General features: G+C 39.1%; 2 protein-coding genes across 2 annotated transcripts; one reads left to right on the forward strand and one right to left on the reverse strand.

Moving 5' to 3' along the window:
* Window positions 1-219: 219 nt before the first annotated feature.
* Window positions 220-1640, reverse strand: LOC106931334 (nuclear factor 7, brain-like). The gene has a single exon (XM_015009395.2). It carries the CDS (start codon window positions 1638-1640, stop codon window positions 300-302), a length of 1341 nt encoding a protein of 446 aa, XP_014864881.2. The 3' UTR covers window positions 220-299.
* Window positions 1641-9108: 7468 nt separating this feature from the next.
* On the forward strand, window positions 9109-42714 carry LOC148157237 (uncharacterized). Its single transcript, XM_088009207.1, has 4 exons — window positions 9109-9362; window positions 38193-38254; window positions 38547-38665; window positions 41497-42714. The coding sequence occupies exons 1-4, from the start codon at window positions 9109-9111 to the stop codon at window positions 41794-41796; spliced, it is 735 nt and encodes a 244-aa protein (XP_087865333.1). The 3' UTR covers window positions 41797-42714.
* Window positions 42715-72089: the final 29375 nt, after the last annotated feature.

Genomic DNA, 72089 nt, shown 5'->3' on the forward strand with positions numbered 1-72089 from the left:
AATAAATGGATGAAAAATCTGTAATTCTTCAGGAAAGTATGGAAGTATTGTGCAAAAAAAAATGTTTTGTGTGCATAACTTCCACACAATAGTTTTTTTTCCAGCATCCCAACAGATCAGTTTGTGAAGCAAAAATTAACCTCCGGTGGGCCAAGAAGACCTTCTGTGTTGTACATATGTTTTTTTTCTTATCATTATTAGATGTCACTATGCTTCACATTCATGGCCATACCAGAAACATTGAATAATAAAGTGTGAAGTGAACTTTGTGTTCTTCATGCTGAGAACCTTCAGACCTGCTATTTGATCACTGAGATCTTCATTGGTAGGATTTTTACTTTATCCACCGTGTTGATGTATGGAAACATTTTGTCCGTGAAGGTGTGTATGAAGGTGTGTATGTGTGTGTTAGTATCCAGATCAGAGAACGTCAGTTTTCCTCTGTCCCAGTCCAGATTCACTCTGATCCTCTGGAACATCTTCTGAATGTAGAGTTCTCTAGGAGGAGCTGTCGCAGACTCCGCTGAATAATGTCTTTCATAGAAGCATAGAACCAGAAATCCAGACTCCATGTTTCCCTTCCTCTGGGCAGACTCTGCTAACACCCCAAGCTCCCAGAATTCACTGCCGCTAACATCAACATCCCAGCTGTGCTTTCCCGAGTTAAAGCCCTCAGAACTCAGGACAGCGCACAAGGTGTCGAACCTCTCTGGATTATCAGGAAACTGTTGATTCTCTCCAAAAGTTGCACTGGTCAGATCTTCAGACAGGATCAGTCGAGAATCAGCCGTGTTTGGGTCCAGGATGAGAGGCATGTAGGACACTGTGTCCTTCATGTTGCTCCAGATGTTGAAGGCCAGGTTGCCCAGATGTTTGGCCTGGTCTATAAGAAATCCTGAGGGCAGCTGTGGATCCTCCAGCAGGGGGCAGCGCTGGACTCTTTCCACTGCAGCTTTGTAGTTGGTCAGGAAGGAGACGTCTTCAGCTCTCAGCGCCTCCTCCACGGCTCTGACTGTGTCTGACAGAGTTGCCGTCTCTCTGCTCAGAGCCTCCATCTTCTCCTTCATCACTCCCCACTTCTGCTCCTCTTCCTCCCTCAGTGCAGCCAGCCTGGCCTCCTCTTCCTCTGCTAGAAACTGATGAAGCTTCCTGAACTGCTCCTGAATCTGCCTCTCTGTGTTTTGGCTCTGGACCTTCAGATGCTCTGCGGTCCGATCAAACTCCTCTTGAACTTTCTTCCTGACAGTCAGGTTCTCCTTCAAAGGCTGCAGAGCTTGTTCAAGGACCTTCTTGTGTTGCTGAGCAGCTTCATCGATGGATATGAATCTGTGCTTGGTGTGTTTTTCTGAATCTTTGCAGACGACACACACTGGCTTCTGATGGTCCAGACAGAAGAGTTTGAGTTTCTCAGAGTGCAGACTGCAGAGAACCTCTGAAGCTCTCTGAGCCGATTCTAAAAACGGTGGATCATCCATTGAAGATCTCCTCTTACAAACTGGACATTCTCTTGCTGGTTTTTCTCTCCACCAGGTCACCAGACACTCCTTACAGAAGCTGTGGCTACATGACAGAACAACCGGAACCTTAAAGACATCGCGACAGACCGGGCAGCAGAGATCCTTCTCTGATCTGGAAGCCATTTAGTCTCTGAATGAAGCTGAAAACACAGAAGCTCCAGTCAGTCATTGGCTCCACTTCACTCAAAATGATTTTGAGTGGCGTTCTAGGTCCAACTCACCTTCAGTGTGAGGAGTGTGAGCAGCTTGAAACAGCAGTGTTGGAGTATTCCCCTTTTCTCTCCTTCAGATGGACTCAGTCAGAGAGAAGCTGTTAGTTTGTTCTGAAGAGAATTCTCTCTGCAGGGAGCAACAATCACAAATTGTTTCCTGCTATAGTTCAGCTCCAACTGAGGTGTGTTTCATTCCAAAGTCCAGAATTCAACATTACAGCTGCTGTAAAAGTCACCGATTAACAGGTTTAATTTTGTCTATGTAGATCAGAACAGGACCAGTGGAATAACCTGGAGCCATTCTGGTGATCCAGAGAAATGGTAACCATCCCATATTGGACAGAGGAACTCTTCAGGAAGCAGAATCAGCCACCCATAACACCGCTGAGACAGCGTCTTACCCACGGTCAAATCTAATGGTCTAAATGAAAAGACATCAGACGTATATAGCACTTTTCAACCATCAAAGGTTTCTAAAAGATGCTTTACAAAGACATACACTGATGATGGTAAACTACTGGATTGTAGCCACAGCTGCTCTGGGGCAGTCTGATAGAAGTCAGCCTGCCATTTCCTGCCTTCGGGTCGTATGTCCGACAGAAATGACGATTCCTGATAAAGACAAACCTAAAAAGAGAAAATCATGAAAATATCATACATATAGAAATGATTCCATGAAAGCCGAAAGATGTGGTTCATTGAACATAAAAACATTATTTATTAAACACAAGGAGTAATATTTATTCTTCTTTATAGGCAGGATTGATCTGAACAGTGTGCCGAATTTCAAGACATCCTGCCAAAGTTGGAGCTTCTACTGCTAGCACTAGCTAGAAACTTCATAAACGGCATTGCCAAACTTTTACATGGTCCTACGAACCTGGGTCAAACATTTTCAGCTTAATGAAAAGAACATATCAAAATGTCTTAACCCTCTAAATGTAATGAATCACTTTTTATATTTTTTTCCTCAAGGGTTAAAAGTTAGATCTACATTTTTGTGCATAAGCCACGCCCACACAATCATTGCCAAACTGATAACATAGTCTCATGGTTGTACCCTAAAGATACCCACCAAGTTTCAATAAAACCCATTCTACCATTTTGGCAGTATAAATCTTACCTACTTGTAACGCCCCCTAGTGTTCAATCATGCTGAACATGATGTGAGAGAATGGACATCAGAAGTAATCACACCCCCCACCCCCTTTCTGTTTGTTTATTTGCTTCCATGTTTCTTATCTTGGCTGTGCTCTTCAGCTGCACTTATCTTCCTGAGATGCACTGGACTGCAGTGACAACACTTCGCCACCAGTGGGCACATAGAGCACGGTGAGCAGCACTCCTGACGCAGCCAGCCAAGCGCAGCAACGGCTGGTCAGCGAAGGCGCTCACTGTCGCTCTCATGTTTCCACAGGTAAATGTCAATTAGCGCTGCTGTTTGTGTCTCTTGTGGGGAAGGTGGGCTAGGGCGGAGTGGCGAGGTATATGTGTGGAAGTGTTTTGTTAATTATTTGACTTGTATTGTAAATATTTGTTCTTTGACTCGTGGTAAATATTTGTTTGTGAGCGAGCCAACGGCAATTAAGCGCAGCAACGGCTGGTCAGCGAAGGCGCTCACTGTCGCTCTCATGTTTCCACAGCATTTGTTAAAATAAAAGAACCTGCGCAACACCACACTGATTAATTTTCAAGTGTGCAACAAAAATTGGTGGCCCGTACGGGGATCAGCAGTGTTTCTGGGAAGAGAGAGGAGATTGTGGCACACCAGCGATGGAGTTGGAGCAACTGCAAGACCAGTTGAGTGAGGCCCTGGTGCGGTTGAAAGTGGACCAGCTACAAGAGGTGTGTTCATATGGAAAAGTCTCAACAGAAAATCAGACCAGAAAGCACAAGCTGATCAGACTAATAGATTCAGCTGTAGATACAGCTATGGAGAGTGAAGAAGAGGATGTAGCTCGTGAATTCCTCAGCAGATTAATATCAAAAGCTAAAGAAGTGAGCGAATATGAGATGTCTCAGATGGTTGATGATACTGTGAATCAGGATAATACTGCTCTTATAGGTTTGCGAGAACAGTATGCAGAATTACAGCTAAGTTTCCAGGCTGCAACAAAGAAATTAGAGGGAGAAATGGCAAAATTGGAAAACAAAGTGAAAAAACAGGAAACATCACCACTTCCAACACCACCTGCCAACCCCTTTGCAACACGTCCACCAGAAGTTACAATAAGAAGAGAGTTTAAAATTAATGGCCAAATTGGAGAAAGAGGTCAGAGAGACAAACTGTCCTATTCAAACCTGATCCATCAGATTGAAATGGGCCTAAAAAGAAATTACAGTGAAGCGGAGATCATAGAGGCTGTGGTCAGAGCTATTAGCCCAGGTTTACCCCTCCGTGATATGCTAGAGATCAAAACAGACCTTACTATTGCACAGCTGCGTACAATATTGAAGGGACATTACAAGGAAGACAGCTCCACTGACCTGTACCATCGTCTAATTAACATTACGCAGGATAGTAATGAGTCTCCACAAAATTTCTTGTTTAGAGCAATAGAGTTAAAAGAAAGATTGCTCGCTGCATCTAGAGAACCTGGTTCAGAAGGGGATTATGGCCCAGAACTGATTCAAAAGAAGTTTCTGAGAGCAGTAGGAACAGGACTTATTAATGATAATGTTAAACACCAGCTCAAGAACTTCCTGGATGATCTGACAGTTACAGATGATGTACTGATAGCAAAGACTAATGAAGCAGCCAGCATTGAATGGGAAAGGCAACAGAAGTTCAGGAGGAACAATAAAGATCTGAAAGTGAGGGAGGTTAGAGCAGAAGCACAGTCAGCTCCCAGAACAACAATTGGAGCAATTTGGGAGCAAGAACAGCCATCTTCCACCGGGATAAAGAATAAAACTGGAAAAGTGCAATCATCTGCCTCTCACACAGAAACTGAGCTCTTAGACGCCATCAGACAACTTAAAAGTGAGATGCAAGACATCAGGAGACTGGTTAATGACTCTCATTTACCTTTGTCCAAGTCAAGACCAAGTCGGAGACGTGGCTGTAAACACTGTCAGGACAACAATAGAGGAGAGTTTTGTGACCATTGTTTCAAATGTGGACAAAGTGGGCATCTATCACGTGGGTGTAGGTTTGTTAAAAACACATCAGATAGGCCCGGAGAAGCAGATATGTCTGTGAGCAGTGTGACATCTGTACCAGCAACAGGAGATGACAAAAAGGAAAGTGACCAAACAGAAAGTGGACACAAGCTTACCACTGACATCACACACCATTCAGAACCTAAGTGTATGGAAGCAGTGAGACACGCATCATCTGAGTGGAATGAGAGTGTTAGTGTCAACCTCCTCTCTCCTTCACAAAGAGACAAACTGCTCAACTTGATTGGAAAGAAGTGTACCATTAGCTGCCTGTTGGATGGAGTGGAAACCAGAGCTCTGTGGGATACTGGATCACAGGTCTGCCTCATTAGTGAAAAATGGAGAAAGCAGAATCTCCCCGATGTTACTATCAGAAGCCTCACTGAAATTATTGGACCTGGAATATTAGATGGAAGAGCAGTGAATAAGACACCAATCCCTTTTATTGGCTGGGTTGAGGTAAAATTTAAATTACCATCAGTGAGTCAAACACAGCTAGAGCTCTGGGTGCCAGTTCTAGTTGCTGAAGAGGATGCGGTGGGAGAAGAACCAATCATTGGTTACAATGTGATTGAATATCTATTAAAAATGGATGTAGATCCTCCCACCATCATTACAGAAGCTGTCAGTACAGCATTTTCTATTGAAAGTAAGAAGGCAGAGGTATTTCTAAAAGTCATGAGAAATATGAATGGGGAACAGGGCATTAGTACTGTTAAAGCATCAGGAGAAAACCTCATCATCCCAGCTGGCCAGATGAAGATGGTGAAGTGCAGTACACGAGCTGGTCCGCTCGCAGGTCAGCAAGGAGTCCTGTTTGAACCTCTGTCCCAGTCACAGCTACCAGAAGGACTAAGGGTTAAAGAAGGAATAGTGTGCTTACAACAGAGTTCCTGGTCCTGCTTCAGAATCCCAGTGAACAATGATACTGCTCATGACATTGTTTTACCCTCCAAAAGTAAAGTAGGTCAAATCCAAGCAGTAAAAGCAATGTATGTGGCACCAACAGAAGTAAATGAAATGGAGACACCAAATTTCATTTGTGGAAAGGGAACTTCAAGGGGATCAGAGAGCAAAGGGGAAGAAAAGGAGAACCAAAGCAGGGCTGAAAGTGAAGATCATTGGGATCCACCAGTTCCCATCAGCCACCTTTCCCCAGCACAACAGCAGTTGGTGAAACAACTACTTCGAGAGGAGTGTGCAGCCTTCTCTCGTGATGATTATGATGTTGGAACCATCCCCTCACTGCAGCTCAAAATCCGGTTACAAGATCCCACACCAGTGACCAGAACATATATATCTGTTCCAAAACCACTGCACAACGAGGTGAAAGAATATCTTGAAGATTTGTTAAATAGGGGCTGGATAACAAAGTCTAAGTCAAACTACTCTAGCCCGATAGTCTGTGTGCGTAAAAGGGATGGTAGTCTCAGACTGTGCTGTGACTACAGAGAGTTGAATAAGAAGTCTCTACCAGACCGTCATCCCATTCCCCGCATACAGGACATGCTAAACAGCCTGATTGGAAGTTCTTGGTTTTCTGTCCTTGACCAGGGAAAAGCTTATCATCAGGGCTTCCTGGAAGAACCAAGTCGGCCGCTCACTGCATTTATCACGCCATGGGGTCTGTATGAATGGGTGAGAATACCATTTGGATTATCATCAGCACCAGCAGAGTTTCAGAGGTCCATGGAAGAGTGCCTGGCTGGTCTACGTGATGAGGTGTGTTTGCCTTACCTGGATGATAATTTGGTGCACTCTAAAACATTTGAAGACCACTTGAATCATCTTAGAAGTGTATTGCAGCGTTATCAGGAAACAGGAGTCAAGCTGACACCGAGGAAATGTGACATCTTTAAGAACCAAGTGAGATTTCTTGGAAAACTGGTCACAAAAGATGGATACACAATGGACCCTGCAGATATTGCTCCTGTACAGGCTTTGAGAGAAAAAAAACCCTCAACAGTGGGAGAACTGAGAAAATTATTGGGATTTGTCTCCTACTATCGCAATTACATCCCAAACTTTTCCTGCATAGCTAAGCCTCTTTATGATCTTCTCTCCTCGAGCCCAGAGAAAAAGGGAAAAGGAAAACATAAAAAGCGAGGTGTAGGGAAACAAAATCAGAACAGTGGACAGTTGCCATCATCACAGCCAATTATATGGTCAACAAAACATCAAGAGGTGCTTTGCCAGTTATTAGATTTTCTAGTGAAACCACCAGTATTGGGTTATCCAGACTTTGAACAGCCGTTCATTCTACATTGTGATGCTTCACAAGAAGGGCTTGGTGCTGTACTTTACCAGAGACAGCAGGGAACTCTAGCAGTCATAGCATATGGATCCAGAACTCTAACATCCCCAGAAAAAAACTATCACCTTCATTCAGGGAAGCTGGAGTTCCTGGCTCTGAAGTGGGCCATATGTGAGAGGTTTAGAGACTATCTCTATTATGCACCACCATTTACAGTTTACACTGACAATAACCCTCTAACATATGTGCTTTCCACAGCTAAATTGAATGCAACCACTCATCGATGGGTTGCTGAACTGGCTGATTTCCAGTTTTCAATAAAGTATCGCCCAGGCAAAGTAAATGGAGATGCAGATGGCCTCTCCCGAATGTCACTCAGTATGGAGGAGTACATGCAAACTGCACGCAGATAGTACACCCAGAGGTGATGAACAGTGTTATTCAAGCAGTCGATGTTCAGTTTCAGGAGTCTGAGCCATGGCTATGCCCAGCAACCATCAACAGTCTGGTCACAGAAGAATGTGATGCAGCTAACACATCAGTAAAGGACATCAGCAGAGCAGCTCTTAGACAAGCTCAACAAGATGATCCAGTGATTAGCGAAGTATTGAGATGTGTTAGTGCACAGGAAAAGCCAAAACGTGGCTGGTACAAGGGCAACAGGAGGGTTGCTGCTCTAATGAGACAAAAACACAGATTATACATGGATGAAGATGGATTAGTCTACCGCAAAACAGCGAGTCGCTCACAAATCCTTCTACCACAGAAATATCATACACTTGTTTTTAAGGAGCTTCATGAGGAGATGGGTCATCTTGGAGTGGAGAGGGTGTTGCATCTCATCAGAGATCGCTTCTACTGGCCTAACATGCAAGGTGATGTCGAACACTATGTCACTCGCGTATGCAGTTGTTTGAAACGAAAGCGGCCAAATAAATCAGCTCGAGCCCCTCTTACCAATATCATCACTACATACCCATTTGAGTTAGTCTCCATTGATTTCTTACATCTGGAGAAATGCAGTGGTGGGTACGAGTATATCCTTGTAGTGATGGACCATTTCACACGGTTTGCCCAGGCTTATCCCTGCAAAAACAAAGCAGCCAAAACAGCTGCAGAGAGAATATTTGGGGATTTTGTTTTGAAGTTTGGTTTTCCCACAAAGCTGCATCATGACCAGGGAAAGGAGTTTGAAAACAAATTATTTGCATCACTAGAGAAGTATAGTGGGGTCAAGGGGTCAAGAACAACACCATACCATCCACAGGGTAACGGTCAGGTTGAAAGGTTCAACAGGACACTGCTTGCTATGCTGAGGAGTCTGCCAGAAATTGAAAAAAAAGATTGGAAATCTTCTTTATCAAAAGTGGTCCATGCATACAATTGCACACGCAGTGAAGCTACTGGCTATGCTCCCTACTTCCTCTTATTTGGTCGTCAGCCCCGGCTCCCCATCGATCTCATGTTTGGTCTCAGCGAAAAGAACCAAAGCTCTTCTCACCAGGACTATGTAGAAAAATGGAGGACAAGGATGAGTGAACCCTATCAGTTGGCATCCAGAACAGCCAGTAAGCAGGCGATGAGAGGGAAGGCTCACTATGATAAGAAACTGCATGGAGGGGAGTTGTATCCAGGTTGCCGAGTGCTTGTTAGGAATCTGAATGAGAAGGGAGGACCAGGAAAATTAAGAGCATTCTGGGAAGATAAAGTGTACATTGTTAAAGAAAGAAAATATCAGGACAGCCCTGTGTATGAAATTCACCCAGAAAGTGGAAAAGGGCGAATCAGGACCATCCACAGGAATCTGCTGCTTCCATGTGATTTCCTTTCAACAACAGAACCAAAAGTAACCACTCAACCTAAAAGACCCCAAAAAGAAAAAGAGAAGCAGAGACATGCAGATAGCTCAGATGATGAAGAAGATTGGGAAGCCATCATTCATGCACCTCTACAGCATCACAACATGGAGTTAGATCATCTCATCGAGAGTCAGCTGAGAGCGGAGGCACCAGAATTCCACCCACACAACGAGGACATGCAAAGGGACTGCATAGCTGATGGTGGTGGACCAGTGCAGCAACCAACTCTTGGTGAGGACATGGATGAAACTCTAGAAGAAGACTTTCATCCAGAGAACATGCACAGTGGAGATGAGTCTCACCAGTCAGCGGCCAGTGACAAAGAAGAGACTGACACATCACCCCGCAGGGTGAGAAGGTATCCTTTTCGAACAAGAAAACCTATGTTAAGATTTAATTACCATAATCTGGGACAGCCTTTTATGTGATGTGAATAAGTTACAATGATTTGCATGATTAACTACTTTTGATGTATTTTAGTTAGAATGATATGAGTACCCAGGGTATCTGTTTTAGCATGTTTTTGAAGGTAGAGTTTACTTGTAAGTTAAAGTACCTTACTCTCAGAAGAGATTGCAGATATTTACGCTACTGGCGGATCAAGTGGTGGATTGTCATCGTGCACAATGACGTCGACTGCAACAATGTGACATTAATAGGAGATACATGTCATACTTTCGGACTGAACACAGCATAGCATCTCTTTGAACATTCATTCTGACTCCTTCTTAGAAGAACTCTACATGATTGTAAAGCATCAAAACAACATGTTTACTGATTTATTTGCTAGGGTACCCGAATGTCGGAACGACATTCATTTTTGAGGGGAGAGTGTGAGAGAATGGACATCAGAAGTAATCACACCCCCCACCCCCTTTCTGTTTGTTTATTTGCTTCCATGTTTCTTATCTTGGCTGTGCTCTTCAGCTGCACTTATCTTCCTGAGATGCACTGGACTGCAGTGACAACACTTCGCCACCAGTGGGCACATAGAGCACGGTGAGCAGCACTCCTGACGCAGCCAGCCAACGGCAATTAAGCGCAGCAACGGCTGGTCAGCGAAGGCGCTCACTGTCGCTCTCATGTTTCCACAGGTAAATGTCAATTAACGCTGCTGTTTGTGTCTCTTGTGGGGAAGGTGGGCTAGGGCGGAGTGGCGAGGTATATGTGTGGAAGTGTTTTGTTAATTATTTGACTTGTATTGTAAATATTTGTTCTTTGACTCGTGGTAAATATTTGTTTGTGAGCGAGCCAACGGCAATTAAGCGCAGCAACGGCTGGTCAGCGAAGGCGCTCACTGTCGCCCTCATGTTTCCACAGCATTTGTTAAAATAAAAGAACCTGCGCAACACCACACTGATTAATTTTCAAGTGTGCAACAATGACCATAAACATTATTTCACCTTTGGCACCATTGTTCTGAAAGCTATTTAGAAATCTTAAATCATTTTGAAGTTCCACTCAATAAACCTTTCTGATGCAAATATCTAAAATTTTAGAAAATCTGTTCACATCATTTGGTTAGCCAATCGTTCAGAAAAACACAAGTGAGGAGAACTTTTCAGCATCTGTTTGATCATTTTGTTGACATGCTGAACAGGTTAATGTTTTGGTTCTGAGTAAAGCCTCATTTGCAACATGTCAACCACACATTTTGCTAATCAAGAAGGCTGCGTTGCCATAGCAGATGGCTGGATGTGTTGGGTATACACTGCATTTAGGAGCAACGAGCACTCTCCTTCTCACATTCTTCACACTTATAAAATATTTCTTACCACACCTACAGTTAAGGATGCGTTTCTTCAACTGTGCCAATCTTTTTCCACACCTTTACTTCACAGTTTTTTTTTACCCAACATCCTGTGTTTAGAAACACGTGAATGAAGTTGTGGGAAAAGCGATAAAGCCGGTCTACCAGCTTGATTGGCAATAAGAAAAATAATAAATCTCCAAGTATCTTGTTATGACTGTCTGATGAGTTTCTCATTTGTATGATCTGTGGAGCACACAGTCTAATCATCTTCAGGTTTTCCCAAATGCTATTTAGTAATTTCCCAATATTTCTTTTCTTATGTCATTATTTTTATCAGCTTTGGGATGCTCGGAGGAAGTTCATTCTGACCCCTGTTGTTACTTCATCTTCATTTTTTGATATGATATTGCTCTCATTAATTCCCCAATTGGCAATATCTCACACAATATGGATTATGAACATGTTTCAATCAACTGAATATGCTGGTGGTATGTTTCTAATGTCATTTGTGCTTTGCTTCAACCAGCTGCAAAGGCACTAAAGGCCTGGGATTAAGCGCATATTTTCTCAAAGATTGTAAGTACTTAAATCATAACTAGGCTGTAAGTAGAAACTCAACTTGCAAAAAGAAAAAGAGTAAGAAAATGTAAAAGGACTCAAACAGGGTGCTTGTCACCTAGTCCTAGTCAAACAACACATAGGAACCTCTTGATGCCAAAGGCAAAAGGCGATCTGCCATGAACATGGCAGGATTGTCAGGATGTACAGTACAATTAAAGTCATGTCAGAGCTCTGAACAAACTGTTGTGTGATTGCTCAGAAGTTTGTTACCATGTTTCATGCAGAAATGCACCTGAATGGCAATGTTGATATTTGCTTTAACTAGTCCACTTCTACTGTCTTTTTTTATCTGCAGGAGACATGACTACATCTATCTGACACAGTGAGTAATAATGTGCATTTTTACTTTTCTTCACTAAATAGCTGTTATAATAATCAGACTGTCAACCTGGACATTAAAGGAGTAACGTCTACTTAAGCAGAGGGGTGTCCCTCAGGTGGTCTGCTTCTGAATGAAATTCATGTGTGAACACGAATGTCCCAAAACCACATGACCTAGCAATGACTGTTTGGCTTTGAAAAAAACTAGTGGGAACCTTTAGGGTCGTTGCCCTGATAGAAGGCTAACATTAATCAGGTCTTTACCCTCTTTTCTTCCAGTTTTGTCTTACTTTTCATCACTAACATCTAAATGTTTGATCTATCTAGAGATGCTGCGTTCAGATTGAACATAATTTGAGCGTCTTGGGCACATCAAGAAGTCTCACATTTAAAACATTTTGAGCATTCTATGGTCATCAAGTTTATCCAACACTGGAGTTGGAAAATCTGAACTTTTTCTGCTCGATGTAGAGCGTCTCTGAGTTATCTGGTGAATTCAAACATGGTGCAGAGGCGTCCAACGACAACATTCTCCTGCTTTTAGTAGATAAAGCCAAGAGACTCTCTCAATATTTCACCTGCCATTGTGCAAAGAGACTGGGAGAAACAAAAAGTCTAGATGCTCCTCCCGACATGTGTCATGTAGGGCTGAAACGATTCCTCGAATGATTCGAGTACCTCGATTACTAAAATTCCTCGAGGAAAATTTACCTGCCTCGAAGCTTCGTTAATTTATGTTTTATTAGTTAGCGCACCGTGTTCCGGCCGGGACTTCATTTGCGTTGCGCGGAGCTCTCACTTCCGCCTCTGAGTTGTTGACAAAAGCTAAGTCTCAGCGGCATAAAGTCCAATCTTCAAGATTGGCCCGTGGGGATTTTATTGATTGATGATAATGCCCGACTTTTTATCGTTTTTGGGGAACCAATAAGCATCCTTAAAATGACTGGGGGAATGCCTGGAGTACGGCAGCATTTCTCCTCCGGGGCTGCTGGTTGAAAGCGAACGGCGGGAAGAGCGCTGAGGTGAGCGGATAGCCTGAACAGGGCGGGCGGCTGAGTAGCTGATGCTTACCGTGTAAATGTAGCTTTACCGACGAACCGCACAATAAATTTCATATCCCGGTCTGAAGAAACGGGTGGCGGAGCGCATCGTACATGGCTGGTAGATGAGTTTCTGAGTGTGACCAGTGAAGGTGTCGTAAATATCCCGTATTGCTTCCCCCCGTGTTCGTCCCCCGGTCTAACGGTTCGTCAGTCCGCTGGTCTATTTCCTCCCTTCCACCCCATCTTACGTTCGTTTATTCGCCCTCTCCTCCCACTCCAGGCGGCATTTCCCGTATTTTCAAACCCAAAGCGTGACAGGTTAGGTGGCAAGGTGAGTTTAATTAATCTATTAAACTCACTGAAGATGAATACATAAACTAAAAGCTGGATTGTAGACATTTTTTATAAGCATATTTGTGAGCCTGCCTCTTTGTTATTAAATTCAATATAATTTCAGATTTTTCTATAACTTTTCTTCTGGTTAACTTAGAAAGTGAGCTATTATTGTTACAGGTTAGTTTTCTAAACTACAAAAAAGCAACTGTTAGGGATGCTCAAATATGAACAATTGGACTGATATTGATATCTGATAGTAACACCGGTATTATGCCAGATTTACCAATATTTCATTTTATAATTTTTTTTATCCGATTACTCGATTAATCGTAAGAATAATCGATAGATTACTCGATTACTAAAATATTCGTTTACAACAGCCCTAGTGTCATGACATTTATTATTAAGGATCTGACTCCAGAGTGCATAAGCTTGAAGAGTAGGGTGCACTTTTGACGTGCGAAGCAGTCTGATCGCAACTTTAATGTTATTGTGCAGTTTTGCTTTACCAAGTTACCTTGGTAATGCAAGGTAGTGTTCAAGGACTTAAAGGTGAACTGATAGGTCCACCATAGAGATATCCAACTGTCAGTTTCACTCTTAAAAGATAAAATGTGTATGTTTGGATTGTGAAAATTTGTCTAATAGAACAACACAGAATGTCTAGCCATAACTCACAAACTCCAAGAGGCTTTTCGAAGGCGTTCTGTTGTAACTATAGAACTGATTTCCTCATAGCTTTGGTTCCCACTTCATTCTCCAGCATTTTCTCTGAAAGCTTTGTGCCAGTTCCTTCCATGGGTTGGTGTTGGTCTGAGTGAGAGCCTTCCTATCACCACTTCTACAATAGCAGCAAACACCATATGAGCAGAGGTGATTACAGTAGTATGCCCTTGGTGATAGCTGAATCAAAAGCTTCCCAGTCAGTAGCCAGAAGCCAAGTACTCATCTGTCTCTCTTGATTGCTACAGGCAAGTGGAAAACCTTAACTTATGCTAAACAAGAGGTTCCCAAACTGTGGGGCTCCGTGTCATTGCAGGGGGGGCGCGGGAAGCCGTCTGGATGAAAAAAAAAAAAAAACATGAACACTGTTTCATGTTTTTTTGAACCATTGGCCAACTGGTTCTAAGGTAAAAACCTTAGAACCAGTTGGCCATTCTAAGGTTTTTACCTTAGAATGGCCAACTCTCTGTTATTCCTATGTCAGTTTGATACAGTAGAGGCTTCCACACTTCCCATATCTGTGTCCTCTGTCACTTTTATCAGCAGTTAAAACTGTTTAATTCGTTGTTAACATGTTGTAACCTGTTTTTCTGAGCCGCCTTTAAACGCAACATGAGCGCTACGACGCTCGCGCTGGGTTTACACCTGTGAAGGAGACCTGCTGCTGCTGGGCGGAGCTACGTAGGTTTGTGTTAGAATCACGGCAGCAAACCAGCAAAATGCAAAGAACTTTTCACAGTTTTTCCCTCCAAACTAACCAACTGAGTTGAGTAAAGCTGTTGGATGCAGGTAATGTTAGCTAAAAGATGACTAGCTAATATCAATACAGAATCTTAAGCTTAACAAGTACCTTGTACGCTACCGATGTTGGTGTCTATTTTCAGCATTCATTTTGCCCCCCAAAAAGTCGATGCCCCCTGTCAACCAGACAGCCATTTGTAATCCATGGGGGCGGGGGCGCAGAAAATGTTTGGAAACCACTGGGGGGGCGCAGAAGAAAAAGTTTGGGAACCACTGTGCTAAACAATGATGAGTTGTATAAAAAAAAAATTAAAATCTGCTAAGTTGAGCTGCAGCTGGTTCTCAAAAGAATTATAACACAGACATTCATTTCTATTCTCCTCCTCAAACAATGAACAAACATAATTTAAATAACTGTTACCATAGCAAATTGATACCCTTTTATTGGTAGCTGTTAGATTAAAATTATATAGCAGAGATTCTGTTCTTTTGCTTTCGAATGGCTCTTTGTTTTCCCTGTCAGCAGAGGGCACAGAGCAGCTGTCTGTGGACAAATGCAGAAATCCGTATAAATTTCACTCAAGGTTCCTTGGAGCTCATTTAACAAAACAGCTCTGTTCAGATGACATTTTAGAGGAAACTAATGCACAACAATGGTGCAAAATTTATCAAGTAAGAGAGAAAATTGTTTGGTGCTCAATCTAATATCACTCTGTCGGCATTGCAAGTTTCTTGCGATGTTAAATTTGAGACTGTGGTCTTAAAAGTTTAGGAACTCCTGCATTGGAATATCTGTGGGATGAGCTTTGTGCAAAGATAAGTGGTCAAAAAACCCTTTCTCTGTATGCTCCACCATGGCAAATGTTACAGAGTAAGTTCCATCCATCCATCTGTATACCCTTGTCCCTTAGTGGGGTCGGGAGGGTTGCTGGTGCCTATCTCCAGCTAACGTTCTGGGCGAGAGGCGGGGTCACCCTGGACAGGTGAATTAATAGCTTTTGGGAATGGCCCCCAGCACTCCCTCTGGTGGTTGTTTTGTGACAAGAAAACAGAAAGCAGAAAAATCCAAAATGGCCGAACACCATGCCAAAGTGTTCATAAGCTAACCTATTAGCCTTAAGGCTCTGCTGATTTGGACGAGATTTGTCCGTAAGTATGGATTATGACAAATATAATTATCTCTTTGTTTTTATGATAATTTGTACATTCAAGTTAGTTAAGTAAATGTTTTTAGTTTAGCTTGCAGTAAGCATGTAACAGGCTAGCTTGCAATGCTAGCTAGCTAATGCAATGCTTTCAGTTTTAGAGAACGGAAGTGTCAGATGCCAGTCTTCAAAAAAACAAAATCAGTAAAAAAGAAAAAGAAGTCTGTTTACTGAAGTGTTATCTCGCTGTCTAGAAGGTGAGAACTAGAAAATTCAGGTCAAAGACATCAGATTAAAAATGAAGGGATCATACCAAGCATAAAATGAATAAATGTTGAATCTTTTACTTATATTTTCCAGTGTGAGATTTTGCTACTGCCATAGAATGGAATAGATTACCATTTCCAATAAAAAATGAACTTGTTTCAAGGCTTTTTAAACCTTGAAACAGGAGGTGAGGAAGTGTCTTTCCACCAGCCATCAGCCTGTAATATTTAATGTGTGGCAGTCTTAAAACACGGCCAGAATTAAATCTGATTTGCACTAAGTCAGAAATTTTAATGATGTGCTGGATATCATACCACACGGGAGAAAATCATAGTTTTTTTGTCCTTTGCTTGGTGAGTTGATGCACAAGCCAATATTTTTCGTTTTTCAGCTCTCCTCTGTAGTCTGACAAACCGCAGAAATGCTCCGCAACAAACAGGCAGAAATAAAAGTAAAAATTGGCCATTACTTTGGCTTGAATACAGACAACATGGACACATATATTTGGGAGGAATAGGAAGTTGGCATCAGATTTGATTTCCTGCATTACACTGGCTTTCAGTTCAACAGAAAAACAATTTGGTGAATTGAAATGACACGGTTTGTGCAGAGTGGTGTAACATGCAGCCAGGCCTTGGCCTGTTTGATTCTCAGCCATTATTTAGATGTTATTAGACTTACTCGTGATTAGTAGTGTGGCGCTTCCACTCATTTTCAGACTGTAGTTTCTGTCACTGCTGTTAGTGGCTGGCACTGAAGCAAGAGAGGCCTTTATGCAGTAAATCATCCCAGCGTGGCTGTTGTACAACGCAGAGCCAACAGTACATCCTTCATCTGAGACTAAAACCTCAATATGGAGGTCCAGAGCCAATCAGAGGGCTAACACCCTCCACCATCAATTAAATAAAGTCATTTTATTTGCAGCCTAATAGCTCCAAAACCACAGCATGACGTTTCTATTAACCACAGCTTGCCAATCAGCAGGTTGTTGGAATAGTGGCATGGCAAGATAAAAGTACTATGAAAAAGTGTTTGATCTAGAAAATGAAAACAAAAGATAAGTGAGCAGACAAACAAATTTATTGTTAGACAAAGTGAACCTACATAAATATAAAGTACAGCGTTTTTACAGGATGATTTTATGTATTCAGGAAAGAAAAAGATATCTAAGACAGAACTGTTATACATCAAAGTAGAAACGATATGAAGTGACTGTTCAATGAACTTTGGTGGCTTCAGAAGTGAATTGGTGTGCTTGTATTTTTTTTTACTAAACAACTGGCTTATGATCAACACGCCAAGGCTCAGTTATCCTGTTAGGTGTGAGATAAAAAGATTTTAGGTCTTTAACCTTGGATACGTTCAGTAGAAATGTTGATATTACTGATGGATCAGATTCTGAGAGGCCTAATGTTTGTTAAGGGTTCCAACTGATGCAGGTCTATTGATTTAACGCACTTCAGAGATCCAAATGTATGACGGCCTTTTGCCAGCAATGCAGCTTGAGATTTTCATATTGCATTGAGAATGACAGTCAATGAGACTCACCGGCCACCAGATTTAAGTGAAAAGCTCAGAGAATTTCTGGGGCGAGACATAAGATGTTCTGTCCTTCCGTTTAGGGTGCGTTCACATCATCCCCGTTTGTCCGCTTTAACTGAACGCAAGTTAGTTTGTCTCAAAAGTCCAGTTTGTTTGGGGAGGTGCGAATGTGTCAAACTCTGACTACGCACAGTGACCAAAAAAGTGAACTCTGGCCTGCCTACAAACCTAGGTCTCGGTTTGTTTTAAGTGAACCCTGGAGCGTTCAAATGCATATGTGAACGCCAACAAGACCGGAGACTGCTTCAAAAGCAGGAAGTGGACTACAGTACAGTGCATTCTGGGAAAATACAACTAAAACAGACACGCAAGTCTAGCCCTTGTGAGACAGATGGGTCGTAGTCCTTTGCTAAAGACAAAAAGGAAGTCACACAACCGCTAAAATCTAATGTCACTCTATTTTTGTTAACATTTGGTGAAGAAGGAAGTTGCTCTCTGTCTTCTTCGGTTATTTGTTGTATTGTTTCCTTCAGTGGTTCTTCATACAGCGCCACCACAGGTCAGGAGGGGAACAGGTTTTTGGATCTTTTGACACAATGTAGTGTGAAAGCAAACTCTGGTTCCAATTGAACCAAATCTACTGGACTATCAGATGTGAAAACAGCCTTATTTAAGGAAATAATTATTCCTTACGAGGTTTATAAACAGGCACAAAGACTCATTGAAAGAGGTTCAAAGCTCGTCTCCACAGTAACCCAATGAAATATATCAGTGAAAGATCCAACAAGTAGGTGCGCAAACCCAGACACATTTTGTACCATGTGAAGGTGATTCCTTTCTATTGAAGGTGCTGCGGTACCATTGCTAGCTAGAACAGTTATTTGTCATGCAGCTTTGAGTGCAGCTCAACACAAACAAGAGTAGGTCAGCTTTTAGGAGGAAACCTTTCTGAAGACAGCTGCTCCTTCAACAACCATCTCTCTGATAATATGTCGTTGTGATGGAGGGGCACTTCACATTCAGCTGAACCGAGCTGACAAAGATGTGTGTCACGAACACTATCCGGACAATAGCCGTATTCCTTTCATCTTCCTCTTTAAGCGAGAGTTGTACATCTGAATTGCTGACATGACATCACAGCTATTCATTTTAATTCATTCACTCACTTTCCTTTTACCAGCTAAATACGTCCAGAATCGAGGCTGGCTTTTGCATGGGTGGTAATTTTCTCAAACACGGAGCAACAATAAAATCAGAAGTGAAACACATTACTTTGAATTTGCCTGCACTTCCTCTAAACTCTAGAAGTAATTGGCTGAGTTCCATCTGTTAACATCAGAGTTGCTCAATGCCTCCTGAAAAAACTGGTCCAAAAAAACACTGCACCCCCAAATAAACTGGAATCTTGTGGGGTTTTGTTTTTGTTTGTTCTTTTTGCGTGTAACTGAAACCTAAAAACAGGTTATATAATTTAACAGTCTTATTTTTTCCAACCAACCGGCAAGCATAAATAATGCAAACAGATAGTGAACACAGGAGAGAGCCATTCAGTGCATTCACACAGTTTTCCAAAAGAGCAGTTGACTTTTCTATCAATATCCATTTAGCACATGCTAAGATTTTTTTCTTTTTTTTGTCTTTGCTGCCAGGCTCCAAGTTCCTGACTGACCATCGCTTTACAGAGGAAGGTCAAACTCCAGCACCCAGCCTTCTCCAAATAATCAAGTTTTCTGTTTATAGTCCTGGCGGACTGATCTATCCAAAGAGCCATGGCATGGAAAGAGCTTCCCCCGAGAACTTACTCAGTCGGGGTGTTACAGCAGTCCACCACTGTGGTTTAGTGTTTAAATATGTTAAAAGTTAATTGAAAATATGACTAGTTAATGAGGTGTTACTGGAAGACATTATAGACAACACTTAAACACCAACTACAGAGTCTCTTCAGAAGGCTAACAAAAAAGTAAACAAATAAATGTCCTTTTTTTTTTTTTTTTTTTTTTTTTTGCTCTTTCGTTAAGTTCTAATGAAGCAATCAGCCAGTGGAACTTAAAACAGGCTTTGTAATGTTGGTCACAATTGAAAGTAAAAAGTAAAATTAAAATAAATGTTACCTAAAATTGATAATAAAGAGTAGGTATGGATGTATGTATGTTTTTTGGGAACAAAATTCAAGTATTTATTTTATTAATTTTTCATGTGTTTTCCTAAATACAAAGATTTGGTTGTAATTCATTCTTGTGAAAGTTGCACTTGACTGAGAACTCATAGTCTCCCTGTTCTGAGAGCAACTGGATTGCAGCATTACAGACCAGCTTCAACAAACACATTCTGAAAGAAACGGCTCAGAGGCAGTGTAATGCATTTTCCAACCACATAATAATTTTATAGCACAATCAAGTAAATATTTTAACTTCAGTTGTTATAAGTATGATGTCAAACAGGACTTAATAGAATTTTGAGTTTGTAACTTGGTGCCTTAAAAACTCCTGCTCTTTTTGAAACTCCGCCTTCAGAAAGTCATCACAACAAGGCTCCTCTATTAACCCTTCAACAATGTTTTTACCAACTTTGCACTGAGAAGTAGCTCCTATAATAAGTTCCACCAGGTGTTTGATAATTGCTGCTGGAGAGGCGGAGAGGGTTGCTCTGTGAGGCAGAAGCTTGAGAACTGCATCTCTGAGGAGAAGCTTCGTCTTCAAAGGTGGAGCTAGGTCCACCCAGGTGTTTTGCAAAGTTGAATGGTTGCCATGGAGATTAAAGGATTTTTTTCAATCATGCATGAAAGTATCAAAGCAACGCTGTAGGTATGTTTTTGATGAAGGAATAACATCATAAGACGTAAAGCTCAAAACAGATGATTTCACATAACACTTTAAATCTTTATATAAGTTCCTCTGTTTAATCGAAATGACATTACATTACATTATTACAAAAACAAACATGTCCTTCAATGGAATATATAAATAATCCCTTTTCACCCTCCGTGGGTGGTCTCTCTTTCATCCTCTGAGCTCGGGTCCTCTACCAGAGGACTGGGAGCTTGAGGGTTCTGCGCAGTATCTTGGCTGTGCCTAGAACTGCACATTTCTGGACTGAGATGTCTGATGTTGTTCCTGGGATCTGTTTTAGCCACTGCTCCAGTTTGGGGGTGACTGCCCCGAGGGCCCCGATGACCACAGGCACCACTGTGATCTTCGCCTTCCAGGCCTTCTCCAGTTCCTCTCTGAGGCCCTGGTATTTCTCCAGTTTCTCGTGCTCCTTTTTCCTGATGTTGTGGTCACTTGGTATTGCTACATCCACCACAACGGCTTTCCTCTGTTCTTTATCCACCACCACAATGTCCGGTTGGTTCGCCATTACCATCTTGTCTGTCTGAATCTGGAAGTCCCACAGGATATTGGCTCGGTCATTCTCTACCACCTTTGGGGGTGTTCCCCACTTTGATCTTGGGGCTTCCAGTCCATATTCGGCACAGATGTTTCTGTACACTATGCCCGCCACTTGGTTATGTCGTTCCATGTACGCTTTCCCTGCCAGCATCTTGCACCCTGCTGTTATGTGCTGGACTGTCTCAGGGTCCTCCTTGCACAACCTACACCTTGGGTCTTGTCTGGTGTGGTAGATCTGAGCCTCTATTGCTCTGGTTTTTTGGGCCTGTTCCTGTGGAGCCAGGATGAGGGCCTCTGTGCTGTCCTTGAGTCCAGCTTTTTCCAGCCATTGGTAGGATTTCCTGATATCAGCCACTTCAGTTATTTGTCGGTTGTACATCCCATGTAGGGGCTTGTCCTCCCATGATGGTTCCTCCAGCACCTCATCCTCTGTTCCCCATTGTCTGAGACATTCGCTGAGCACATCGTCTGTTGAGGCTTTGTCCTTGATGTATTTATGGATCTTGGATGTTTCATCCTGGACAGTGGCTCTCACACTCTCTAGTCCTCTGTGCCTCCTTCCTTACGGCTCGTGTACAGTCTCAAGGTGCTGGATATATGTATATATATATATATATATATATATATATATATATATATATATATATATATATATATATATATATATATATATATATATATTTTTTTTTTTTTTTTTTTTTTTTTTTTTTTTTTTACATTTTTAAGAAAAAGCTGAAGTGTGTGGAAAGACATGATCTCAACCAGCAAAGGAAAAAAAAACAAAGTCCACAAAAACATCTCAAAGACGTTTTTATTTGCTCGAAAAGCTTAATTCTGCTTCACATTTAACCCACAGAGTCGCCGCCATGGTAACTTATTCAGAAAAAGAAAAGCCAGCTTCCACCTTCTCCGGTTTAATCTGAGCACAGCAGCTCTAATTCCCACCCTGTGGCTCAGCTCTCCACCGTTATGGTATCACCAGGCCACATCTCTGCGGACCTCTCTCCAGGGTACAGACAATGTTTACCCAACATTTCTGGGCGCTCCGCTGTTAGCCCCGAAACAATCAGCTCTCCCCAGCACCAAGCGTCCAGCTGTGCACAATTACTACTCAACTGGTGTCTGGCTGCTGTTCCGCCGGACACTAGCTGCTTCTGCCCACTTTTGTCTTCCTCAGCCAAACCTTTGACGCTGTCGTATAAAAACGAGCCGATTGGGAGACTAAAGAGACAATTCTGTGTCAGCTATGCTCCAGCGCAGGGCTTTGCGTAGCATTTAACCTTCAGATTAATTTTTTAAAAATTGCATGGAAAGCAATGATTAACTTGCTCAGTGGAAGACGGAAGGCAATATTTGCGAACAGCAGGGGCAACCAGCAGAGAAGCTTCTCTCCTGCAAGCTACAGGTATGCCATGACAACAAATATTCAATAAAAAAAAAAAGTCATCCTTGAAGATATTTAGTCTTCCCAGTGCTATAATTGCTCACGTCTTCTTCAGGAGAGGAGTGCTTCAATAACCTACTTCATCTGAACCCACTCGCTAAAAGGTCTTTGAAATGTATATTTATACCCACATGAAATGTAATTGCCTTCTCTGTGCCAGAGAGCTGGAACAGCAATGGAAAAAGATAATGATAAACTGAAATAAAGATGACTGTAGAGACATTAATGTAACCGAGCGGGGAATTAAATTAATTTCCATGCTTTCCGTTTCCGTTCTCTCGACCTTCAGCCCCTTCCTGTTCCTTGTCCTGAGTGTTTCTGCGGTTGATTCACAAGGAGGAGTTTAGATTCCTAGTTGTTTTGAAGGAAAATAAGTTTGTAACTTTAATTTGTACATTTTCTTGAGTAAGTATGTTCAGGTTTGGACCTGAGGATACTGTTTTTTGCCCCTTTTCCTTGAAGTGTTACTTAACTTGGCTCAACTCCTCACAGATTGGGTGCTTTTCCATTACCATTGAGTAACCAGACTAGTGGGCAGCACCAGAGTGAAAAGTACTGTAACAGGATTTGTACATGACACCAACACAACAATTGAAACCTGAAAGCCTCGACAAGGTTGAAGGCAGTAGGGTAGAGGAGGGTGTGAGGGTTACTCTTGAGAACCAAATAGTAACTCCCCTCTAGCCAATCAGTGACCGACAGTCTTCTGACGTTGCGTTTTCAGCCCAGTTGGAACCCCAGAGAAGTAGGTTCTAAAAAAGTGTACCACTGGTACCACTTAATCCAGTGGTCTCTAACTGCAGTCCTCAAGAACTGGTATCCTGCAACTTTTTGACGTGTCCCTTGTTCTACACACTGGAATTAAATGTCTAAACTGCCTCGTTAGCAGGTGGTTAAACTCTACAGAGCTCTGCCAGTGAGCTAATATTGGAGCCAGGTGTGCTGAAGCAGAGAGATGTCTAAAAGCTGCAGGCGACCGGACATTGAGGACTGAAGTTTGAGACCACTGACATAACCATTTCTAGTGGAAAACCTTTAATAAGCAAGCCATGGTGCTTATTAAAGCAAGTAGAAAAGGGCCATTATTCATTTCCATGTCCAAGCCTGAAAAATATTAAAAGTAAAAAATATCAAAAAAGTTTGAAAGAGAAAAATTAGCAGAAATTAAAGTATCTAAAAGATGCCAGGAAATGGATGATGTTCAGAATAATTCAGTCATTTACCACCAAAGACGAAATCAATGATCACAAAAGCCAGGTTTTCATCAACCATTAAAAAAATGCACAAACTGAAATATTCATTTGCTTAAAGGAAAAAAACACATATTTCGATAAAAAAAATTGTATTAGGATGAGGTCGTTTTCAGCTGTATCTAAATAGATATATTTTGCCAAACTGCAATGGAAATCCGTTTTTCATATCACACGAGTCATGTGATCAGCAACCGGATATTACTACTGGCACAAATGACAAAACAGTCGACAGGAAGTGGTAGGACAATGATGGTTTGTTTTTGGTTGTTTTGGACAACATACAGGTGACTCTACCAAAGCCCTCACAGCATCACACAGTTCAGAAAAATGTTCCAATGTGTTGAATCCACAACTCTTCTGTAAAATTGCAGATTTCATTTTTTTTCAAAATGCCGCATACGTAGCTGCTCCCAAGTAGGCGGGGCCTGTCGCTCCAGTGCCTGAATAAGACACCAACGTCTCCTCTGATTGGCTGATAGATGATCAGCGCTACACCAATGCCTGAATTACAGATCTGTCTCATGTAATTTCATTATAATTTCATTATATTAACCAATTTTGTTATAATCCATGTAACTTTATTAAATGGTTTAATAATGACAAAGATTATTATTACTATTATTATGGATATTAACTGTTTACATACCTTGCTATGAATTTTTATGTCTTATCGCGTGAACTAGCCTATTCACGTGAGATTTTATTTCTTATTTAATACAAATGATGTCTTATTTAATAGAAACACCGCAATTGAACTTGTGTTTTGACAACAAAGATTTGTGCACGTCTGATGGAAACACAGCTACCATCTTCGTCTTCACAATGACCTTTTAACTCAGTCTGTAGCTCTGTTTACCTTTTGGAACATGACCGAAAAGCAAAGAGGGAATAAAAAGTCCATAGGGTCAATTTAGAGGGAGGGAGGTTGTAAGTGGATAACTTTTTTTCTTCCCCAACATGCCTCCCTCACCTCCACCTCTACAGTTCCAAGCTATGAGTAATCCTTTCTTCCCTGCTCTTTGTCACTAGCATACACTGGTAACTACCTCCCTACACACACTCACACACACACACACACACACACACACACGCACACACGCGCACACACACAGACAGGGCACACAATGCAACACACACCTGTGCAAAGAGATCCACAAAGGCTATTAGGGCCTCCCTACCTGCTCCCAACTTCAGGGATGATTGATTGAGCCTTCACCGCTACACACAGGCTGTTTAGTCATACTGATTGCACCGCAAGTGTGTGTGTCTGGGCACGCATACGTAGCTGCGCGTGTGTGTGAGCTCATTCCATGTGGGTTTTTCTAATGTCCGCTGCAGGAAGGGGAGTTGTGCATTTCATTAATATGGTTGTACACGATTATGCAAGTGTTTATGTGTGAGAGAGAGAGAGAAAGAGAGAGAGAGCAGAGGGCAGAGAAAAAACACATTTGTGTTTCTGTTGAATTCAGAGCAGTTTGAGGTTAAAAGTTTCAGTGTCAGGTTGAATGATGGCTTTTGTCACTGAGTGCAGATGGGTTTGAAGTGAGAGTGGACAAGAAAAGGTAAAAAAAAAACTTGGAAAGTGTTTGCTGGTTTGTTTACAGTTATCCTCATTGAAACCCTTACATGTCCAAAAGCCCAAAAGTAAATAGATACTGGTAGCATTATTTTATGCTGGAAATTTTATCAAGTACCTGATCTGACTACAATAAGGCTGTGTTCACACTGCAGCCTGAATTGACCCAATTCCGATTTTTTTGTCAAATCGGATTTTTTTTTTTTGCCGTGGCCGTTCACACTTCCAAATATATGCGACCTGTATGTGTTCTGCAGTGTGAATGGACAAAAGTTCTGAAAGTGTCCCGCATGCGCAGTAAAGGGCGCAATAACCTCAGCGTACTCAGTGTTCTGCCAACTGCCATAAAGAAGAAGTGGTGCTCAGTGTATGCAGAAGTAAACATAGATGCTAACAGTGGAGCATAGCTTACACATTTGAAGTTGTTGTCTGACCGGAGCAGACAATAATCCTCATTATATTCTCCATGGTTGTTGTTTTTCTTCCTGTTTGCGAGTATCAGGACATAGAATAGTGACCTTTGTCGAGTATCAATGACGTTCAGGTCAGATCAATGCGACCTGGACATTAGGTTACATTTGAATCCAAGTGGCCTGGGTCGCATTCGAAAAAAATTCAACCTGTGTTGTTCAGACTGCCATGAAAAGATCGGATACAAGCCGCATTACGTCAAAAAAAATCAGAATTGGGTCACTTCAGGCTGCAGTGTGAACGCAGACTAAGAGTGTATTTATGGGGGAATTTTTCTGCCATAATTCAGGAGCAAAACATTTACAGTCTGAAAGCAGGACTTCATGTCTTTTGTTTCTGGTGTCTTTCAGACCAGCCCTGTTTAGTCAAGTTTATTTGTATGGCAGATTTGAGCAACAAAGCAACATGACAGTAACCAATTATTATGAAAGTTATCAATCAAATGCACATCAAATATGTTGATATGTTCCAGTTACTAACAATCAAAAGCAGATTTAAACAGGTGGGGTTTTTAGCCTTTATTTAAAGTAATTCAGTGTTTCATCAGTTTTCTGGAGAGTTTGTTCCAGATTTGTGGTGCATAAAAGCTGAATGCTGCTTCTCCATGTTTGGTGTAATCTGGTTTAATTGAATTAAAGGAGCTCTGATTCATTTGGGAGAGGTGTGAATGCACAATCAAAGAATGCTTCAAAAGCAGAAAGTGCTTTTCTGCGCAAGGCATTCGGGGTAAATTCAACCAAATCAAAAGGACAGAACAAATGGCTTGGGATCTTTGCCAAAGACTAAAGAGAAATCCTACAATCTCTAAAATCTGACACCACTCCACTTTTTAAACCCAATGAATAAGGAAGTTAGGTTCAGTGTCTTCTTCAGGGGTTTTTGTGTTGTTTCATAATTCAGTGGATCTTGGTACACCGCCACCACAGGCGAGGAGGGGGAACAGGTTTTTGAGAGGGTTTGGTTTGTGCAGTGTGAACGTGAACTACAGCAGCTGAAAATGTAACAACTATGGTCCCCAGTGGAACCAAGTCAACCAGACTATCAGGTGGGAAAACAAGCAAAGGTCCTGGGTGGTCTCTCATGCACTGCTATCTTCAGCTCACCCTTCAGGTTTTCTATTAGGTTTAAGCATAGATATTGAGATGTCTATGGAAGAAAATTCATGTTGTCTGGTGAACATTTCTTTGTTGAAAATTTTCCATCATTGGATTATTCCTCTTCTTAAACTACATTCAGTGTCATATAAATTTGGTCACAAGGGAGTCAACCCACCACTATGTTTCTGATTCTGTTTCAACACATTAGCTGACAAAATCTTCAGTCATGTCAGTTTAACACATCTGTGTTGTTCTTTCAGTTACTGACCTGTGGGACAAATGCAGAGAGGAGTTCAGAGCGGCGGCCTCTCTGTTGTCTTTCCTCCGTCTCCCGTTTGTTCACCAAACAAGTAAAGCCCTCAGTGTGATGGTTTGAAGTATTGCAGTGTGGACCTTCAGCCAACATCCTTAAATATAAAGCAAAGTCAAAGCATGAAGTTTAAAGTGAGGGGAGACGTGTAGCCCTAAATGGGTCTTCACCAGGCTCTGCTTATAATATACACGCTTTCCAAAAAGCAGTGTTAAATGTTCTCTCCATGTTTGTCATCTTGATGGTGATTGCAATAGTAAAGTTGCCTGGGAACCTTTACAGTATTTTATTCAAATTGGATGATTTCTTCTGATTATAATGTGTGCATGGCAAGGCTTGGTACTTTCGGCCCAAAACAAAGTGTAAGAGCCAGAATCATCTCGTTTTAAACCAGTTTTACCAAACAGTTCACTTTTATATGCTTGTTTAAAGCTCCAGTATTTAACTTTTTTTGAAACCATAGACTTAACCTGACAATATGAACATTTGAACAGGAACAAGCTACGCATACAGCGTACAGTTGGGAACTCTGACATGTTAATTACTCGCTGCCGTCCTCCATCTTTGCATGCCTCTCTTCTGCCTCTCTTCTCTTCCACAGCCGTCTTTCTCCGGTGGCGTCTGCAGGTGTCTGTCTGACTCACAGGCTGAATAATTCACTCAGTCCAAATGAGATCTCCCTGGCCTTAATGAAGCTATTAATGAGACTCCACGGACCACTGATTCACAGCCGCACAGACCACACACACACACACACACGCACACACACCCCCCCCCCCCCACACACACACACACACACACACACCTATGCAAAGCCCTGTGAACACACCCGAGTACAGAGCCACTCACGTAAGACACTGCAGGCGCGCCGTAAAATGGAGAAACGACATGGCAAAAAAAAAAGAAAAACCAGGCTGGAATATGCTCTGATACACACAAAAACAGAGGTGCTGACATGCACCCCTTCACTAACAACAATGTGGTATGGTAATCACCCAGTGGAGTGCAGCTCAGAGCTAAATAAGTCAACAAACAGTCATCAAATGGTCGGATGGCAGCGTGTTTGAATAGAGACGGGTGTGTGTGTGTGTGTGTACACGTTCCGTCTCCCAAATGTTGTTCAGTAATCTATAATGGACTTGCTTTGCTAACTTTGTTCTACGGAGAGATTAGTGTTGCAAAGATTGTTCTTTTTTTTTTAAAGGGAGATTTACTCCAATCAAACAAATCATAAAAAATATGCATATTGTAATGGTTTTTGTTGTACACAAAGTTTTAATTTAAGTTTTTTGTTTGTTTGTTTTCTCTCTCAAGGCTGTTTGGTCAACAAAGCGGAAAGAAAAGCAAATTGCATATTTCTTCATAAAACTCGGCTCTCAGCAGGAGTCACTTATCTGAAAAGAAATGTTTGGTGAAACGAGTCAAAGAATTAAACTGGCATCAATAATGTCCATCGTATTGTTTTTAGCAATACATTAGACTTATTAATGCCATGAGGTCCCAAACACAGAGACAGAATGAATATTTTAATACAGGAGAGTAAAGGAAACACTGAAAATCCAGGAGCTTAAAGGATTCATAGTAGAGCAGAGGCATGTGGGTGATTACTAACTGGGTGCAGCTGAGAGAAGAGACACAGGCAAACTGAGGGAAGATGGAAAATGAAGACATGCTGCATTTCCATTGCAAATGTGTGCAAATATTTGTGAATATTCTACTGATGTCAGAGAAACACAATTTCACAATTATGGCGTTTCCATTAAATAAGAAATGATACTGAAATCACACATGAAGTGTCAGCTGCACGTTGTCAAAAAAAAAAAAAAAAAAAACATCATCCTCCTACCACTTCTTTGTCATTTTCACTAGTAGTAACATTCCGCTGTTGAGTCTTACATCACATTTTTGATGTTTTGCGAAAAAAGTGTTTCCCTTGAATTTTTGTGAAATACATCTACACTGAACAAAAATATAAACCACCCCATGTCAAATATAAGAGTTTTATGAACGCTTGGGTTACCCAATATATAGAGAAACTTCTGCAGGTCAGTAACTGAAAGAACAACTCAGATGTGTTAAACTGACATGACTGAAGATTTTGTCAGCTAATGTGTTGAAACAGAATCAGAAACATAGTAGTGGGTTGACTCCCTTGTGACCAAACATATAACACTTAATGGAGGTTCAGAAGAGGAATAATCCAATCATGGAAAATTTTCAACAAAGAAATGTTCACCAGCAGTGATGTCAGTAACGCGTTACTGACATATTCTCTAGAGAAATGGGTCACTTTGCTGACACTGGTTCTGCTGCCTCCTGCCTCTCAAACAACCTGAGCTGTTCAGATGGGCCATTATATTCCTATTCTGTTTTCCTCACTAAGAATATTTAAATATGCTGAACTATGTATCAATCCAATTCAAAAATACTTTAAAATAAATGCCCTGTATATATATATATATATATATATATATATATATATATATATATATATATATATATATATATATATATAAATTCCCTTCTCACCCTCCGTGGGTGGTCTCTTTCATCCTCTGAGCTCGGGTCCTCTACCAGAGGCCTGGGAGCTTGAGGGTTCTGCGCAGTATCTTGGCTGTGCCTAGAACTGCACATTTCTGGACTGAGATGTCTGATGTTGTTCCTGGGATCTGTTTGAGCCACTGCTCCAGTTTGGGGGTGACTGCCCCGAGGGCCCCGATGACCACAGGCACCACTGTGGTCTTCACCTTCCAGGCCTTCTCAAGTTCCTCTCTGAGGCCCTGGTATTTCTCCAGTTTCTCATGCTCCTTTTTCCTGATGTTGTGGTCACTTGGTATTGCTACATCCACCACAACGGCTTTCCTCTGTTCTTTATCCACCACCACAATGTCCGGTTGGTTCGCCATTACCATCTTGTCTGTCTGGATCTGGAAGTCCCACAGGATCTTAGCTCGGTCATTCTCCACCACCTTTGGGGGTGTTCCCCACTTTGACCTCGGGGCTTCCAGTCCATATTCGGCACAGATGTTCCTGTACACTATGCCCGCCACTTGGTTATGTCGTTCCATGTACGCTTTCCCTGCCAGCATCTTGCACCCTGCTGTTATGTGCTGGACTGTCTCAGAGGCCTCCTTGCACAACCTACACCTTGGGTCTTGTCTGGTGTGGTAGATCTGAGCCTCTATTGCTCTGGTGTTTAGGGCCTGTTCCTGGGCGGCCAGGATGAGGGCCTCCGTGCTGTCCTTGAGTCCAGCTTTCTCCAGCCATTGGTAGGATTTCCTGATATCAGCCACTTCAGTTATTTGTCGGTGGTACATCCCATGTAGGGGCTTGTCTTCCCATGATGGTTCCTCCAGCACCTCGTCCTCTGTTCCCCATTGTCTGAGACATTCGCTGAGCACATCGTCCATTGAGGCTTTGTCCTTGATGTATTTATGGATCTTGGATGTTTCATCCTGGACAGTGGCTCTCACACTCACTAGTCCTCTGCCTCCTTCCTTACGGCTTGTGTACAGTCTCAGGGTGCTGGATTTGGGGTGGAACCCTCCATGCATGGTTAGTAGCTTCCGAGTCTTAACGTCCGTGGCCTTTATCTCTTCCATTGGCCAGCTAATTATTCCGGCAGGGTATCTGATTACTGGTAAGGCATAGCTGTTTATTGCACGGATCTTGTTCTTGCCATTGAGCTGGCTTCTCAGGACTTGCCTTATTCGTTGGAGGTATTTGGCTGTGGCTCCTTTCCTTGTGAACTCATCGAGGTTGCCATTTGCTTGTGGTATTCCCAGGTACTTGTAGCTGTGCTCTATGTCTGCTATCGTTCCCTCTGGGAGTGAGACCCCTTCTGTGCGGACGACCTTCCCTCTCTTTGTAACCATCCGGCCACACTTCTCTAGTCCGAATGACATCCCAATGTCAGTGCTGTAGATCCTGGTGGTGTGGATCAGTGAGTCGATGTCTCGCTCGCTCTTGGCGTATATATATATATATATATATATATATATATATATATATATATATATAGGTTAATAGAGGTATAGAGGTATACCTCTATAGAGGTATATAGATTGATAGATACATCTATAAAAATATTTGATGTGGGACGTTTATATTTTTGTTCTGTATATTTCAATTCAGCCAAAAAAAATTATAATCTTTACGCAAAAATGCTTAGCGAAAAAATTTATTTTCTTTTTTTCCCAAAAAAATATTTGAATTGGTAATAAATCTATTTGTATAATTTCAATTTCCTTAATTCTATGTTTAATGGAAATGCAGCGTAAAGGGACTGAAGTCAGTTTACACCGGGGTAATTGTGATGGCTGCAGTTACAGCCACACAAATGTGGTAACATTCATTTTCACCACACGCAACAGGTTCACATTCACTTTCACTACAAACAGGTTCACCCCACTTATATTTTGGTTTCTTTACATCTAGGATTTAATTTACAGACTAGTTGGTTTTGTTTAGAAGGCAACACATCACATTGTATTCTAGAATAAGTGCGCACATTTTAGTTTACATTGTTGTGTTTTGCTTGATTTAACCTTTGTTTGTTTTTGAGTTTCCTCAGTGCTGTCTGCTCCAATCCTTTAGGAGAACAGAGAGGTGGAGAAGGGGTGGAGCAAGCCAGCTGAGACTGCAAATTGGTTCATACTACTACTCATCATCCAGAGGGGGGAATGGGATTTTTCTATGTTAGTTTCAGGTAGGTTTTTGTGTATTTTCCCCTTGGTGTTTTGTATGTGGCCTGATCAGCCAGTATTTAAGTTTCTCTTTTTCTTTGTTAGGGAGGTCTGTTTGTTTGAGTTAGTCTGAGTTGATGTCTATTACTTTGACCTCTTTTATGGGCCCAATTTTTGTCATTTTTTCTATTATTTACCCAAGTTTTGTTTTGGGTTAAATAAAAAACAACTACTTTTGACTTTAAACAGGTGTCTGGCTGTTCCTTAACTGCTCGGTCCATCACGGTAATTTTAGCACCATTGTTAGCAGTTCAGTAGAAATAAAACAGATACAAATAGTTGTTCCTAATTAAATCTTAAACTAATATCTTTTAATTTAGTACTAATTTGGCCTTATTTCCAAGACTCTTCAATGCAAACCAGCATCTTTAAGATGCTCGACTGTGATATTACTATGAATTGTTTCACATTTTATTCTTACGTATTTTGTGTTGCTGTTTGAATTATCCACAGCATATAACTGATCTGAATTAGTTGAAAGCTTATTTGGCCTTATTTCCTAATCCATCTTAAATAAACCTGGTTTTTCAGCATCCACAGTTCATAATGAACTTTGACATCATTTCACCATATTTATTGGTTATTTATTAATAATCACAATCCTTTGAAGTAAAATATGAGCATGACGACTGGGCACTGAGTTCTTCTTGTTCAGGAGTGTCTTCTGTTTGCTTTGTACTTTTCTACTTTCTTTGCCTTCTGACCCTAAAAAACTACAGTTTGTAATCGAAGCCCCTATGAAACTATCTTTAAGAAGCACATAAACATAAGAGCTCATATCCTCTCACTTCCTTAGGAATACATTTATGACTAAGTGATTAAATATGGCTGAATCAATTTCCTGATTACATGGTTTAAGAAACAAGCTGAAGTCCCTAAGGGTATTAGGCTTCCTGGCATGACTTTGAGTGCGTGTGTGTGCAGTTGTGTGTGTGAGTGGTAGGTTGGTTTATACCTGGATTACTGCCAGGAAAAGAGAGCAGGGAGTGAAAGTACTTCAAACCAGAAGGTTACAGGAAATCAGTTGCACAGGTAAAAAAAAAAAAAAAAGTTAAATTGTATGTTAAGCTGATAGTAATGAGCATAAGAGAAACAGAAGTCTCCAATTGTCCAATGAAGAATGAACAAAAAGCTTTAAGGCTTTTTTGTTTTAGAGCTTCAATACTTTAACTCAAAAACATAGACAGAGGTTTAAGATATGACTTTAACATTCTGTGTTTATGATTCTCCTTGTACGTTAGACATCTTAAAATATTTGTTTTTGACACCATTTTACCAAACAAGGAAAATGGCTGTTCCCAGGAAGAAAAAAAAAATTGTAGTTAAGGTCTGCTGGCTTTACGTGCAGCAATAGCTCGGTCTGCGCTCTGCTTCGTGCAGCGGGTCCGGAACATCGACTATTCATAAATAATAACCAAGAAAGCGAACTCTGGTCCGCCTGCAAACCTCAGCCTCGGTTGGATTGAAGTGAACCCTGGTGAGGTTCGAATGCACGTGAACCGGAGACCGCTCCAAAAGGAGGAAGTGGACTACAGCACAAGGCATTGTGGGTAAATGCAACTTTAACACTTACGATGTGTTTACAGTTAATAGAACAGACAATAAGACCAGAACAACTACCAGTTGATGGGGGAGAGAGGGGGTTTTAAAGGGTTTGGTTCATTTAACAGTGCAGTGTGAAAGTGAACCGCACCAGGTGAAAACGTAACAAATGTTGGAATTTTTGTCTCCAATAGAACCGAATCTACTGGACTAAACAGAGTGAAAACACACTAAGGGATGGTGGTTCCACCCAATAGCCCTTGCACTAGATAGGTACATAAGGTAAGATCATTTTATTTATATAGCACATTTTCAGCAACAAGACACTTCAGAGTGCTTTACATGAGTTAGAAGGAAATACAAATAAAACAACAAAACCAAAAGAAAGACAAAAAGATAAAGTACAAAACTAAATATTGGTTCCCCATGTTTAATAAGAATAAGCAGGCCATAATTTATAAACTAATAGGAGTTTCTCTGGATCTTAAGTTTGTTCTGGATTCGAGAGGTATAAAACTAAATGCTGGTTTCAGTTGATCTGGGTTGCTAAGTACTAAGTACTTTATAATTTTGTTTTAGATTTGTAAAATATAAAATTAAATGTTGATTCTCCATGTTTGATTCTTGTTGTGGGTTCCTAAGTAATAAACTAACAGGTGTTTAATTAATATTTTCATAGTCACACGAGCCTAAATCCATCCATCCATCCATCATCCATCCATCCATCCATCCATCCATCCATCCATCCATCCATCCATCCATCTATCTTGCAGTGGGGAAAATTCCTGGTATCAATGTGTTTAGAATTTTCCCAGTAAACCAAAGCTGTGGTGAAGACGACAGCACCCCAGAAATTTTTTTGGTGCAACAGTAAAGGTGTAGTGCTGAAAAGCATTAAATGGTGATTATAGTGTAGTTTTAATTTATTTATTTTTCTTATTTACATTGTGCAACAGATAAGAGAGCAGTATTAGACAATCAGGTCTATAAGGATTTGGGAAAGGTGAATTAATTCAGATTAGATGCAGTTTTTTAGTGGTGAAGAGACCACATTTAATCCAGTTTGTGACGCCAGATAATGACACCTAAAACCTGACAGTAGTGTGTATAAACCTGTACAGCAGCGTAGCTTCACTGGAAGTAGCAGTCCGTAACATCCTTTCCATTAATTGTTTTTGACATCAAGGTGAAGGAACAGTTACATATTTGAGATATTATCCACAATGTGAAGAATCAACACTTTATTAGTAATACAATTACATCCACAAGATGGATTTCTGCTTGAGTATTTTAAGCCCGTCTTTGAAACCACTCGGCATGGTAATTGATAGTTTTCTGCGTTGGAGAGCCTTTCCGTGGAGCAGGTTTTTTACATTCTGGCTGCCAACTGTCCTGCATTGTTGCGCCGAGTTTCTACGACTGACGCAGCCAAGCCGAGGGGATGAGCCGCTCAAGCTGCTCTGCTTTCTGACATGCACACACACAGGCGCTTGGCTCATAAATAAATAAATAACAAATACGATCCAGCCTGTATTCAAGAAAACGGCAACATGTCCTTCACAAATGTACGCTTAGTGTGACCGAACACACCCAAAGAGAGAGCGTTAGGACTTGTGTGAGTGTGCTCATGAATATGTGCTCAATTCTCTGTGGTCTGCTGCCTCCTTCTGCTCTGTGTGATTAAAGAGCATCTCAAAGTCTGTAACAGTGCTGACAAGATAGCCGATAAGGTGACATTAATCTAACTCGGTGTCTGCCTTTAATCACTATTTAGGGGAACACGCCGCACACCGAGGCAGCTGCACCGCTGTCAGATCACAAGGACTCTGTGTCCACAAGCAGCAGTCTTGATGGTGACCAAAGTCTTTTTCTGTATTTTTGGGCCTTCTTTTGAAATATGCAAGTAAACATTACTGACTGAAATGAAGAAATGTACATAGCATAGGGTTTTATTTTTCTTCAAAGTTTAAGCAAGTCTTAAAGAAGATTTTAAATTCTATCTACTGTTGATGATAATATTACACATCAAGTTAATCAAACACTGAACACTGAGAGGTCTGACACAATCATTACAGCACACTCGCACACATGCACGCACACACACACACACACACACACACATATATATTAGGCCTCTCACAGTAAGCTGTAAATCAACTAATTGCTTGATAACAAACTCAATAACTTCCACTTGCATGATTTCTCTCTTTTTCAAACAAGACTGGATGACAAAAATCTTCAGTCTGGTGCTTTGAGCTCAACTTCCCATTTTTATGAAGAACAGTTTTGTTTACAGAGACTACATAATTCATCTTATTTGTTGCTTCTGTTGTTTATTTATTTTGTATAAAATGTCTTCCAGTTCCAGTGTTAAATGTTCATTAGAATTAAAAGTTTATTGATCTTTGAGAATGTGTTCCTGCATTATTATGCCATTACCATTATAATACGTGAAAATGGTCTCAAAACAACAATATATGTATTTTTTTTATCACAATAACATCTGGGATAATTTATTGTCCAGTAAAATTTGTTATTTTGAAAGGCATAATGTATTTTTATCACCTATTTAATAAGCATTACCACTTCCACATCAAAACCATGGGGTAAGAGTTTTTGTCTTTTTTTTTTTATCAAAAAGTCAAAAAAGAAACATCAAACATTTAAACAAGGAGATGTAACCAAAATGATTTCTTTAAAAAAAAAAAAAAAAAAAAACTTTTTTCACCCCAACAAATACAGTATAAGTGCAAATCTCCAACACTGGACGAAAAGTGGGATTTTCGACAGCTACTGACATCTAGTTCTGCCGTGCGCATGGAGATTGAGGGCTTTCGGCAAGAGGTCTTTGTCAGAGTGGAAAATGGTAGAGCACTGCCAAAAATGGTCAAAAACGCTGTGTGTCCTCGTTCCCCTATCATTTCCCTCCCCTTGTGCCTAGCATAGGTTTTCATATTTAAATGAAGTTGCTGAGAGCCATGCAAATGCAAATCAACTGTTGAGCACCAGCCTTTTGACTCTCATTCCTGTTGTAGCTAACCCATTACTTTCTGTTCACCACCCAGGTCTCCTCATTAACATGCACACGGAGAAGTAAAAACAGGATTTTATTTATTTATTTATATTTTGTTTTGTCTAAGGCAGTGGTTCTTAACCTGGGTTCAATCAAACCCCAGGGGTTCGATGAGTCGGTCTCAGGGGTTCGGCGGAGCATCTGCCGCGGAGGTAAAGACACACTAATGCAGTGGTTCCCAAACTTTTTCTTCTGCGCCCCCCCTAGTGGTTTCCAAACATTTTCTGCGCCCCCCTATGGATTACAAATGGCTGTCTGGTTGAAACGACGCGTGTGTGTGTGTGTGTGTGGGGGGGGGGGGGTATCGACTTTTTTGGGGGCAAAATGAATGTACGTAGCTGAAAATAGACACCAACATCGGTAGCCTACAAGGTACTTGTTAAGCTTAAGGTTCTGTATTGATATTAGCTAGTCATCTTTTAGCTAACATTACCTGCATATAATGGGCTAGTTTTAATGAAATAAATACAGTAGTTTATTACTGAATAGACTGTCCTGGAACAGTTTTTCACCAATTCAGAATGAACATTCAGATAGATCTGTTCTGCAAGGAATTTTGGCATCCATCCAGCATTGAGCTCTGTAAATCATGTTTGAAATTTTTCACTTTTAAGTTCAACTCACCGGAATACAGGTCATGTTTGCTTCATCCTCTTGCTCCGAATCTGAATCACTGGAGTCAAAGAAAAGATGAATGCTTTGGTGATCTTCTGTTTCAACTGAAACACCTGAAGCAGAGCAAAGTATTACAAAACAACCCTACATTCTATATGTTCACTTACAAAATCCAAAAACAATAGTCTATCTAAATTCATAACAGTTAAACATGTTCATTTGCTCATGTACACCCCAAAATAGTGATGCATTAAGCAAGTATAACACATACGACAAACAGTCGTATAACACATATGACAAACAGTCGTTTGTGTTAACACATCCTTAAAACAGTTACTTAAAAGCACCTACATGTAATGGATGTACAGGAGGTAATAAAAGCAACTGGTGAAATAGACAAACATCTAGTTTGCAAGTTATTTTTGACTAACTGCTCTTCTGTAGCTAAACAAACTTTTTGAGTCTTTCTGAATTCCATATTTTCCTTACCGCATGATTACTGTTTTGACAAGAGCAAAAAAATATACATGTAAATACATGTGTATGTCCTTGTGTATGATATATATAGGTTCAATTCGTGGTCGAGCAAGATGGCGACCGAGGCAAAACGTGTGTGCCAACTTCATGATTGGATAACACAGATCACGTGCAGTCATGTTGAAGGCCTCGTGAGATCACTGATTACCTATGATTGGATAATACATATCACATGCGTTCAAGATGAACGTCTCGAGATATCGCTTGTTATAACCATCCACATTCTCTTCCGTATACCACGTTTCAAACTCCATCACAGGTTTAATAATGGCTGGACGTCGTCTCAATTTCAATACACCTAAAGCAACTCTGGAAAATGGGTCTCTCCATCGGCCAGCTTCTTCCACTACTGTTCCAGATGAGAAGACGCTACTAGCTGCAGTGAGTGGCTTGTCTCGTCAGATCACTGAAGTTTATTCAGATATACGGAAAGAGCTAGCCGACATGAGGGACAATATGGCGTCTAGATTTGATGCCATGGAATCCAACAGACAGCCTCATATGCAGAAATACTCAAAAGAAAACGACAGCAGTGCAATCCCAAAGCTGCGGTAAGACTTCGTGTTTCTAAGATAAAACACCAAAAGTCGTGGTAAGTCGACAGACTTTAAGTTTCTTATTTTTATTTGCTTTCTTATTTGTAGGAGGCAGTTCGCCGTCTACACAACGCTGACTCGAATAAAACCCGACACGATCCTCTGCAAGGGTAAGAATCCAAAACAAAGCATGTAATGTCCAATGTGTGGAAGAAAGATTAACGTAAAATGTTTTTACTGTTATTTATGTGAACGCTTATTTCCACAGACTGCGTTCGCCTTACTACTCCAAAGTCGCATCAGAATTGGCTGCAGCTCTTCAGGCAAGTCCAAGTTTCCGAGGGATGGACAGTGACGCAATTATGTGTAAGTGTCTTGTGCTGTTTATCTTTTGTGCTTGAATAATGTTTACATATGTACTGTTTATGTTCTTTATTTTTCCTGTACAAAAATGTTTTCCAGCTTCATGTAAAACATACTATGAGACCGTCCTCCGCAACTTCCGGTACAGCCAACCAAACCTTGCAGAGAAGGCGACAGCCATTAAAGATTCAACCCGGTGTCGGTCAAGAAGGAAACGGGTAAGACTTGTATTGTAGGTCTGCTGTATTTGTATAGGATTGAAGGATTTTTTAATTGCCATACGAGCTTGGGTTTGTATCAAATTTGTACTCGGGTCCCAGATTAAGAAATATTCAACACACACAAAAAAGAGATAATTACTTTAAAAAAACTAATAAATGTATAAAACTGAAGAATCTCAAAGTGACTGTCTGCAAATCTGTCTCGGCATCTAGATGGAAATGTTAGCTTCTAATAAATTGAATGCTATTTTTCTCCCTTCACTGCTTATCATGTATTTGTATACAAATTGGTGTGATCATTTATCACAAGTAATTTGTTGCCTACACAACTCTGGCGCCAATAAATGCATCAGTTTTGCATGCATGTTTGTATATATGTGTGTATGAATGCAATCGGCAGTGAAAAGAAAAAAGTAACATTAAATTTTCTTTAGAAGCTGTAAAATCTTGGGACAAGATGGTGTACAATTTTAATGTAGCCTCAATAGTTAATGACAAAAATCACTTAAGTACTTTTATCAATGTTTTGTTAAATATCATGTTTATTCACATGATATTCAGGAGTTGATACTTTACCACGTAGCCATAGTTTTTAATGACTGTTAATTCTCAGTATTCAGCCACGCCCTGAACTCCTCCCAACTCTAGCAGACTGACTACTGACCAGCTCTCCGTCTCACGGGTCCGAAAAGACTCTAATCCCCGGGTATTACCGCAGATAAGAATTTAGAGAACTTTTGTTTAAGCTGGGAGCGGGAGAGATGCGTCCAAGTTCTAACTACCTACATCCAGACGTTATGCCCCGCTTCTGTCCATAATTCCGACAATCGGAGTAGCCCCGCCGGTGTCCGAACCAATGAACCACATCTGTTAACGGTAGCTCTCTCCCTAATAATTAACGTGCACTTGGTAACCGACTTGGATAGTTTTAGTGACTAGGAATAAGTCCCAGGGACATTATTTATCTGAACTAAAGAACGTACGAAGCCACCCTAAGTTACTAGGACCACTAACACTGGTTTTACAATAATCAGAAGAATTAAATCTAAATGACTCAATTAATTTAACTGTCCACAACATCAAATTAGACTTTAGTATTTTATTAGCAAGCTTTAGCAAGGGAAAAGGACATACAGCATTTTAATAAAAATCAAGAAATTAAAAACTTTAAAGAATCAACAGAAATCACTCCTATTACTACCCTACGCTATGTCTTAATCTAAATAGAGGCTTTGGGGGGAGGCAGTAATACTCGAACCCAGATGCAGAGACGATCTTGGCAGCAGAAACTTTAACGTCCATGGATGGAGTCCTGTCTTTGTCTTGGCAGAATCCTTTCAGAATAAATCCAAAGTTGAACTGGTGAGAATCCTCTCTGAACTCAGTTCTTTATCCACGAAAGATCTTTGTCTATTCCCCATGTCCACTGCAGCATTGTTGAAATCCTTTGGGTTGAGCGTGGGGCCGCAATCGAATCAGAGTCCCGGGTTGTGGGTAAACGGATCTTGTTCCTTCCTTGGGCAGCGAGCAGTCATCCCGGGGTGTCATCACGCAGCCCTCCGTTGATTCTGCATCTCCATCTGCTCGACTCGAACGCTGCGGAACAAAGAACCTCGAACCTTCTGTCTGGTGTCTTTTTATTCTTATCAGCAGCCACACACTTTCTTTCCTCATGGACGTTTTTACTTGACGTCAACTGTTCTTTGGTTAGCCTCAGACTACAGATGAACTTTATTTCTCCTGAGCTGCACTTTCAGTTCCCTGTCTGAATTCTGCACCTGTTTCCTCCGTACTGACTGCTTGGACAGATTCTAATATCCATCACCATCTTGGAGACATGATGTCTGTTCTAATGACCTAATGTCTTGGTCACCTCTGCTCCCCTTTCGGTTCCTCTTTTCCCCTGACTTTTCACCTACCATCTACCTCCAACACATCATCAGTGACCTTTAGTTACAGTTACACATTTTACACCATTTCAAGTTCAATGTCAAAATCACATTTATAACTTTTTAGTTTCTCTGATTTAGCATTCATTTATAATTTTATAATAATCATTACTTATTAGTTACTCTTATTATAATCATGATGTGAGTTATTACAGACATTTCTGAAAAGAAACCAAGAATAATCCATTATTCTAATTATTTGATACCATGTTACAGTTACTTCTTTCACCTTTAAGTACTTCCATAAGTATAAGAGTAAGTGTAAATATTCTTATAATCAACCCAACATCAACCACTGGTTAAACCAATATTAATTATTGGTTTAATTATAAGTTATCATTATTAATTCAAGTATTTTACTCTGGGTTTTATCCAATTCCTCAAAATGTTTAGATTTTATCCTTTAAACCTTTAATGCTCAAAATGAGCAGTCTGAACTATTTTTAACCACTGCAGGCTGGAAACTTCCTCTTTTTCCAGGAAACCTGCTTTTCCTGTTCCATGACTCTCTTTCTGCCTGATTATGATTTTTTTTTTGATTAAATAGAAAAAAGTAGAATTAAAGCAAAGTTTGCAGGACACTATAACAACACACACAACCAGATTAATTTTATTACCGTCTGACTATACTGTTGGGTCTTGATGTCACCTGTGTAATCAGTTTTAAAGATAACTTTATTCATTGTTATTATTAAACTAAATCTCCAGCATGGGGAAGTGGGATGATCTCGACTTTTCTCGACATGACAAATGGATTACACCTCCCCATATTTGGTGTTTCTAAACCAAGACTCTAAAAATGTCAGTATAGTTTCAACAAAATTTAATATTGTTTTCATAAAGATTCTTTATGACTTAATGTCTGTTCTGTGTCAACAGCTGCTGGAGGTGAGGGAGAGAGTCCTGGCAGCAGAGGAGATTTCCTTTTGGAAAGGTGTCACCATTGACCTCATTTTTGATGAAGAGGATGGCGTCTTCGAGGGTGTATCGGACTGGATTGTGAGGCCACCAAGTTTCCGCAGCCAGGAGCTCAGCAACCTCTGCTCCAAACTACAAGAGAGACTTGAAGCTAACCCTAAATACAGCATGTTGCGTCATAAGCGTTTGTATGTTGGATCATGCTCAGAAAGAAAGCCACCACCACACGGCCCAGAAGTAGACAAGCATTTTGTGGTGTAATCTTTTTTTTTAACTGAAATATGTTTTTTTATTTTATTTATAGATATGTTTTTTATTTTATATATGTGTGGTTTCTTTATTTGTAGATGTTTTATATGCATCTATGTACATATTTCTTTTTCAACAAAACTTAAAAATATAAACTTATGCCTTGTGCTTGGTGTATTTTTATTTCTGGGTTATTTTTATAATTAATTTATTAGGGAGGGGCTTAACCAGGCCTGTAATTATAAAGGTCTAGTGTGTGTCCAATAGGGAGATATCTACCAACCAATCACATGTAAGTAATGAATTGTGATGTCATTGTTTTTTCATCCAATGACTGACAATTCACATGGGTCTCCTGTTGCTATTCACATGTTAAGAAGAGTCGTTAAAGAGCTGTTAACACCTCCCGCCAGCCCGCTCCCCCGCACTTTCCTCGCACCTCACCACTCCTCCTCCCCCCTTGTAGGATTCCGCATTCGACAGCATTCGACTGCGGCCGACGAAAATGCACTGCCCCGACAACTGTCGATTGCTGTCGATAACTGCCGCTCACGAGCTGCATTCGCGTCAGAATACAGGGTCAAAAATCCCACTTTTTGTCCAGTGCAATATGTCAATATTATATACAAATGTCCCACGATAATTAAATTAACAGTGTATGTTCAGTAGAGTGGGCAGTCACAACAAAGCAGCTCGGTTTACTTTGCACTTTCCTCCTGCTCTTCATTTGTTTGGCCACCAGAGGTCACTAAAGAGAGCCATGTCAAAAAGCTTAGAGGTATGAACCTTTTCTATGACACTACCTTCAGTGCTTCAGGAAGCTTCACTTGGCCACAGCTATTTCACCATTTGGTGAGCAAATGTTTGTGTGTAAAGTCTAGAGGTTAAAGTGTTAGTGTAAAGAAGTTGCTTTGTGTGTTCTCTTCTAGGTGTTTAGGAAAATGCTTCCCTGCCGGGTCTGGAATCCATGTAAAGGTTCTGGGTGAGGACATAGGTTAAGAGAGTGTAGACGGATTTCTGTTCATGGCGACTTTGGTGTTTTTATAATAGTGCTAAGTTTTAAATAGTTAATTATTTTTTAGTAAATCGCAATATGTATATATTTTTATTTATTCAAATATTAAATTTAAAGGGTTGAATTCTAGATTCTGATAAACTTATGAGTGAGTAAATGATGGTTTGAGACTATTAGACTGTACTTTTGGCGTCGTTGGAGGGACTGACATTGATTGGATCGTCTTGATATTTTGATGTATGTTTGTATTCAAGCTTTCTTATTCAATGGTGCTATACAGCTGATTAAGCTGTACTCTCACCGAGTGCTGTGTTAGCGGCAGTCCTATTTAAACATCTTCATCCTAATTCTATAATGTGCTTAGGGCTTGTGAGCTGTCCATGTAATTAAACTGTGTTGTCAATCATCGCTGTCACATTAAAGCTTGACTGACAATCCGATGCATGCACCAAAACTGTCATGTGTTCATCCATCAAAAGCTGTGGCTGGTGTACTGCACACATCACTGTAGCAAGAACACCCACAAGGATGGAGAGTAAATATGTAAATATCAGTGTGTCTGAATTAAGAGTCCACAGCTTTAGAAGGATCCGGTCTACGTAAGATGGGTAGATTTATCCGGTCCGCGAAAACACGATGGCCGGAAAAGAGAAGCTGTGAATTTGGACAGGTCTAGCCTTCACAATCTGTCCCTGCCACCACCTCGGCGTAACTTATGTCACCTAGCAACCATGATATATATATATATATATATATATATATATATATATATATATCATGGTTGAGACAATGTTTAGGTAAAATAAGTTGAGTTTTTCTGCAATTACAGCCTGTACAATAGTTACTATATGGCTAATAAAATAACCAGTGGTTTACTGTTAGCATTTAAAGTTGTAATACAATAAGCTTACTTCTATACTTTATATAATGTACATTTTAAATTAAGTCAGTTAAACTTAACAGCTTTTAAATTTGATATATTTCCTCAAAAGATCACTTACAATTACAAAGAATTCCTTATAAATAAAAATTGTATTGTTCTTCTCCTTCCTCTCCTTAGACCAGATCCCTGTACTGCAGGATAATCTCAGTGTTCCTGTCCTGGACCATCTTTTTAAGCATGAGGACACCAAGATCGATTTTTGCCTGAACAGGGAAGTTGGCAGTGCTGTTAAATCTGCTGAGCTAAGATCGACAACGTGGACGGGGTGCTACAACTGACAACTTGGTTTTTCTTCTGTGGTTGATGAGCGAACATCCTACAGAGTGTTCCCCAGAGTATTTGGGATGCCTTGTTCCACTGTCCACGACATTGTCCACAGGGTCACAGAAGAGGTGGTAGCCATTCACCACCAGGTCATCCACCTCCCTAAAACCCCCAGAGGACCTGGATGCAGTTTCACATGGTTGGCACACCAAAGAGTCTTTGTAAAGGCCGTGGGTGCAATCGATGGCTGCCACATCCATGTCCAGTGTCCAAGCCGCCCTGATGGTCATTGCTGTAGAAATAGGAAACTGTTCCCACCCATCATATGGCACACAGTTTGTGACCATCAGGGTCACTTTTGATATATTTAGCTGTCTTACAAGAACCGAAGGTAAAATAGTTACTTGATTGTGCTTTAAAATCAAATCAAATCAAATCAAATCAAATTTTATTTGTATAGCACATTTCAGCAGCAAGGCATTTCAAAGTGCTTTACATAATTAAAATAAAAACAGCATGTGAGAAAGAGAAAGAGATTTAAAAAACATAATTAAAACGTAACGTAAATGTAAAATGGCAATATGTGCCAGGAGAAAACAGAATACTCCCTCTTTTAACCCGTGTGCGTGCGAGGACTAAGGCAAACGTAGAGGACTATGGAAAATGATACAAGTTTTACATGTGTGGGGTCAGTTGGACCCCATTTTGGCATACAAGGGTTAAAGTTGCATCTTTATTTCTACAGGCTCTGTGGTTGTTTCACCTTCATTTCTGAATAGTATACCATGTATTCGCGTCTCACCGTTTTACATTCCCAGACATGTTAAGCAGCCAAAGGGGGAATTGACCAGAGCTGAGTAATATTTTCTTTAGAGACAATTCATTATGTGATGGAGTCCTTATTTGTTGTATCCCCATAAAAAGATTTAGGCGTTCGTCCACAGCAGAGAACGTGAAGTTACCCAAAGGGCAGCAACGACAGAGAGAAAGGGAAATATAATCATCAAAGTTAATAACATTAATGATTCCACAGTTATTTGGCTTATCTGGAGACAATAGTCTTTGTCTCCAAACAGACAAAACAAAATTATTAAGATAAGTTCTGAAGCAGAACACAGATAATAAATGTAACCTTTCAGTGAGAGTGTGCCAATATCAGGAATATTCTGCCCTCATAAGTTCACAAACTCTGAGCAATGAAACCCATTTGTTTCTCCTGCTAGAAAACTTTCCCTCTTTTCTAGATTTTTATGAAACGGATACAGAAATAAAACAGTCAGAAGAGGCACTTCTGTAAAACTCATTTGTGGGAGCTTTGTTCGGAAAGTGCAAGGAGGGATCAAAGGATGAGTTAAATCGGATCTGGCATCAGGAGAGAGACACTTGTCTCTAATAGCCTCGCTGAGTCACCCTTCAGGTACACAAAATCCATTTGATCCTGTCTAAATGGTTTTCTTGGCCTGTTCAATCCAAACTGGAAACCAACACATATTGAGGATGGAGAGGTACACAGAGGGAGTGGTTAGCTTTGGATCGGCAGAAAATAAAGTAGCTGCATTCTGCTAAGCCAAATCACAAAAAGCTGTTGCTGGAGCTATAAAGGCATTTTGTTCTGCGTACAACATCTACTGTACAGAAGAACATGATGTTAATGAGTAAATTCCACAATATGTTGCCTTTTGATATCTCAACGTACTAGAGTGTTACATGCAACACTGGCTGATATGAACTTTGTAAAAGTGTGGTTTGGGATTTTACACAAAAATGTTCTTTGCTAACAATGTAAATTAATTTCTTTTTTTTTTTAAAATATACATGCATAGGCCAGTTCTGACTGTTAATTTCAACCTTTCAATTATTGTTTTACATGACGGATTGATCATTTTAAAGTATTACGTGCTGTCAGGCGGGTGGTGGATTTTTCCTGGCTAATGAAGTGGACACATTGTTACAAAAAAACCTAAGTGTGCTGTCAAGATTATGTACGATTGTTTAGCAGCGTCAGTCCATAAAGATGCAGTTTTATTGTTTGTAATGGATATTTACAAGAGTATAACTTGAATGGAGCAAATATAAGAAAATGTTTTCAGAGAATGAAACAAAACACTGTTTAGTCGTTAAACGGTAAACAACTATAACAACTGGGGATACAAACAATTCATCGACTTAGGATTCATTGTTAATTAATGGTCCATTATTCCCAATCGATTAACTAATAACATCTACAGACCTGAAGGTGGGAGGTCATTGACCTGGTGAGAAACTGAAGTACAAAATAAATGAATATAGACTCCTGAAAGCTGGGTGTTTACCTGCAGCAGGAAAAGGGCCTTCAGCCTTTCTGTTTGAAAGCGGGGTCACTCTCCTGGTCTTTGGACTTGCTCTTTCCTGAAAAAAGACACAAAAGGAAAAGAGGTGATTTACCTGGTAAACAAGGACATTTCTATGACATCAACAGAATGTGAAAGATTCAAGATACAGATAGAATTTGACCAAGACTGCAGAGCGTGCTACGGTACACACACCATATGCTTCCCTGCAGTCAATGCATGCTCCAACTATGTAACATTTCCAACACAACACCTCATATCCAGAGTTAAAACACGTCATGACACAGGCCATCAGAAACACAGGGAGTTTGGTCGTACGTACGTGTAACACTATATTTTATTTGCGTATTTGTTTGCATATGTGATTTTATGTATCTATGTGTGTATTTATTTATTTATTATAGAAGAAATATGAAGATAACACCGTGTCACATCACCGTCAAGCTTTGTGAGGCTGTAGAAGACAATCACACAAAACCAGAGAGGAAAGCTGATTTGTGTTTTTCTTTATTATCTTCTACAGATTAAATAAATACAGAAGAAACCACAAATGGCTTGTCATCTGCCTCACCTGAGTTTCTTGTAATCCGGTCTGTTACACAATGGCATTATAACTGTAGGTTGATTTTTTTTTTTAGCAAGTACTTTGCTTAAATATGTAAGTATTGCACGGTATTTATTTTACTTGCACTAGTTTTGACGTGATAATACCACCATACAAAACATTCAATACTATTGGCAAAACTTAAGGACTCATGAAGACACATGTAGAAAACTCAACAAAACAGATTTTACCACAGCACTGCAACACTATAAGGTCATGCTACATTGACCATGCTACGGCATCTGGCAAAACCCGTCAGTCTACCTGTTAGAACACGAACGCACACTGAAAGATAGATAGCCTCCTTGTTCCTAGTGTTTTAGCGACATTAGCAGAGTGAGCATCTACTGAGCCAGATGGCAGAAAAAAATAAAAAATAAATAAAAAATCATTATTCAGACCATTACCTCAGCTAATTGAGGTACTACATACACACCCCACATATTTTAACCCCCCATATGCATTCAGACATCTAGCTAACTTTATCAACCTAACAACACTCGATCACTCACTCGCTTTAATATGCATCGATCAAGTACATGACCTGGACCGCAGCTCCAGATGTGCTGTTAATGGGTTTGTGATAAACATGCCACAGGCAAGCACACCACTGGGTCATGTTGTTAGCTAGGAATGAAGAGACTTTTGGCCTACCCGTTTCTTTTGGTGGATTTGCATGTTATACACGGCTCATATTCTACCATTGGACTTCTCTAAAATATTGAAAATGTGTTTTTGCTGTCAAACATATTTAGAAATTGTAATCTTACTTACATAGCATAATATAGATAGAACATTGCACTTAACTTTTATCGCTATAGGTCAGTGAAGTGTTTCCTATGTGATCTTTAGTTTGTATTGAATTTACATCAACAGTCATTGGGGGTATACTTATACCACATTGGCTGTATGGTAAGGGAAATTCACAATAATGGAATTAAGACAGAAGTAAAATAAAGTTGCATCATGTCTACAGGATCATGGTCATCTAGCGGGTCCATACCAAGCTTTTTAAGGATCTTGACATCTGCATTTATCTCACTCTGCCTTACACGCTGTTCAGAAAACAACTGGATCACACACACCATCTGCTTTAACCTCATCTGGAATCAAAGCGCACCACCAGTTTCTCCTTCCACCCTTCAGATGCCACCAAACTCTGAGATCCAAACCATTTTTGCATACATTCGCTATTTTTCGTGTAAACAAACTCCTTTTACCTTTTCATTTTGTATCTTGTTGGTGTTTCTTCATTTGGGTGAAGAAAATACTTGGAAACAAAAAATGTCTACTGTTGCTGACAGTGACTATGATGTTTCATAATGAAAAAAACCACAAACTTCAAAATTGGGACTGAATCACAACCCAGAGATCTTGGATCAAAGCATTTCTGAAAAGTACAAAAAAATTGTCTAAGTGAGAAAATTACATTAATTCAAAGACTGAAATATTACTGCTGTTAATTCCATTTTACATTCAGGTTCATAAAGGCACATGCATATATTTATGTTCCAATAACATGATGAATGATTTTATTTTAATAGAGTTTATCACATATTATTCAACTGTACAGAAATGTAAGGCATTAAAGTGAAATATGTGGGCTTTTTTATACATATACCTTTGACAGTTCTGACTATATGTATTAAGTAGCTGAACTCATTTAGTCCAGCTAAATGAAACCTGTCATTTTCATCATTGGTATAAAAATCCATGCTAATTGCTTTTATTCATAAAACTAATGACCCTGAAACAAATCTGAAAGGTTAGAAATCTGAATGTTCATGGCTTCTCTACTTTCTTGGTTATTTTAAAACCGTAGCAGCTAGGAGTTCTCTATACAAGCCTTTAAAAGACAGTAAACAAGGGGCAGGTAAAGATGTTGGATGGAAGGCTTTTCTCCACTGATGCACACAGTTCTAGGTATTTGCAAATGCTCATGTTTTATGCATGAGAGCCAGGATAACAAACAGAAGCTCGGGGTTGGCAAACATACAAAAGACACACACACACAAAAAAAAAAACTAAACAAGAAAAGCGGGAGAGAAGGAAAGTTCCCCCAAAACTTGGCAGAATTCATCACTGCAGTCTTTCCAAAGAGAGAAGTTGAGAGTTTCTTTCAACGTAGACCCAACGGAGCCATGTTCAGACATGATGCTTAGAAAGGCAGCAGATTTGTTTCCCTCTGCCCTCCTCTGCCTTGCCATCTCCTCCAAGTCTTCCTCCCCACTCCAAATCCCTCATATTGTCTTGGTATCTGTTAGGATTAAACGTGTTGGTGTGCCAATAATTCCTCATTCTAATTTGTAAACAATGCTAAGTCCTCCTCTTGGAGAAATAGAGCTAAATAACAAACGAAGAGCTACGGACCGGCTGAAGGAAGAGAGAGAAGAATGAGGCACAGAATTGAAAGGAACGGTGAAATGACGAGACAAAGACGGATCAGAATCCATATTACTGTACTGCAACCACGTGAATAAGACATTTTCACGTTTCAAGTCCAAATGTCCAAATTTGATTTGGAGAAAAGATCAAACCTTACGTCCAATCCAGTAGTATATATCCATGCTTGAGTAGCAAAAACCAAGGAGTCAGAAACTGTTGAATGGCTGCAAGTTGTGTCTCCCTGAACCAAGCGGTGTAACCCCAGCTTTCAGGGACGAGGGTGTTCTTACTTTTTTGTTCAAGTAGAAAACAAATTTTGTTGATAGCTTTGGTTTAATGAGTAAAACCTAATGAGTAAAAGCTTGTTGATCACTTAATTTTCTTAAGATAAATACTAAGTATGTTAAAACATCACCGACATGCATAAACTGAATATTTAATGAGGTGTCATAATTTTTGTACATAACCCCAAAAACTCACACCGACTTGAACTCACTTGTAAAAAGTTGTCTACTTTGTGAAATATTTAGGTCATCATGGGCAGGACCTGAGGGAAACTAATACTTTGGTTCTGCATCGTTTTTTCTGCCAGTGAGTACATTCAGTATTGAATTCGGCCTTACACGTGTTAGCTACTTTCACTGACAAGTTATTCACATAGCAGACAACATGCTCCATCCATTTTGTGCCTGTTTATATTATCTTGGAAATAAAATCCACTGGCTAATTGCTAGTCTTAAGCATAAAATGAGCTTTTTGTGAAGAAAGTAGCTGAATAATTCAGTTCACCTTTTTCCCCAGAGGTAAATCAAGTCTCATTTCAGGTATACCTGAAATTATTCATGCGCATGTGAAAATGTGCTAACTATTCAGACTTCGCTTTCTAGGTTATTTTGTGTGTGTGTCTGTGTGTGTTTTGCCTCTATGTTCCCTGCTCTTTTCTCAGATTACAAATTCATATGATCATTTCATGCTTCCCCTCATGAAAACCATGAAAAATTTCCCAGTTGCCCACAAACCTCCGTACACTCGGACAGAAGAACACGACCAGCAGTTGGTTTGATTAAAGATGTTACACGGCACGATGTATGCACGTCGGTGAATAATTGAAGAATTTTACATAAGAGCCTTATAGTCTAAGTGGATTGGACTGCTGTGTGGTTGTGTGTGTGTTTGCTGGGGTGCTGCTTTCATTGAAATACATCTCTATCAGTATTTAGCCCCATAACAAATGGGATTCGGCAAAATCTGAAGGTCAAATCGAATAGCAAACAGTGCCTCTCAGCATCATCCCTTTCTCCCATGAATCCTTAAAAAGCCACTCAGACTACAGCAAACAAGGATACCTTTTGGACGGCAGCCATATCCTCAGCTTGTGGCACCTCTCTAATAACAAAATCTATCCTCAGTCATAAATAATGTAGGTGAAAAACTTAAGATTCCATTGAAAGGTTTCCAGTGTCGACCTGAATCCCAGATCAGTTCCTAAAGGAGGGAAGATTAAAGAGGTCGATATTTTCAGAACTGACGTAACACTTCAGGTATTACAGAGGAAATGTTTGGCAGTCACCAACATGCTACAGAAAAATATGTTATCTTTTAAGAAAAATAAGACTATTTGAACACGATTTGAGAAGTTACACAAAAGAATCTCTACGTCCAAGCAGGCTCAAACTGACGACGTGGATCTAGCAACAAACGGGAGAGTTTGTGATTTTTCATATTGCTACCACAAACCTCAATGTGATTTAAGATTTTAAGTGATTAAAAACATAAAACACAATGTGTAGCAGCAGAAAGATAATACTAAAGATGATAAAAATATATTTTTTACAAATAATTTTTAGAACTGTGACATTAAGATCCAAGCTCTGTGTGCAGAGCTCGACTGAAGGACACATTTATACGTTCGCAAAACTTCCTTTAACTCTTCCATTGGTGAAGTCTCTTCGATGTATACCGCCATGCCAGTACCCAGACTGAAGACATGCAGACGTTTTTACTAGGGCCATAAAGTTTGTTCAAATGTTTTTTTTTGTTGTTTGTTTTTTTTTTTTGTTTTGTTTTGAAAAGCTTAAATTAAAAAAAGATTTCAAGCTGAAAAATAATCATGACTGACAGCTCAATACAGGCTACTCCAAGATGTTGCCTTCAGGACATTGTACAAGAGAATTTGAAGCTTGTTAAAAGTAATGACAGAAAGGGCAAAGGAAGGGTTGGTATCCTGTACATTGCCATTAAAAGAGCTGATAGCACAGGAAATCCATGAACTACATCTTAACATGTTTCATAAGAGATCTAAAGAGAAGCATCACGTGGTTTACAAAGGTAGTTCACATGAGGTTGTCTGCATGACCAGGGTCAATTTGGGAAGAAATTAATGCAGGAAAACACATTTCAGCATTACTTTAGTGTGAGTTAACCAACATTTCTATCATTTAAATGAGTTTAAAAACCACTTATGTAAAAATGTGAAAAACACATTCAATATACTAAAAGAATATAAATAGCAGCATAATTGCATGTTGACATTTTACTTTGTTTTTGCAAAGTTTTAAAAACAGCAAATAATAAAAATGCGCACAATTATAAAATGTTTTATTTTGCTGCCTAAATAATCTCCAGCATGACATAAGCAGTGTACAATATGACTAACTTGCCTGTTCACTGTTTTACATTTCTACCATTTCACATGTCAATGTAGGGTTGCACAATTCAAAGAAATTAAAGTTGTTACAACTGGTGGTGCAATTAGAGACAGGATGAAATATAACAAAAAAATACACACAACACAATGTGTCCTAAAATGACACAAAAAGTCAACACAGAGGAAAAATAACCTAAGGGTCCCTTCACATTAGATTAAGACAACACTACGTCAACATTTTATGGTAGAAGTCAGAATTAGATTTTAGATGGATCCGTGTGCATGGATTCATACACACGCAGACACCAGATGTGACTTTTAATATTTAAAACTTACTGGCCAACCATCCTCACTTGCCAGCTTCACAACTCTCCCACTCATCTAGCCCGCTACTGCTGCCTGTCTTCACAGCTGGCATACATCGCAATGACTTCTCTTACATAACCACGAAGGTTTTCAGAAAACAAGGCAGCTCTTAAGGGACTCAGTGATTTATCAAGTCCCTTCGTCATTATTTGCTCCTATTGGTTACTGCATCTTTGCTTATGTCTGTTGAGGTACGTCTGTTCAGTTTTCAAATAAAATAATCCTTTTTTTGACTTGAGCCAATGGTAATTATTTTATGCTGTACTCTATGGAATTATTTTCCTGTTTTTCCGACAGTCTGTTTTTCTGCCACTCATTTTAGTTTTTAAATAATATTTAAATGCATAAAAATAAGACGTAGCTCAAGGAATAAACCAACGTTTGCTCTATATTTAATATAAAATTATCTTGGAAAAAAATCAGCTTTGTTCTTCGCTTTATTTCGTGTTATTGAGAAAGGTTTGTTTCTGGAGGTGTAGACTCTGGTTTAGGATACTTTTCTAAAAAATGAAGAAATAAAGAATACTGTATGCCAGTTGTTGTTTGTAGAACAGTGATTCTTGAGAATAGGGACAAAATGGGTTTTAATTTTCCCATAATTTTTTTTTTGTTATTTCTCAACCTTATGTATGCAAATATGACAAATAATGTTTAGGAAATGTAAAGATGCTAAGGTGCAGGCTCCCAGTTGCAACATTTTTTTTAAAAAAATTATATTTTTAATCGACCTGACCTAGAAAGTTGTCATCACCATCTGACAAAAATAAATAAAAAATCATTTTTAATGACCCTATTAGTGATATTTTTACTCATTTTACAGACAAATGCTTCTCAAGAAACAAAAGAAAGATTATTTAAAACCAAAAACAACAAAAAGTCCATCTGACGGAGTTGACACTGCATGACGGAGTTGACAGAACTGAAGGTGGTGACAAACTAGTGAATAAAATGAAAAACTTGGTACATGTGAAGTAATGCAATTTATGTAAAATACATTAAAATGAATTAATTGCACATTTAAGTGAGATTTGACAACAATTTCACTGAAAGAGTCAGAAAAACTCTGATGGAGTTGACAAAAAGCCAAACTACCTCAATTTATATGATGTTATTCTGAAGGAGGCCATATTGTAGCTCATCAGGTCCATGAAATCTTTACATTATACCAAAATTAAGCTTTTATTTCACAAAATTTTATCAAAGTTTTGTAAATTATCAGTTATGGAGTTGACACATCATGGTTGTGACAAACAACTTAGGAATAAAACAGAAGAAAAAACTAAAGAATAACTTAAGCTAACCAGAGCTAACTAGCCCTCCTAGCAAAGGAAGAGAAAAGACAACGTCATGGGGTCCTCAGAAGTTCTGGTGCCCCCCAATAATGCCTGATTTTTTTTTACATTCTTTTCATTTCTGACGGTGTTGACAAAAACTAGGGACAAATTTCAACGGAGTTGGAAAATATATAAAAATGATTTTTAATTCAATTTATTGATACCTCTGTAATTATTTATATGACTACTTATACTTAATTGTCACAATATATAATTTTAGTATTTCTTTAATTATTTTAAACTATTATAATGTATTGAGTTCTGCTCCTGGACAAGGGCTTTTACAGGCATCATCCACCAACTACAATGTTTAAAATAAAAAAATATTCAGCAAATACCAGGAAAACATACATTGTTGTGCTCACATGACCCAGGTTAGTTGAGTCAGATATTTGAAAAAATTATATTTTGTGTATATTTTATTCAAATTTTGTGCTTTATCCATAGGACCTGTTTTGTCCCTATTCTCAAGAATCACTGAGTAACTAATCAACAGTAAGAAGAAACATTGTTTCTTTTTTTTATTACTTGGCTTTATTAGGTGTGAGCAATGCAAGCGCTGCAAAGGCCTGTTGAAATCGTAATGTTTATTATTCTTATGCTTCTCTCAAATGAATTGGCTATTTAGAGGCTTTAAAACAAGGGAGTAGCTTTGTATTGCAAGTTGATGGAGAAGGATGGAGCTCTGATGCACTCACAAATAAGACCGAAACTTAAATGTGAATCCCATTCAGGGTTATTGAATAATTTGGGATACAAGTACTGATAAGGATTGTCAGAATACTTTTGCAATTATTAATAAGCACTCCCCTGAACATTGATTAGTTAATTTTAAACTCCTGCTCTGCTAGTAAAAAAGTCACTTTTTTTTAATATATATGTAATGGAACTGAAACGCACAGAACTGCACAACACCTTGTTGAAATAATAATTACTGAGATTTTTATTTTTGTTGGGTCATTCATTTGAACATGTTTTATTTATTTATTTATTTTGTTGCTGTTCTTTAACAAAGTTACAAATGTTTTGCCGAGATCGACGTGTTGCACCGCTGCTCTAACAAAGCACAAACAGTTCAGAAACAATATGAAATGAGAAAAAAGTTATTTATTAACCGATTAAGTCGTGTTTAGACTGTTCTTGGAAAACTAATCAGTCACGGTTGATTAGTGCGTGCAACACGGTTGCACATGCACCCACTGATTCTTTGCAGCAGACAGTCACCGTACTCTCTTGCCGGTACTGCATACCCCCGCTAAATCTTTTAGTGCTACACTGTACCCGACGGTACCCGCTGACTTTCACCCCTGCTTGTCGGTAGTCCTTGTGGCTATGCAGAAGTTATGCACAGAAGTCCTTGTCATCATCTTTGCGTCTTTGTCAAATCCAAAAATCTAAGGAAGACATTGTAGTCACTGTAGTCTCATAAAACTCACTGTAGTGACAAAATATGTATATTTTGGTGTTAACCTTTAGTGAAACATTAGTTCTTTTAAAAAATTTTAACTGCACAAATCATGAAACCCATAACCCTCATCAAGGAAAAAAAATATTCAAACAAGTTAAAATGATCTATTTTCATTTTCAAATATTTTCTTTGGCTTCCTTAAAAAATACATTTAAGTCGTATATAAGCTTTCATTAATTTGTAAAGTCAATGCGTGTATTTTTCTCCATGAATACTGCTATTACTATCATCCTTTTATTATTTTTCTCACCAAAAACGATGCAGGATCTGTGCATAGCAGTGCTGCTTTCAACTGGATACCTGAAGGAAGCAGAAATAAAATACATTATGTGTCATTCAAACGTTTTTATACTTAACTAAAACTAACAAAATAACTAAAACTGAGAAAACATTTTCATCAGCTGAAATAAATCAAAACAGTAATTAATGGGGAAAAACTGTAACTAACAGGAAAATATCATGCATTTACAAAATCAACTAAAATACACTGAAATTATGCCCTTCATTTTTATTTCGCCCACCCGCACTTTTTTCAACTGTTACAAGTGTTTGGAGGCACTTTAATGATCTGCTACTTAACCTGCAAATGTTGGTAGCAAACAGGACACAAACAGGTGCCTTTCACTAAGCACCTGCCTACTAAACACGTTCAGGATCGATGTGAACAACAGGGTGGCGGTCGCCGCTAGGCCGTAGTGGCGCTGAACAAATTTCCTTTGTCTTCCACCTTGAACTTTACAGTCTAGTCATCGCTTTGCTTTCAGATGCAGCACCAGATGTTTTCAGCGGGAGAGATGCTTCTATTCACGCCGCACTTCAGCACCAAATGGCAAACAGACACAGTAAACAGCTCACAGTCATAATTAACATAGAGAACAGACTGGGGCTTTAAGCTGCTAAAGAGTCCAATTCTCTCGGGACTCGACTGAGACTGAAAACAAAGTTAATTATTTTTATACTTAGATTCACCAGCTGAAAGACACAAAAAATAATCTTGACTCATCGCTCCTTTAAACAGCTGGTAACAACACACCACGCACATTTATTAATGTAGAAATGACTACATCTGCCTTCAAGTGTACAAATACATTCACGGCAGAATTATTCATACTTGAAATGTAGATTTTAGGTAATTATTGATAAAATGTTTTTACCTATCTCACACATTTCAATGAGGCTTTGTCAGACTTAAGGACCAAATATGCTTAAAGCCAAACAGTGAACGAGCAGTCACATGGGTTAGGCACGTTCATATTCGTACACTTTTCATATAGAGAACAATGACATCACAATCTCCATCTGTAGTCACTGCTTGGCTGAGGGGTGGCATCACAATTAAAACTCCCTTCATGTTTCTCAAAATATCGGCAGATTTGATGAGTATTTTGGTAGAATGATGGGCAATTTTGTATGTAGAACAGCTAAAGAGGGTTTATGGATAAAGGATAAACACTACCCGAGGATGAGACAATAAATAAAAACTCAAAGTATACGTCGTAGAGGGCTAAACTTGGTGTCTGAGGAGTTTACGGGGGTGCCCGACACGCTGGTGAAGTCGATAAGACTTAATGGTCGAGATATTTCAGATTCAGCCAAAAAGGATGAGACTAAATAACTGCAAGTCCCAATAGGAAAGTCGCATTGAGATAGGATTAGTTAGGGTTATGATATAGACTAAGTTTGTCATGATGGGTGGTTGGAGTATGGATTCAGATGCAGCAGGCAGGAGACGTCAGGCCGTGTTGAATGTTTAATATGAAAAAAAAAAAAGAGAAAAACAAAAAGTGACCAGTCCAGGTGAGCACAAGACAATCCAAAGAACTAATCCAAAAATAACTGAGGACACGTGGGGATCACCAAGGAACATGAAAAGAGAGCAGGGCGACGGGGAGCAGGAGTAACAGGAAGTAAGAAACATAACAAACTGGCAAGTAGTGACTGAGAGAGAGAAGCTTAGATACTGGGAGGTTGATAATTGACAACAATGGACCTGGGCTGATGAGCTTACTGATCGCAGGTGTGAATAGTTGGGGCAGGAGCAAGCTGAGGGGAGGAGAGAAGGCGGCAGAGGGAAGTGGGGAATATTACACAGGAGAGTAAGGGAAACACAAAGGAGCAGGAATTTATTCTGACACTAAAGAAACACTAAGACTAAAGAAAACATGACTAGAAAAAGACATGAGGGGAAACCATGAAAGAACCAAAACGAAAACCAGGCTTATATAAACACAGAGCTAGAGTAACTAGAAGGACTAAACAAAGAAATAACATAGCTAGAATCACTAAAGAAAGATGGACATTGACTCAGACCTATAAGATCAACTGATCCTGAGGGAACGAAATAACTAAAAAATAAACATAAGACAAGAGGGACTGAAATAAGTACAAGACAAATCTAACCAAAATAAGTTACATCAAATAATGAAACTAGAATGACCCTGAAAGGAAAAACTAAAGTGAACTAGAAAATAACTGCTAAAACAGAAACACACAAAAAACTAAATCCCAACCTAAAACCCAGAGTCTTGACTCAATTTGTCAGTTTGGAGCCAATCCAGCGGGAATATTGTTCCCTAATGACATTTCTGTGATGCTGGATTTCCAAGTAAAGGAGGGTAAATAGGGAATTAGTCGCTTGTGAGCTGGGAGAGTAGAGTCGATCCTCTCACTGAATGAGTTGTGCAGCAGAGTTTCCGGCAGGTCGTCAAGTAATATTGAAGATTTTCACCTTACTTAACAGAACTTTTAGGTAGCAAGAGTGTAAATTAATAAACAGTGCCTATTTACTGTCTTACATAGGAAATCTTTGGTTCATAATCTGTGTGTGTAATCTAATTGAGTCCAGTGTCTCTGGAAGAAAATTTCATTTCAGTAGATTCATATCAGACAATGCTGAAATGACTTTTAAAGAATCTCTTTCATTTGTCATTTTTGCATTATCACTAAAGAGTAAAGCAGGGACCACTCGCCTTATTTGTTCCTCTCTCTCCAATTGATTGCCATGTTAATAATGTCACAACTTTATTGCTCAGAGAGAATGTTGGCTTCTTGCTTTAAGGTGTATTCACACCATTCCTGTTTGGTCCACTTTATTGGAACTCTACTTCGTCTGCCTAAAAAGTCTGGTTTGTTTAGGGAGGTCTGAATGTCCAACCGAACTCTGATGTGGACCAAAAAAGTGAACTTTGGGCCACCAACAAACCTAGGTCTGGGTTTGGTTAATGTGAACTATGATGCGGTGCAAAGGCAAAACCTGTGTGCCAATGTCAGAGAAATGGCTTGTGGTCTTTTGCCAAAGACAAGAGAGAAATCCTACAACCACTACAATCTGGCACCACTCTACTCTTGTTTACATTCCGGCTGGAAGGAAGTTGCGCTCAGTGTCTACTTCAGGGGTTTTAATGTCATTTACTTAAGTGGTTCTTAGTGCAGTGCCACCACAGGTGGGAGCAGAGGGCGCAACAGGTTTTTGAAAGGATTTGGTTAGTTTGAAACAGCGCTGAAAATGTAACATATGTTGTAACTTTGGTTCCTAATTGAACTGGACTATCAAGTGTCAAAACACCCTTAATTCACATTGCTTAGCTACAAGGGTGTGGGCTCTGCTGGGATCTGCTGGGCTCTGCTGGGCTCTGCTGGGATCTGCTCCTACTACTGTGGCTTATCTGTTCACCAGGGAACTAGAAAGGGTTGAACCAACTAGTTGACTTTTAGACTACTTGGTAACTGGTATAAAGAATATGTAAGTAATTAATGACCGGCAGTGAAAGGTGAAAGTTTACCGCCACTGGGGATGAACCCAACACACGGGACGCGATAACAGCGGCAGAGACTAAAGTTGAACAATTTTCTACTTTCTTGTGTCGCATCGCTAGCCTGTTTTCACATCTATGTATACAAGCTCAAAATTTCACATGAACAAATTTTGCCAAGCGACCGTTGCCTCAATGCACAACTTCCACAGGAAATGAAAGGAGAGGTAGCAACGTTGCCTCCTGTGTGCTGAGCCAATTACACTGTTACTAACATAAATTAGCTCCATTACTTTTTAGAAATTGTCATGACTGGTCTTTCAAAAATGTTATTTAGTCTGCTTATTTAGGTTGTTCTGTTTACTTCTTTTTCATCACATGTAATGAGACTGAACACGTCATGGGTATCATCCATCGCTAAGACAGAGAGGTTGTCAGCCATGTTTGTAATGTAACCGATCATTTTCGTTTCTTGTACTCTCTCTAACTGGGCCTGACTCAGAGTGACAGCTAAATGGCTGACATGCAAAAATTGTAGCCTGCTAGGCGTCTGCTGTTGAAACACTTCAAAAGTGGATGTCACCTGGAGCCTGCCAACAGTGTCGCCATGCAAAATCGAGAAATAAATATCTTTTAGATAGCAAATCAAAACAGGATTTGCTCTGTACCATGTCATAATTTCATCAAAAATCTTAGCTGTGTACGGATTTATCTGCCCACCTGCAGAATATCCACTTCAGGGAAATCTGAGCTGGCAGTGACTCATGTTTATTCAGCGGCAGCCACCTGCAGAGAAAAAGAAAATGCGTTCAATTTGTTCCAGTGAAAAGAAGGATAATTGTTTCCCTTGCTCTTTTTGGCTTAAGAAGAATCATGTACACAAAGCTGTGGAAGTGATTCTGTTCCCGAGGAACTGGAGACTGATTGTGCTTTATATATAAAAAAGCAGCATCTATTACATCACGCTCCAGGTCTTGAGTTATTGTTGGGAGTCATAAAAGGATAAAAAGTTCAACGGTGGAAAAGTTAAGGCAGTAAATAATTTAAGATTTTTAGAATTGAACCAGGTGGTACAATATTTTAAAATTTCTAATATTTCGCTATGAGTATATATATATATATATATATATACACACATATATATATATATATATATATATATATATATATATATATATATATATATATATATATATATATATATATATATATATAAACATTTTTCATAAAAGTTACACAGTGGCACACATGTTTTTTGGGTTGAGGTGAAATTACTTTTTTTCACATACAGTCAGGTTGGTTGGGGTAGATCCCCCCCATCCCTCCCTGATGTATGAAATTAACTTATCAAATTAAACCTAGTTTGATGATCTAAAACATAAACAAAAAAGCTGAACACGAGTTTTATTATTTGTGGACATTTTATGCTGTTTCATGGAGATTTACAGATGATTGCAGTAGAATTATATGCACTCATTACACTCATTACAGCAACTCTGGCAAAAAAAGGTCTATGATTAACATAGAACTGTGGGAGCTAAATGATTTCAGAGAAAGTGCAGTAGAAGCTTTCAGTGGAAATTACATGTGGCTGCATTTGCCCAGAGAGCCAGGTTTGAGACAAATCTTTTGTTCAGCTCTTTGTTTGAAGTTGTGATTTCTTTTTTTAGACTAACTTGAACAATCTTTCCAAATCAGGAAGGGTTAGTGGTCCTTTTTTCATGTGGTCAGCTGCAGTATAACCTTTCCATATATATTTCATAATTCTTGGTCCATTAACCAAATTGAAGTTATTCAAGAGGCAGAGAAAATTTGTCTCAGTGTTCTTGATTTTAGAATAAGTAGTCAAATACAGGCACCTACATTACTTGTGTGGCTAGAATACTTAAAATCAGAAATTTGTTTAGATCACCCAATTAGAGTTTAGATCGAGCCATAAAAATCCAACTCAGTACTGTGCCTGAGCGCGATCCAACCCAACTTTTTTACCTTTAAAGGCCTGAGTCGGAAGTAAACCCGACATATTATTTTAATTAGGATTTTACTGCTTTCCACCATGTACATTAGCTGTGTAACTTCTCCCATTTTTATTTTTTGCTTAACGTCTTCCAGCTTGTTGTAACCACAGGGTGAGTCAAGTGCAAATCCTCTGGGATGTGATTGATGGGAGCGGAGCCGCATTTCCACACTGTGCCCTGCGCTTGTTACAGTCTGATTAACTTCTGTACCACACTTACTTACTTTATTTCAGCAGAATAAACTATTAATCTATGAAGAGTTTAATAACTAGATCAACACAACTTTATACCATGCATTCTTTGGTTTTCTCTGTATTGCAAACTTATTAAAAGTGCCACAGAAGGCAGAGCCCGACCTAACTAGCAAGCAATAATACTGGCCCGAATTTCAGGTCAGACTTGGGTCATAAATCTACATCCAATACTTTTGGCACGATTGTGTTTGTAATACCCCCATCACAATACAATGAATCCCCTTCTACTTTTCAAATACATACAAATCCACAATAACATAGAAGAATACAGGCTACAACGCCACTCAGATATCACAGTAAAACCCAGTTGTAGCATTCTTAGTTCATGCTATCATATATATAAATGTTTCACTTTGACAAGGGAGACATTTTACGAATAAAAACTGAAGGCACCATATTTGATCTCTAACACGTACGTTTTGAATATTGCTTTGGCCACAGGTGTCAAACTCCAGTCCACAAGGGCAACTGCCCTGTAACTTTTAGATGTGCCTCTGCTGCACCACACCTGAATAGAATAATTAGGTCATTAGCAGGACTCTGGAGAACTGATCTACACAAGAAGGAGGTAATTAAGCCATTTCATTCCAGTGTTTTGTACCTGTGGCACATTTAAAAACTGCAGGGCAGCGGCTCTTGACGACTGGAGTTTGACACCCCTGGTTTAGGCCATGTTGTAGCAGTTAAAGTTGATGTCACTACCACCCATTGGTGTGGTGGTGGTATTACACCTTTTATTTTCCTTTTGAAATTGAACCCTATAGAAACAAATGACTTTTTTCTTAACACTAGCTACACTAAACACAGATTTAGAAATGTTGAGTAGTGTAGTGTAGATGGGGCCTCAAAGACAATCACATCATTTGCATTAACAGTAGAAATGACTTTCCCAAATTCCAGAGGCTGAGCTCCAGATGTCATGTCAAGTTTGAGGTGTCAGAAGGATGAAATGCAGCATAGAATTAATGAGCGGATTAACTTAACCTTGATGTAGGGACAGGGTAGGGATTAGAGGAGTAACATGGTCCAATCAATCAAGATTATTTGGATAGCACATTTCAGCAACAAGGCAGTTCTAGGTGCTTTATAACATAAAAACATCATAAACACATCACACAGTCACCAGCTGTGAAACTGGTAACAACCATTACAATTTGTGAAGTGCGATCATTAAATCCATCAATACGCATCAAATATGTTGGTTAATGTTCCAGTGACTGTGGGTCAAAAGACCCACACTCAAGACCCACACCCTAACCCTAAATACTGAGTCCCTTGATTGAAAGGGACTCAGTATTTCATCTGTGGAGTTTTCTGGAAGTTTATTTCTTCATTTTCTGCTATATCCTGAATTAGTGAGAAAATATAGATATTGAATCAGAGTCATCCCATGATGGAACCTTGGGGTACCCTGCATGTGTCTTGCGTCCGTTCCAAGGAAAAGTTACCTGTTGACACAAAGAAATCCCTGTTCTGTACATAATATTCAAGCCAATTGAGTCCTGGACCAGAGAGTCCTGCTCAACTCTTTAGTTGTTTTAGGAGTATGCTCTGGTGAAAAGTACTAAATGCTGCGCTGAGGTCCACCAGAACCAACACTGTGATCCTCCCACAGTCTACATTTATGGTTTGTCTCACATGAAGTGTACACATCCTTTGGGAAAATAAAGCAACATAAACAAGGGTGGTAATTCATCAATATGGCACAGAATGACAATCAGAGATTAAACGCTAAGCAAAAACAGATTCATTCCTGCTGTAGGACTGACACTCCGGTATGAGAGGGAGAGCAAGTAGAGTCGGAGAAAGAAGCACAGAAAGTAATTATATCACTGAAGAAAAGATTGCTACTCTGCACCAAAAATTTCATTTCGATCAATGCTTCCCCTACAGAGCAAAATGTGCTTCTTTTATTAGGCCAAAGTGTAATAAAGGCAACTCCAGCTAAAGTAAATGATTATTTTCCAACTAATAAACGCAGCAAATACTTTACAGGCAACAGATTAAAAGGGTGTAAACCGCAGTTCAGAGCTTCTCTCTCTCAGATGAATTTTCCATTGATTTGGTTCTAAAAACAGTCCAGCCTTTTTCTCCTTTGGTCTATTTCTTCCACTGTCACCACTTGGAGCTATAAATCAGAGTTAGCTGTGACTAATGTCTACAGCAGCATCTCCTTTGTGATTTGTGGAATCATTATACATATGCCTCAACGGTCCTGGTAAATGGAGAGGAGGGATTATAGGGAGGTGAATGTGATGCTTTAATGCAAGTCATTTCAGTCAAAAAGCTCTGATGTGGTAGAGAAATCTGTACTTATTCATCATACTCAGGGGTTTCTTCTGCTAAGTAAGGATGAGTTATGTGGCGACATAAATGTGACTGCACAAAGAAATGAAAGTATGGCCCATTCTGCCCAATTATTACATGGATTAACCATGTTTTTCTTAACCTCCTTTTAGAGCTACAATTGTTTTAACCATAAAACAAAAATAATGAATGTTTCTATAAGGTTTTCCCAGGCTCTCACTAGCTGAAACATAAAAAAACAGACAGAAATAAAATGAATGGAATTTCAAACATTAGGAATATTTTAATGCTGTGATTTTTTTTTTCTTATATAAATTACTGAACGACTGAATAACACTAGAGCTGTCCAGGGTGACCCGCCTCTCGCCCAGAACGTTAGCTGGAGATAGACACCAGCAACCCTCCCGACCCCACTAGGGACAGAAAATAAATGGATGGATGGATGGATGGATGGATGGATGGATGGATGGATGGATGGATGGATGGCACTACAACCAATGGGAAGACTCAATAAGCAGACCGGATAAAATTAATTATCGTCATGGTAAAATATTACATAAGTATAACTGTGATTCCACTACAAAACTGCTAATGTCGAAAAAAAAAAAAAAAACAATTTCATTTTCATTAAATAAAAATCACAATAAAAATCAGACATGAATAAGTTTTTTACACATTAAGTAATTAAAAAACATCACCCAAAGAAAACATCCAGTTGATGATCATGTGACTCCTGTGATGTGTCGAAAGTAGCGCGCTTCAATTAAGCAAATTTATTTTTGAAATATCAAATTGCGCAATTATATGGTCAGTGGAAAGGCAACTACTGTTCCCCTAACGTCGAAAAAACACAATTTTGCAATTGTATTGTTTTCATGAAATAAGAAGCAATTAAAATTACCCCTGAATAAGTTTGTTGTGTCAACAACTACTGACCGAGTAACACAAGGGTGGTTTGAGATGGAAATGTGTGATTATAGACTTAGTAAAACAAACCTCAGAAGGTAAGAGAAGAAACATTCTACAGAAATTGTCTTCAAATGAGTCTGAAAAATAATAATCAGAATGAATTAACGTAACAATAAGTTAAATCAATAGAGAATGAAAAAAATCTGAATCGAAGACAAGAGCAAGCTAATGTAAAGGGGAACAAAAAACAAAAAAAAAAGCAGCTACATTGTAACAAGGGTCAGGAGACAAGAAAAGATGATAAAGATGACTTTTGAATGAGAGTGGACAATTAGGCTTTGTTCCCTGCTGACTGCAATGCTGCTATTAGCTCTGGAAACAAGCTCTAACACATCAATGTGTGCGCACACTCTCAGACTCGTACACAGTCTTTCCGCTGGCTGACTTATGCATCCCGCTGTGACAAGCTGCTATTAAATGCCAGCACCGTGTCTCCACACTGTCATTTCTTCTGTCTTTCCCTTCATCCTCCTCTGTCTGTGTCCGTCTGAGCTCTTCAGTCGGCCTCCGTCCCAGAACCACTGCAGCCGTTTTCATTTTTTTCCTCAAATAGTTTTGATCAGTTCTCTTGTTCCATGTCATATCTGTCACATTTGGTTTGTCTCACTTATTTAAAAATAAATATTGTATTGCGGAAAATGTGATAATGCTAAGAAAAATATGACAATTTTGATTTTAATGTCTGGCACTTCACTGAACAAGAGCCTTTCAACAATGACACAAATTTGTCATTGCTAAATTTATTTAAACTCGTTCTTTTTTTTTCTCTATTCAGCTCAATTGCATTTAGTTTTATTAATAGTCATTCTCTCATTTACTCAGCTTGGTTTTCAACAAAATGTGAATATGTTTAGCGTATTTTGCTAGACAGACTGTTCAGTCTAGAAATTTACTTACATTGCTTTATTCCATGAAGTCTTGTAAAGCTGAAATAGACAAATAAAACATTTAGTGTATTATCTTACAAGTGTGTACTTAACAACTGTAAAGCTGTCTGTAAACTCAACCATTCTGTGTAGAATACCATAAAAAACACAGTCGTACCGCACATGTCAGCATTAGCATAATGCTAACCGCTACTGCAAACTAACATGTAAACCTATGGGAAACTACTAGCCTGGTCTCAAGCACGAGCATGCTAACGCTAATTCCTGACCTTCAAAAAGAGCTAGCAAGCATAAGTCCATGTACACCTTCTCCCTACTTTGCTAAACAATGATTTATGAGACACACTCATAAATCACTAGAATCATAGACTCATGTTTTCCTCAGAAAATAAACTGAACATTATTTTGTAACTTACAGATTTATTTGAGCCAAATATCAGCAGGAAAATCGGAGCTCTGTCAAATCCACTGTTTTGGAACTTTCTATTTTCACAAACACCACCAGGGGGTGCCAAAACATCCCAAATCAAGAATTAAATTAAAAACAAACTTTAATCAAAATTTTAATTACACCTTTATATATATATGTGTGTGTGTGTGTGTGTGTGTGTGTGTGTGTGTGTATGTATATATATATATATATATATATATATATATATATATATATGATTGGAACATGTAGCCTTATAGATTTGTTAAAATATCCAGCTATGGTATTTCATTAAATCTGTTCTAAAGAAAAGAAGCATCAGGGTATTTAGAACTGATCTTTTTTTAAAACTTAATTTACCAAAATAATTGGCCATTTCCAAGTAAGCAAGCTTCATCCTAGGAGGGGCAGCACTCGTTCCTATTTTTATCAGGAAAAACAAGTCATGCTATTTTTAACTGCTGCCTTAGTTAGCAAAAACACATAATGACAGAGTCCCCTCACCTTGAAAAGAGTCGCCCTTTGTATCGCTGTCTGCTGTTCACATGATTATTACTGTAATGGGTTGTAATGAACACGATTTCAAGAACAAGTTGATGAAACATGAGACAATTTCTCATCGGTGGTCACTGTCAGAAGAAATTTGACATCCAACTGAAAGCTCAGCATGCCGCATTATGACTGAACTCACCTCGTTTTAGCCATTTGCATTTAAAGTGATATTATTTTTCTCAGGTTGGTAAAATTTACTTATTTTATTCCTGCTGGCATTGCAATCCCTCTGAAACCTTACAGAGGGAGAGCGCAGGACCTACAGATAGATGTATGTAGCGTCATCTTTTCTCTGGAAGGATTATTTCTTTTTCTCCACCTTCTTATCCTTCTTCTTTCCTGTGGAGGACTGAAGCATATTCCTTCATTTTTCAAGGCTCAAAGCATTGAAACACATTGAAAAAGGGAGGCTTTTAGCGCTTGTTTACTTTTGTTTAGTGTCATCTTTAAAAAAGATGGGGTCACTAGATAAAGTTACAGATGGATAAAGTCCAAGGTCACCTTTTTCTACTTAAAAACATCAGAAAATTGAGTCAAGTTGACGGAAGCAAGGACTTTACAATGCAGCCAGCGGAACAAGACACCAAACAACATGATGGGTCATCTTTAACAAAAATCTTGTTTTCTCAACTCGACTCGGTTAAAACTAAAGAGCAAATATGAGTGTTAAAATATTCACTTCAGTAGTTTTGTGTTTTTATGCTGTGGAGTCAGCAGTTCATGCTTTATAATGTTAAAAATAAAACGATAAAAATCATATTAGTTATTTTTATAAATGGACACATTGGTATTGTGATAAATTTTACTGGGCTATAAACTGTAACAGTGATTATTGTGATAAATGATAATATTGTCGTTTTTAGACCATTTTCATTGAATATATAATATGCAAGTTCGCATTCTCAAAGATCAATAGACTTTAATTAAAAAAAATATTAAAAAATCACTTAACACTGGAAGATATTTTAAATATCCAAAATAAAACATGGTGACCAATAACCATAAACTGAACTAGAAACCGAAGGCATACATAAAACGGATTATGAAGTCACTGTAAGCAAAACTGCCCTCCAGAAAAATATGAATCACCTGAATTGAAATTTAAGAAAGTTCATTTTAACTTATTGTACGATTAATCATTGTTATAACTGCAGCAGGCTGCTGCGTCACATCTTTTTTTTTTTTTTAAACTGTAAGATTAAAATATTTTCTTCCATTCATTTCTACCAAGATTACGTGGAGAGAAAAAAAAGACCTTCTTGCAATTAATTGCAACTACTAATTAATCTGATATGTTAAGGCCACGAAACGTCTCCTCTTCCCCATCAGCGCATCTCCGCCATCTGTGTGACCATCCCCAGACAATACAAGGAGCAGCCATGTGCTCAGAGCAAGTGGGTTTTGATGTGGTGTGTGTGTGTGTGTGGGTGTGTGGTGTGTGTGTGTGTTTTTTTTAAGTATCCTTACCCCCACTATTCCCTGAGGTTTACCATTGTTGTTCCTGTGCACTAATTGGATTAATTACAGCCAGTCTGGTATGAAGAAGTAGACACATGCAGGTCCCTGAAGTACTGTTCAGTTTGCTTATATTCAGGTTGTCAGCTATACAGATTTGAACGTACATATTACTTAAAAAACACACATTTACACTTGTAATACACATCTAATTTGATCAACATTCGTGTTATAAACAAATGATGTAATTTCTTAAATAGTTTAGGCAGTCGTTTCACTGTCAGTTAGTGTGACAATTAAACATGAAATGAACTGACTGTTGGAAAAAAAATGTCCTGGATGTCCCTGCCATCTCACTACCTCAGATCAATACTAATCATGAAACATGCTGCATCCTTTACTCAGCACGTCAGCAATATGTAGTCACTGGTGCTTTGATGCAGTGGAGCAGCACGTCTAAAGGATGTGTTAAGTTTCTGGCCCTTGGCAGAAAAAAGAAAAACTTGTTCGCTTTCAGGAGGCGATGTACGTGAGCCAGCTGACCGTGAAGACGGCACAATGTGAAAAGCAGTCGCCATAAATGAGACTTATTCAGGTTTATGTAGCGCTAGTACATAACAACAACCATTTTATGCCAGGCAGGAAAAGTGATGAGGTTTGATATTAACCTGTCAAAATAAGTTTTAATCCATTAGTATTTATTATGTTCGATATTAGCTTTTGTGGACTAATCACTGACATTAGCTCTGCTAACACTGAAGTGCTACACCAACAAAGTATTTAGCAGAAGCTAATGCTAATGCGGCAACTTGAATTCAGATTACATCTGCTTTTGAAAAACTACAACTCTGGAGAACCAAATTAATTTTGACATTATAATGTACATTTTTTATAATGTCCTTAATTATTGTAATGTTCAAATCTTCTCTACTGTCAGTTTTATTTTATTACTGTATGTTTGTTGTTTGAAATAATGTTCATAATTGGGGGGGGGGGGAATAGAAACCTCAAGAAGAGGAAATGAAACTGCTGTGTAGGCAATCTTCACTCACTTCAAAATAAAAGCATGAGTATAAACAGCTAACTACAGTCAATAACCAAAACGTCAACATAGATGTCAAACTTTATTCACCTTAAAGTTTACAGTGCAGACAAGTATAATGTGCACTTTAGAATGTATCTGGAAAAACTAGTTTAGGGGTTAAATGTTTTCGAAGTTAGCAAAATAACTCTAGCGCGGTAAACAAAAAACTAGGTCCACTGTAAGCGCATTAGTAGAAGTGCATCCACCACTAACTATCAGTCTGAACCCTAATCTGTGAGGTAGTTATACATACACACATTATTAGACACATTACTACAACTGCATCTTTACAGGTCTGACTAATAAATAAATCAAACAGCTGCAGCTGATCCAGAAGCTGCTGCTCGCGTTCTCACTAAAACCAGGAAGACAGAGCACATAACACCAGTTTTAAAGTCCCTACACTGGCTCCCTGTACACTCTAAAAAGAAAAAAGTTGAACCAACTTAATTGAATTGCTTCTGTAGGTAACAAGCAATTCAATTAAGTTTATCCAACTAAATTTATTAAGTTTAACCAATTCAATATATTATAATCACCCAACTCAATTTGTTAAGTCAGTCTTACTCAAATCATTTAGTTTACTTCAAAAATGGTAAATAAACTTAAATAGCACTTTTGACCACTGAAAGCACATATTAACACATTTATTTAATGCTCAGATTGGTTGGCAACTTGGGATTAAGTACCCAGGGGACACATTAACATACGGCAGGAGGAAGCTGGAGTCGAACCGTCAACCTTCTGATCACAAGGCGACTGCTCTATCCACAGAGCCACAGTCACTTACTGGGACTGTGTCCCTGTAAGCTTGAGTCATTGTGTCAGACATGGGACAGTGAATTATTTCAAGTAAAGTCAAAGTGAAAAAGGTTATTTAAGGAAAAGATTTATGTATTTAGATGACACTGTAAAAAGATTATTTAAATTTAGTTTGGAACTTCTTAAAAGTTTGAGTTGACTTTCTGTAGAATTAAATCAAAGAGATTTTAAATGTTTATTAGAACAAAATAAATGATTTGAGTAAGAATGACTTAAATTTGTCATGTTAAACCCCCTTATGAATTAAGTTATAAAAACTTAGCAAATTGAGTTGGAAGAACTTAGTGAATTGAGTTGGATGATCATAATAAATTGAGTTGGTCAGACTTAGGATACAAAACTGGCGTTGAACTCAATTGTTTTAAGTAAAGTCAAAGTGAAAAGTTCCTTCAGGTTAAAGATTTGTAAGTTTTGAGTTGAATGAACACAAAAAAGTAAGTTGTCATAGCAAAAGCAAAATAATTAAGTTAAATTAATGTAAATAAGTCCATAAGATGAACTACAGCCAAAAACACTTTTTAGAGTGTAGCTCAAAGAATAGATTTTAAAATACTGTTAGTTTACAAATCACTGAACAGTTTAGCACCACAATACCTTAAAGATCTGTTATTGCTGTACCAACCGTCTAGACCCCTCAGATCTTCTGGTTCTGGTCTGCTCTGCATCCCCAGAACCAGAACCAGAACCAAATGAGGAGAAGCAGCATTCAGTTTCTATGCACCACAGATTTGGGACAAACTTCCAGAAAACTGTAAAACAGTTGAAACACTGGGTGCCTTTAAATCTCAACTTAAAACCAACCTGTTTAGAGTTTCTTATGGCTAAATTAGGATTAGAGTGTGGGTTTTGATGTCTTCAATGTTTTTGATGTTTTTAATGTTTTTATCTTTACTTTTTTATCTATTTATTAATTTCTTTTAAATGGCGTTTTAACTAAAAATCTGTGAATTCTGTCCTGTCAGGCGACGGGGCCAGGATAATACCCGTGTTAAACGGATGGCGGAGTCCGGCGACGACAGGCGCTTAAATTCCGTAACAAAAGTATGTTTTTATCTTTCTTTTTATTATTATTATTCTTACTGTTTATTCAATGTCACATGCTGTTCTTATTTTTTTTCTTTAATTATCTAAAGCACCTTGAAATGCCTTGCTGCTGAAATGTGCTATACAAATAAAATTTGATTGATTGATTGATTGATTGATTGATTGATTGATTGATTGATTGATTGATTGATTGATTGATTGATTGATTGGGAATACTGTTACAGATCATACATGGATTTGCAGAAGTACAAGTTAACATTTGGATAGGTTGTTTTGACATCCATCTTGGTGAAGTGGACTGTGACGTCACGTGCACAGGGTCAACATGGATGCTTCTTCAGGGTCAACATGGATGCTTCTTCACAATAGTTTGCCTTTAAATGTCTTAATAAAGTCTGAGGCATTTGGTGGCCAGGTTCTCTCATGTATTACCATAATTCTAATTTATCTCCTGTTATACGGACATGATGATGTATCTGTCATTATAATTAGAAAATCAGCTAACTGGTTTTATTTATCTGAGCAGAAGGTTTTCTGTGCCATAAACAGCAATAAGATGGATGTCCACCAAATATGAAGTCTGATAATTGTTGCTAGCTTGGCAGATGGTGGGCTTGTCATCTGTCCACTCTGATTCATATAACTATGATATATTAATAAGACACTAAAGCTGCTGATTTTAGGATGTAAATATGTTGTAAAAGAAATGCACAATATAAAGAAACACACTCTGAAATCATTATGCAATTTTCTCCTGTCTCTGTTTATACATTTGAAATAAGACAAGTCCTTGCACATTTGTCAACAACTTTGGGATGAAGTGTGAGTCATAGGGACCAAACTTTTACTTTGATTACTAACTTGTTAAATCATTATATATATTTTTTGTACACAAAATTAAATTAAAGAAAAGCTAACTCTTCTAAAATATAATTAAAACCAGATATTTAGATTAACTATTCAACATTTAAATTCAGAATTATCATACTTCGAGCTGGGCAATGCAAGATACATTGACAATACTTTAAGAAATTGGGTAAAGTGCGGATGACGGTATCATGGCTTTGTAAGAACCCATGAAACACGCATCATGTGTGGGAGTTTTGCTGCTGGACGAACTTGTACACTTTCTATTTGGTAAAGAACAAAATGTGGAAATATCGAAGCAATATCTGAAAACAGCTAGCAAGTTAAAGCTTGGACACAAATGGACCCTCCAAATGGACAAAGCACATAGCATACAGTAAAATTACTTACAAATGGTTTTGAGTACAATATAGTTAATGGAGATCTCATCACTAGAAAAAAACTCTTGTTTTTGGAAAAACTTTATTGGCAAGCAAAGCAATAATCAATTATAGTTTATAGTTTATAG

The sequence above is a fragment of the Poecilia mexicana genome, unplaced genomic scaffold, assembly GCF_051168715.1.
Source record: "Poecilia mexicana isolate PSO_F unplaced genomic scaffold, ASM5116871v1 scaffold_10, whole genome shotgun sequence".
In the NCBI taxonomy this organism is placed as follows: domain Eukaryota; kingdom Metazoa; phylum Chordata; class Actinopteri; order Cyprinodontiformes; family Poeciliidae; genus Poecilia; species Poecilia mexicana.

What these genes read in the sequence shown, in the direction of transcription:
- LOC106931334 (XM_015009395.2), bottom strand. Translation starts at nt 1,640, where the DNA reads ATGGCTTCCAGATCAGAGAAGGATCTCTGCTGCCCGGTCTGTCGCGAT.
- LOC148157237 (XM_088009207.1), top strand. Translation starts at nt 9,109, where the DNA reads ATGGAGTTAGATCATCTCATCGAGAGTCAGCTGAGAGCGGAGGCACCA. An exon ending in TCACCCCGCAGGGTGAGAAG is followed by an intron (nt 9,363 to 38,192) that starts GTATCCTTTTCG and finishes TCTTATTTGTAG; the next exon opens with GAGGCAGTTCGCCGTCTACA. An exon ending in CGACACGATCCTCTGCAAGG is followed by an intron (nt 38,255 to 38,546) that starts GTAAGAATCCAA and finishes AATGTTTTCCAG; the next exon opens with CTTCATGTAAAACATACTAT.